Here is a 65,913-nt window from a genome sequence, read left to right as displayed (position 1 = left end):
ATATGATAGAATTACTGAGGTTCGCGGAATGTTCATGGTTAACCACCTGTTATATTTTAAATAGTAGGTCTTTTACTGGACGCGCTAGGTCTAAATTTAGTAAATTAATAATTATAATAAAATATAAAGTATAAAGGCTTAGATTATCTATATCCACTATTGCCTCTGTTAACTATGTATTATGTATTTATCTACTTCTTGAATTGTTCCGAACATAATAATGAATGTGTTATTCAAATAAAAGAACAGTAACATATTTAATTATTTATCGTATTGCATTAAGTAGATGGGGCAGTTAATTAACAGTATCTGAAACTAGTATATACAAATACTGCAGTATTAGTAATTAGGCATTATACAGCACTTGTAAGAAAAAAATTTTGTTAACTCTGCAAATAACGTGACCCACCGATTAAATTCGGTAGTTTCCGCCTCCTTGAGACGTAAACATCGGTTCACTTCCGGTCGCAGTTGACGTCTTGAAAAGACGATACACACAAAATGGCACGCAAAAATAACTCACGATCAGGTAGTTATGTAATGCATTATAATATTTTATGATCAGCATTCCTTATACTCAAATTTTACTTAGCTTACTGTTTATTAATTTTCCATCTTTTTATCTAGATCCTAGATACTATCATCGTTATGCATTCATTTTTAGTTAGGCTAGATATCAAGAGTTTGGTCGGCTTTTTTTAACTTTCCGACTAAAAAAAATTCACTAAAACTGGAAAATCAAAATTTTCAATGTAATTTAAACTAGATCTAGTAGATTCTAGATTTCTAGATCTAGATTTTAGATCTAACTAACATCTAGATTCTAGATCTAATTCTAACATTGATTGAACTTTTAAAAATCTCTAGATCTAGATATATCTAAATCAGCTTGTAGAATTACATACGAAGTGACTACGCGTCTCGCAAAGCGTGGCCCCTAAAGAATATACTACGCGTCTCGCAGGTTTGATTTGCCATCTTATAATTGAAAATGCTTACTTTTGACATCTCTATCACATTCGCTGTGGTTGAGTCAACAGTGTGCCAGCTGTAGTCTGAAGTTCATAGACCCGGAGTTCAGAGTTCGAACCCGGGGTTAAATCGGCCAGTTTTTTTTTTTACATTTTTAATTTATATTGAAAATATTTTTTTTTTAAATAAAATTTCCAAACATCGTCATTGTCGTGATTGCTTGCCTTACGTTTACTATCTCGTGGGTGGAAAATCCCACCACGGCCCACGGTCGGCGAGGTCACTGAGTTCAGCAGGCCTAAAGCATACGTCATAGATGTTCACACGAGATCGTCTGTCTTCACTTCTCTCTTCCTCCCACCCCCCTCAAGCAAATTGAATTTTTTTTTAAGTTCACGTAGGATAAATAATATAGACTTAGATTTACTATCACGCATGCTAGATAGCTATGTCTAAAGGTTAAAGGACAGTTTGATTTAGCTAGGTTGCTGCTAGATCTAGGACTATCATCTGACCCATCTGACCTCACAAACTTTCCTTGACACTACACTGTACTGTTTTTTTTACAAGTACTAGACTCTTATGTGTTGAAATAATATAGAGATCTAAATACACTTAAACTCGATCTAGATCTATGTCAACATTAAATTGTTACCACAAAAAAAATCGGGCAGTCCTGATATCTGTTTTTTTTAGATCGCGTGCCACCTAGGGTAAAGTTTATGCGTAACGCGGAGCGAACTGCGCAAAGGCGGCCTTACACGTAACGCGGAGCGAACTGCGCAAATGCGGCCAGAATTACATAACCTAGCCTACAAGTTACTAGGATCTAGATCTAGTAGTACCCTCCCTCAATTTAATTGTGTACATTTACACAGTACACTACTTATACACTAGTCACTAGTCTACACTCACTAATCATAGATCTAGAACTCTAAGTACTGTAAGTAGTGTACTGTGTAAATGTACGCAATTAAATTACTTATAATCCAGCGATTTAGATTCTAGAATCATCTCAATGATATCAATTCTAATTAGTATTAGGCCTACTAACATAGTCATTAACTGGCTTAAATATCTGCTTGATCGCTGAGTATCAGATGGATCTGACGTTTGGTAGTTTTCACCAGGCTTTTCTTCCACCCACTGAATGCAAAGTAAAATACTAAAATTCACTGTGGGACGTCGAGCCTGTCCGTGCTTTGTACGCTCAAGAGAGTGGTTTATCGTGACTAGTTTAATTTAAGAATAAGGGAGAATGTTTACACCGGTGTCTGAAAATGGAATCTTCTTTAAAAAAGGGGTGTTAGGTTACTGGTAGTTAACTAAATACACTCATGGCTGGCTAATGTCAATGCTAACCCTGTCCCTAACCCTAACCCCAACCCTGGTCCAAACATACGCCTAACCCTAATTTCTAATCATAAAATTAGTCGAGATTACAATACTACTAACAACCCAACACCCTTTTTTTAAAGAAGATTCCATTATCGGAAACTGCTATCTATAATCATCCGAATATTAGTAGGCCAAATAGTAGACGTTAGATTAAGTATCATGATATTCTAAGTCTAGATTCTGTAGGCATATTATTTATATCTATTCTCTCGCGAGGTTTTGCTATTTTTGTTGATAATTCATGCCGATAACCTAATACTTAAAATATGCAACTGCTAGGTTAAAAGCCTATTTTATGTTTAGGTCTACTATTTAATTAGTTGGCCTTATTATTTTAATGAACAGTTTTAAACAAAGAACTAGCCTATAATATTATGGTTACAATTTATTAGGTAGCACAAGCTTGTTCTCCAAGAGCTTCCCTGTTCGCTGTTGTTCCTCCCAAACTTTATATAGATCGCATTCCGTCACAAAAAAAATTCTTTATAATTTTTTAAAAATTGTACAGTAAAAATCACAGAAGAGAGCCATGATTTTATCAGCAGCCCATATATATCTTATTGTAGCAATTTTATAATGTATTTTTTTGCTACCGATTAATACATTATGTATTAACAAATCAATAGGTTTTAAAAAAAAAATGTCTAACATAATATTTTAGTTCACTGTAGTAAATATAATTAAACTCAAGACTAAAGTTTTTATTTCTTTTCTTCAACAGAAGCATCTGGATCCATACATTTTGATACCAGAACAAAAGCAGTCATGGCAGAAGCCACTCAGGATAACATCAAAGAAAAGGTAGGATTATGATTTAAATGTAGTTACATTCTTAGCCAATCTTAGCTACACCCTTTTATTGTTATTGCTGGTATTGTCTGCTGCAGCATTGGGCTTTGTTGACAGTTAAAGTATTAAAACCTTTTTTTACTGAACATTAAGGGGTTATCAAAGTCCTGCTGCACATTTTTTGTTCATTATTCATTTAAATTTGGGATGCGTTTCTGGGTTGCATGCTTAGCCCATTCCCCATGCTTTTCTTCACATATTTTAAAATATTTTACTTCTAGTACCCTGGTACTTAGATTATTGATTTATGAAGCAAGAGGTTCAAAAACTATAAGCAATCACTAAACAACACAAATGTTTTTTTGAAATTACTACAACAGAAATTAATTATTTACAAATAGAGTGAATTTTCAATTTGTCAATATTTCTCTACCTGCCCTATGTAACTAAAGCAGTTGTTATTAGCCATATACAGCCAACCACCTACCATTTGAACTATAAAATCATAGGTTTTGCACTAGTTAAATTTTGTGTGCAAAAGTTATATAAATAATTTTGCTGAATTTTTAAATATCTATCTAACCTTTTATGTTGTTTGCTAGGACTTGTTTCAGTATTATGTTGTATGGTGTGATAAAGCTACATCTTTCATGCTTATATATAACTTGACTGACTACATATTATTTATGATACTTCTTATACAATATTTAAAAGTTAACATCAAATGCCTTAAAGTAGTTAGTAGTATCTACTTAATATGTAGTAAACTCTTAAAGTAAGGGACTGCTTGGTTTAGCGGTAAAGCGTTAGACTGCTAACCCGAAATTCTTGAGTTCAAATCCAAGTTTAAGTCAATGGAACATTCCAGAGTCCACCCAGCTCTGTTGGGTACCCAACTCTGGTTAGGGAAAGTAAAGGTGTCTGGGCATAGTGCTGACCGCATTATCTCTTCATATGTTGAAGTCATGACTCATATGAACTCTACTTCATCTCCCAAATGGATCGCTAGGTCAAAAGAGGAATCTTTACTTTTTTATATTAAAACTCATGAAGCAAATGTTTGCTATATGTGGAGGTATTTTATTTTGTTCAAATAGTTTAAATCTCAGGCATATTTCAGTTGTCATTGTTCTGACATTATTTATGTCCTGACTCCGCTAGTTGTTTGACACATGCCTAGTATAAACCATGACAAACCTCACAGCTTTTTGCTCTGAGCAGTAAACTTTGTTTAGGCTATGCATTATTAAAAAGATCATCTGGTGATATTTGAGGTGTTTATTTTTTTTTATAGCCTAAGCTGTAAACACTTTTGACACATAATAAAGTAATAAACTTTCATTCAGGGAGAATACTCATAAACAGTAATTAAAGGGATATGTTTTTTTTTCCTGCAATGGATTTGCGAAATATGTAATTGTGATTAGTTATTTAGTTTTAAAATTTTCACATGTTTGATTTTTAAAATCAACAAGGAGACTGGTCATGACAAGGGTTGATATAAACATGACAGTTGGCTGTCATTATCTACATGTATGTTTGGCACCAGTTAACCTTTACTTTATGGGATCATGGGTAAATTCATATCCACATAGGTCATCTTTGGGAGAGGGGGGGGGGGGGGGTAAACAAAATATGAATTGTACAGAAGGCATGTATGTAGTTTATAAGTTATACTATACAGTATTGAGAAATTGCTTTAGGAAACCTCAGGGTTTTTAAACTATACAGAACTTAATGGTAATGTTAGCATAGAGAGATTTTATTTATGATAGCTAGGTTTTAAGGGTAAACATACATCATTAGGAACTAGGCAAGATTTTGGTATAAAGAACTATTTGAAAACTGTGTACTGACTTTATATTTGATCCAAACTTTTAAAATAATCACCTGAGACTGTCTGGCCTAAGACAAGGGCTGATGGATGCTTTATTGAGAGAACTATTATGTTTATAATTGGAAAACCTCATAAAGCTGTTATACCACAGCAGCTTACTGGGCTATAAACCTATTCTGCCTCAAATCAATATGTTCAATTATTTTATTCAGTTTATTGCATTATTACTAGAACATTCTTTTTTTTTTCTTTGCAAATTAGAAAATAAAGTGTGGGGATTATAGCTGGTAGGCTTTAGCTATATGTAGTCATTGTCTTAATTTTAACATGGTATTAAGCATGAAATGATTGCATTTAACAAAAAGTTTATTTAACTTTTTAAATTTTGACTTTTTCTGAAACCATTCCCAAATCAGATGGCATTTGTTTTGGGGTTCGTTTTATTTATTTATTTTTCACCTAAAAATGCTTTTTGTAAAAGGTAAATATTCAGTGTTGATTTAGTTCTTTCATTTAAATAATAGATTATGATGGGCAAGTTAATGTTTCTGTATGTATGAGGCCTAAATATAATCCAATTTATGTCCTTAAAATGCTGTTGAAGACTTGTGTAGTTTTTAATCCAACTAGATTACTAAACAAAAACGTGTATTTAAAATTATTTTTTTAGTTTTATATTTTCTGCACGTGACGAACTTGAGCACTGTAGTTGAAAGCTCCGAGTTCCACTGTCCCGTTCTATTGTCTAGGTTATAATTAGGTTTCCTATTGATTACCACCCCAGTACATTTTTACTCAGGTACAATCGTTTGTATTGTGGTCATGTATCGATAATCTATAAGACATCGAGCTGGATCAGTCGCTGTACGCCACGTCGGTTGATAGTGGCTTGTTGGGCTGGCACGTCACACCGGGTCGTCTGCTGGGATATGGGTGGTGGCTGTCTTGTTTGGGGCGGCATCTGTTGATGCTGTTTTTAAACTGAATTGCTGTTCAGATAAAGGGGGGGGGGGCGTGTTTACTTTTACTTCAGTGCTCTTCCGGGAAGGGGGTGTAGTTGCTTTAAGCGTGAATGTTTTTTTTTTTCACTCGGTAATAGTTGAAATGCCTCCGTGTATATATTTATAAGCCGTTGTTGTCGGCCCTACCTCGGCTATGGTGCTTCTAGTTGCTGAAGTTGATTAGCAAGTGATGATTTCTGCAAAATCAGTAGCTTTATGGGGGGGGGGGGGGAAGAACCTGAAATTTTTATTTGTAGGTAAATTAAATTTTTTTGAAAAGAAATCGTGTAGCCACGCATCTGATCTGCAAGACGTATAGCGTCTCGTCCATCACCACAAGCACTTCCTCCTTTGCTACAACCACTTCGCCCATCACCACAAGCACTTCCTCCTTTGCTACCACCACTTCGCCCATCACCACAACCACTTCCTCCTTTGCTACAGCCACTTCGCCCATCACCACAACCACTTCCTCCTTTGCTACAGCCACTTCGCCCATCACCACAACCACTTCCTCCTTTGCTACCACCACTTCGCCCATCACCACAACCACTTCCTCCTTTGCTACAGCCACTTCGCCCATCACCACAACCACTTCCTCCTTTGCTACAGCCACTTCGCCCATCACCACAACCACTTCCTCCTTTGCTACCACCTTTTCGACCATCACCACAAGACTTCCTCCTTTGCTACAACCACTTCGCCCATCACCACAACCACTTCCTCCTTTGCTACAGCCACTTCGCCCATCACCACAACCACTTCCTCCTTTGCTACCACCTTTTCGACCATCACCACAAGACTTCCTCCTTTGCTACAACCACTTCGCCCATCACCACAACCACTTCCTCCTTTGCTACAACCACTTCGTTCATCACCACAACCACTTCCTCCTTTGCTACAACCACTTCGTTCATCACCACAACCACTTCCTCCTTTGCTACAACCACTTCGTTCATCACCACAACCACTTCCTCCTTTGCTACAACCACTTCGTCCATCACCACAACCACTTCCTCCTTTGCTACAACCACTTCGTTCATCACCACAACCACTTCCTCCTTTGCTACAACCACTTCGCCCATCACCACAACCACTTCCTCCTTTGCTATCACCACTTCGCCCATTGCCACAATGTCATGACGATGACAATATATGCCATTTAGTCAGAAGTCATCCAGTAATATAACAGCATGTATTATTTTGAAGCATTGTGTTTTGTACTAGTTTTCTACCAACGATCTCGTGTGTTAGGTTATAGTAATAAAAACCTATGTCGTCTTTAAAGGGTCTGGTAATAGCTATCACTCTAAACGCCTTCTCCACTCACATCGATCTCAGTATTTTAGTTCGAATGTAGCCTATGTGATAGTGAATACATGTCGGGTCACGTCAAGTAGATTTTATCTTAACCGCTGCAGTTCTTAAGTTTTTCGGATGCTTCTTCTGAAGGTTGAAATGGGGGAAGTTACCAAGACGACTTGATACTTGGATTCTCTGATAACGATTATATCACAAGGCGAGCGGTTAAGTCGTTTTTTTTTTAAATCTTGTAACCAAAAAGGCGTGTAGTTATGTTTTTATCTTCCGTATCTTGAATGAAATAGGGACAAGTACTTTAACTTGTTCCTCTTTTATCGTGCGTTGCGCTTATCCCATCAGCGTCGATTTCCCCCACGTAATTTAATGCATCCGATTGTCATCATTTATGTTCTGATGTTAATTGTTGTTTAATTTGTCCAAGTTTTCATAGCATTAATTGATAGCTCCATTCTCACCGATTACACTGATTGGGTTATAAAGTTGACCAGCAGATCGTATAATGCCCATTGTTTTATTATCGTCTTATTTTCCTAAATCCACAGCAGGTCTATCCATACAATTGACGTTTTTATTCTTTTTTTCCCCTTTATTAAAAATTAATTGCCAACTGTAGACTAAACAAAACAAAAAAAATTAATTGTATAAACAGGGGTAAAAAAAAGAAAAGTTCCCTTTTCAAACCTAACGGTCTATAGGGCAAGTGAAGTAGAGTTCACTTGTTTCTCTGACCTCGGCATATGAAGAGATAGTGTGGTCAGCACTATGTCCAGCCGCCTTTACCTTCCCTAACGTGAGTTAGGTACTCATCAGAGTTGGGTGGGCTCAGGGACGGTCTACTGACTTGAACTCGAGACTTACGGGTTAGCAGTCCAGCTCTCTACCGCTAGGCCGCTCCGTCCCACGTGAACAGAGGTGGCCATGCGAAAAAGTTTTCGGAACCTGTGTTCCAGCCGATCAGTGAGTCAAGTTCCTCTTTCAGACTTAACGATCTGTAGGGGAGATGAAATAGAGTTCATGAAGGGATGGTCTGGTCAGCGCGATGCCTAGCCGCATTTGCTGTCACCGACGTGAGTCAGGTACCCATCATACTCATGAATGTTCTTGATGTCTTGAGTCGGGACCGAGGATCGGAGCTCGAGGCCTTCGGGCTAGCAGTCGAGCGTTCTACCACCCGACCACGTCGTCCCAGCCCTTCTGTATTATAAAGTGGATGTAAGAATCCTTGCATCCTTTGTTCCATTATTGTCCAATCTTCCGACTTGTTTGTTTTCCATTGATTGCTTGCTTCTCACCCGAGTGCCTCTATTATAAAGTTGATGCTTGGGGTCCTCTGGCTGACAGCCGCCGTTAACAAGACACATACGTCATAACGTGTCAGGGCATTGAGCGATTGCTTGTGTGATCCGGGACTATGTGCGAACACGGCGTTTATTTACACGGCGGGGTGTTGACGCTCTGTGGTCTCTTAGTCTTTCACTGTACACATTTTTTTACCGTTGTATTTTACGATCGTATTATTTAAAAAAAAAAAAAAACAGCATCACTTCATAGGCCTTGTAGTCGTATGCTAGAGGGCAGTAGAGGCCTAACCTCTAACTAAACAAGAGCGTTCCCGTTGTTGTTTGTATGCCTACCAAATCATTGATTGCTGTGTTTTGTTGCGTTAACATTTACAAGTACTACCCCCCCCCCTCCCCATGCCTTTTGTTATTGTTTCTTAGCGTGAAGCCTAATAAAGTCTAGTGATTGTTATATCAAAAAGTCTTGTCAGACGATTAAGATAATGGATGGAAAATCAATGAGAACAGTGGCACGTCTCTTTTGTTTCGTGTCTTCAGGCCACTACGGGGGTCTCTGTCTTCAAGCTTATTTGATTGACGTAGATTTTTGTTTATATTTTTGTTAAATGGCGTGGGCTTTTGTTTACATTTTGTTAAATGACGTAGGCTTTTGTTTACATTTTGTTATATGACGTAGGCTTTTGTTCACATTTTGTTAAATGACGTAGGCTTTTTGTTAACAATGTTAAATGACGTAGGCTTTTGGTTAAATGACGTAGGCTTTTGTTAACAATGTTAAATGACGTAGGCTTTTGGTTAAATGACGTAGGCTTTTGTTAACAATGTTAATGACGTGGGCTTTTGTTTACAGTTTGTTAAATGGACGTAGACCTCCGTTTTCAGTTTGTTAAATGACGTAGGCTTTTGTTAACACTCTGTTAAATAAATAGATGACGTTTTTTTTCAGTTTGTTAAATTAGGTAGACTTTTGTTTACAGTTTGTCAAATGAACGTATGTCCTTGCTTATGGATCGTTAAATTGACTTAATTGACGTAGGCCTCTTTGTTGGCCTAACCCACATTGCCATTAAACTTGAACTATTTCTGGATGTGTATATAATTACTTTGCCTCTGTCTTTTTACCTCCACCCAACTTATGGTCCCAAAAAACAGACCCCCCCCCCCCTTAGTTGATGTACATACCCTGACCTACCAAAAGAGTTGTGTGAAAACCATGGTGTTTATTCTTTCATCAATATAAAATCTTTGCTGATCACAGCTAACAACTTAGTATCTTAACACACAAGTAAGGGGTCATCCATAAATGACGTCATGCTTTTTTTTGACGATTTTTACCTCCCCCCTCCCCTCCGTCACACATCGTCACAAAAAGCCAGACCCCCCCCCCCCCTAAAATGACGTCACACCTCAGCCTACAACCCCCCCCCCCTCAAAATTGCAGTTGAATTTTTCTTCAAACGTCGAATATTTTTTCCAATATCTTGTCTGAACTCTCTCAACATAGAGTATTTTAATCAATTCCTATTACAATTTATTAAAACAGTTTTCTAAAACGGGAAAATTTGTTTTCTAACATTACTTTTTGTTAATGCAAAATGTGACGTCCCACCATCTGACCCCCCCCCCCCTCCCCCTCATCACACAACGTCACAAAATTTCGAACCCCCCCCCCCCTCCTACGTGTGTGACATCATTTATGGACTACCCCTAACAAACCTTTTCCCCTTGACAGCATTTATGGATGACCCTTTCTCCCCCCCCCCCCTCCCCCACCACCCCCACCACCCCTAACATAATTACTGTAGGCCTAGCTGTTTTTAAAAATCATACTTTCATTTCATAGCCAACACGACAGTTTGATATCCCAAACCAATTTAGCATTGAAACAATGGCATGTTTAATGTGAAGGTTTAATGTGACCCACCATAAGCTAGGTGTGTCTGGTAATGTTTGGACTGACCTTTATCTTCAACATCTGTATATTTCACAAGTAAAGGGGCAGCATAACCTTTATAGGGAGATTCTTAAAGGATAGCATAATGTAAGAAAATAAAGGGTGGTTTTTATTGGTGTTTTGGGCTAATGACTGTTTTATATGTATGGAGATAGTTTTATGTGTGTTTATAGAGACTGGTTTATATGTGTGGGGTGGTTTTATTTGTATGATGATTGTTCTGTGTATTGTGATTAATGATGAAAAGGTATCAGGTTTCTCAGCAAGTATAAAAGAGTGCAATATTGTTTTCCATAATCATTTTTTTTTTTAAACTAATTAAAATTTAGATGTAAGATGTTGACTGAGCATATGCTGACTCAGCAGTTCTAATTAGTCTACTGTGCTATATGGAAGGGGATTGACTTTTTTTTATAATGAAAGTTTTGTTTATCTCATATCATCATATACAGCTGTGTAGGTTATCATAGTTAGGGGTGTGCATATCTTTTTTCTGATTATTTGTTTAGTTCACTTTCATTTTTCAAAATGTATAATTAGATAACAGAAATATCTATTTATAGCCTGCACATGACCTGTACAAAAAAAAGACAAATAGAATGGCTGTTTGGGTCTGGATATAAAATCTCCCAATTTAGATCCTCATTATTACTGTTATTGAATAATTACCATACATTAATTAAGCATTAATTTTTTTTTTAGAATATGTTTCTTGCATTGTGATTTGACAGTGCACATGATATCTAGTCATTGCTTTAATAACGCAGTGTCATAATTTACTCTGAATGCTCACACTACCAGCTGATTCCCCATGGACCTCTGTCCACCTCTGGCTTGTTATTTGATCCGTTGCTGTGGGTATCACTTAATTCACTGATTGACATTCTGTCAATCAAGTCATGACCACCACATCCATTTTGTATTTAGACTTAGTGACAAAACACATTAATTAGCCACGTCACTTGCATATCACCTATTATGTTGCTATTGTCTATGTCAAAGATGAGGTTTAAGTTGTATTTATTATAAGCTTTACCAACTTTGCCATTAATTTATTAGTTGTTTATTTTTCTTCCATACTAATTTTAAATGTATCAAATGTGTATTTATATTTTAAATAAACGTATACTGGTTCAATAAGGATAATGTTTCTGATTTAAATACCATATTTAATCTATTATCAAGGGGATTACTTTGCAATGAACTGTAGCGTTTATTTACCATTGATTAACTTATTAGACAAGCTATTCTTTTGAAGTGAACTGCCAGCAAGGTTATTTATACATCATGTTTCCCAGTCAAAAACTGTGCATTAAAAACAGACTATAGTTTGCTTGTTGTGAATTGCTTCAGTAAACCCTGTAAATGCTTTATCCTTGTGTGTAGGGTAGGGCCTACCTCTTAAGAAAAGATATTATCAGGCATGTTACATCAAAGTGCTTTTGAACTAGTTTTTTTTTTCTGTTGGATAACAACTGTCACTGGTAGAACTTTTTTAACATTTTATAGAAGCTGATACTCTATTTTATCAAAAAAGTTTTTTTTACCAAATTACAAATACAGAAGCAACAGATCTCAAACAATGTATAAAAAATGTGATGTCAAAGTTGAAGCGTGAAAGATATCTTATTCACCAGGACTGTGGAGCCCCATTTACCCAGTTCACTGAAGGCCTAGTGTTATCTTATCCTTCAAACATCCACTGGCGCTATCTTTCCCTCCTGTGTGTCAGCCTGCTTGTCGTGGTCTACTTTGTCATGTCCACTACTTATCAGGCTCTGACCCCTGGATCTCAATGATACTGTTACATAAACACTTACCAAATGAGCTGTTTGTAGGTCATGATTTCTGTCCACTAAGGCTATCATACAAAAACTGCTAGCTTGGTGTCATTGACACCTTGTGATAAAACTAGTACAGTTTTAGAGACAGATTATTTCTGTTCATGGGTTCATTAAATGATTTATGTTATAGTCATGCTAAAAAATATCATGGTCACTGCACATAACACAGAAAAATGTGTGTTTCAATTATTATTTTTAAAAACCCCTAATATGGGAAAACTATTTATATTACAATAAATGAGTGAGAAATCATTGTTTGATTGCTAAACTTAGCCTAAATATGTGTCTTTTTTAGAGAGCTGTATCCTCTCTAAAACAACATTTTCTTGCTTGATAGTGTTTATACAAATACATTTACATCAGTTGTTAACTATTTTAAGAGTGTTTATTTATTCAAATGTTATTTTGTTAAATGTATTAAAAATCTAAAATCATGTGTATCTTAATTTAGTAGATGTAGAAGTATCTCCAACCCAGTACGTAATTGTTGTATGTGTATACTCAAATATTGACGTATTTGTTTACAGGTACAGGCAGTGAGAGAAGTAGTGCCAGGCAAGAGCAATAATGATATGGTTATGGTGCTGCAGTATTATGATTACAATGTAGAGAAAGCAATCCAGGCATTTCTAGAAGGTAGGTGCTTGACCTGCTGTTGTTCTCTGTGTATTCTCTCTACTGGTGGGGTATTGATCTCCTGCATGTTTTATAGCCTGTACACTCAGCCGTGTTGATTGTTGCTTTAATTGTCTTGTACGCATCAGGTTTATTGTCACTTGGTGGCTTTGTTCACATCTGTTTGTACACATCTGGTTGGTTTGTACACATCTAGCTAGTGGGTTTGTACACACCTGGCTAGTGGGTTTATACACACCTTGTTGGTGGGTTAGTACATATCTGGTTGGTGGGTTTGTACACACCTGGTTGGTAGGTTTGTACACACCTGGTTGGTGGGTTTTTACACATCTTGTTGGTGGGTTTGTACACATCTGGTTGGTGGGTTTGTACACATCTGGTTGGTGGGTTTGTACACACCTGGCTAGTGGGTTTATACACACCTTGTTGGTGGGTTAGTACATATCTGGTTGGTGGGTTTGTACACACCTGGTTGGTGGGTTTGTACACACCTGGTTGGTGGGTTTTTACACATCTTGTTGGTGGGTTTGTACCCATCTAGTTGGTTGGCTGGTTGTTAATTAGTGGTTTTTTACACATCTGGTTGGTGGGTTTGTACACATCTGGTTGGTGGGTTTGTACACATCTGGTTGGTGGGTTTGTACACATCTGGTTGGTGGGTTTGTACACATCTGGTTGGTGGGTTTGTACACATCTGGTTGGTGGGTTTGTACACATCTGGTTGGTGGGTTTGTACACATCTGGTTGGTGGGTTTGTACACATCTGGTTGGTGGGTTTGTACACACCTGGTTGGTGGGTTTGTACACATCTAGTTGGTTGGCTGGTTGTTAATTAGTGGGTTTTGACACATCTGGTTGATGGGTTTGTTAACATGGAGCTGGTTGATTGCTTGTCACTTGGTGGATTTGTACATGTTTTGTTTGGGAAAATTCAGGGTTGTCATCTGTTGTGTTTTTGTAGGTTTTTGCACTTAATGGGTACAATGACACATTCTGAGCTAAAATTAAATGCTCCGTCTTCTGTCAATGTCTAGAGTAGTCACAAAACTTAAATACACTCCATTTGAATGAAATATTTGCCTTAAACTTTTTACTCTATTCTGCATGAATTAAATTGTTATATTTCCATTCAATTTTTTCTATCTGCATTGTAAGTTCATAGGTTTAAATAACCAACATATTAAATATCATGCTTTTATGTTGTGTCCTTTTGAACCATACTTTATCCATCTAATTTCTACTCATGTAAGTTCAAATAATGTAAACAGTTGCTTTCATGGAATGTCAGTGGGGAATGTAGAATGTGCTTGCTAGAGAAAAGAAAAGCGTTCTGTCAAGATTTGTCAATAGAGAAGATGAAGAGGTCTTTTACTAAGTCCATGGCATATGAGGTGCTCATAGTTATATGCCATTACAATAATGAATCTTTCTTCCCCCCTTCACATCTATTTAAGAAATCTACCATGGCTGGGAAGATTGTAATGTCCTGCTTGATTATAGACATATACATTTACTTTTCAAGTTCTTTTTTTTATAAACATTTTATAATCATTATAAATTCCTATAGATTATCACAAATGTGTATGATTTTATAACATGTTTAAACCTGATATTTTTATAAAAATAAATCAATTACTGAATTTTTAATTTTTTTTTAGATGGTGCTAAAGAGGCACTCAAGGAATGGAACTTCACAGGGACAAAGGTTAGTTGATTGTTTTTAATTGCGTTTTTTTTTATTTCATGTATATTTCATCACAAATTTGCTGTCCTGCTCTTATTGACTCCTGAGTTCAATCATAATTAAATTTATGAAGATATAAAAGTATAAAATATCTCAATCCCGTGGAGCTATTAAAGTATGCTAGATTATCTGTGTTGTCAATTGGATAATCGTCAGCATATTTATCAAATACAACTTTTTTGGTCTCTAATCAGTTTCTCATGTTACTATGTATATTTATAGTTTAAAATTCCAACTTCCCAGTAAGTTTTGCTCTAGTTCAAGTGTGTAACTAGTATAATGTTACATTTTCCCTAGTTGAGTTTTCCTTTTTTTTAAATTCAAACTTGGTATACAGATTTTCATAATAAAATTATTTGTTCTTTTGTTACTAGCAAAAATAAATGGTGAAACAATTTTCCTTTGCAGCCCAATAAGAAACGTAAAAACAAAAAGAAAGCAAATGGGGAGAAAGCAGGTGACAAGCCAGGGTCAGCCCCACCTGCTGGGCCAACAAATGCCAAGGGAGAGCCATTGGTCAATGGAAAATCTGGTCTTCCCAATGGTGACCTCTCTCACAGTAAGTTCACGAACATTAGACTTTTAGTTAATAAGCCATACATAAATAATTGTATTTGTAGTATGTGTGTGAGGAGGTAGTGTTATGGTCAGGGTTCATTTTGGGATTTTGTAGTGTCACTATAGGTTAATGTAGCCTAATGTTATTGCAAGTTTTACTCTGGCTAGTTGATATGGCTGTGTAATTTACCAAAACAGTGATTGTTTTCTTTACCCTTGATTCATAACATGTGTACATGATTGTTCAGACCCAGCAGGACCTATGGAGGTTATGTATTTTCTAGTATCACTGCCATATACCACAACCTAGCCATGCTGGCAAGAAAAAAACTTGAGACAATAGTTTTTATTAGAGCTATTTAAGGAAGAATACTAGAGATTTGATTTAAGGCATTAATGTTACAGGAAACACTTATTGACTTTTTTAATGAAATGCGAGAGAAATGATTTTTTCTTTACTTTTCTCTTTGTTGTTGTGAAATTCACGAAAAGTGATATTTCTTTACATTTGTCTTTATCATTTCATGAATAACATGGCGTGATCGAGTCGGTAAAGCTCATGGTTGCTAAACCGAAAAGTCTCGAGTTCGAACCCTCAAGCAGATGAGGCTCGTTAGCTGGGGACAGCCACTCTTCTAGGAAAGACAACTCCAAAATCAAACCACTGCTGCCTTTAGTTTGTTCTTGGTTGGATAAAGGCTATGGAAGCAAATCCAAAAAGAAAAGCAGGCTGAAATCGGAGTCAATGGCCTCAATGGCGCAAAACCAGTTGACACGTAATCCTTAATTGTGATGGAAGCATGGTCGAGTCGGCAAAGCTCATGGTTGATAAATTTGAAAAAAAAAAGTCTCGAGTTCAAACCCTCTGGCAGATAAAGCTCGATCCCTCCCAAACACTAAAAAATTAAGAACGAAGAAGAAGAAGAAGAAAGAAGATTCTTTAAATCTTTACAATTTTTGTCTTTGTGCAGATAAATCTGACACAGATTCCCCACTAGACTCCCCCTTAGCCCAGCCCAAGCCTTCATTACAAGAAGTGGCAGCAGCTGTCACAACCACAGCATCACCAGCCACCTCAACACCACCACCTGCCACCTCAACACCACCACCCTCAGCATCTGATAAAGCAGCACCTGAACCCTTACCGCAAAGACAAAAAGGGAAAGGACATGGAGGTAAGGAACTGGTCAATTTGAAAGTCTTGTTTTGTTTTTAAAACAAAATTGATAACTCTACAAAATGAGAAAGTCAGATAGCAGTAACTGTTTATTTAATTAACAAGTGATATGTAGCTTAGCTGCATTATACTGTTGTTTACTTCCATTGAAAATCACTGCAACAAATTTCTAAGACTATTCTAAGATTACTGTAGTATAAATAAATGATTTATATTGCAAGAATACATAGCAGCAACAGATGTTAAAGATACATTGTTAACTGGTACATTGGAAAGGCTTGTTTTGTTTTTAAAACAAAATGGATGACTCTACAAAATGAGAAAGGCAGATAGCATAGCAGCAACAGATGTTAAAGATGCATTGTTAACTCCAGTGGCTAGAGTTTTTGATCACATGATCACAATTTTTCCACAATTATCTTGACCTTTTTATTTCTTTTGATAGAATTAAAACCTGTTGGTTGGTTTAATACAACATCACAAAGTTGTCTTGTTAAATTGTTTACTGATATATGAAACAGTTGTAAAAACTAAAAAAAAAATTTGGATAATCTCGACACTTACTCGTAAATGCTTACTAATTATTTTCCTTCTGCATTAATTGAAAACAGAAATGTCTTTTAAAAATGTAATTTTCTTACAGACTCGCACACAGCACATGCAGAAAAACCAAATTATCAGATGCAACATCATCACAGTAATAGAGAACGAACGGCTAGCGAGGTCAGCACCGGTTCAGGAATGGGAGATGGACATCACAAGAAACCTTTCCAAGGTTTGTTTTGTTGTTGAATTGATTTCTCTCTGAATGGTCAGTTTCAACAACACAGATTCAAATCAGATGTTTGATGGATTTGAAGTAAATATTTTTTTACAACTGTCTTAAAATCCAGGTCTTGAGAAGGCAATTAAAGATCTACATAGACAGACAACGTCTTTAGAGAGGCTGAAGCTTGTGTTAGATCATGAGATAGACAGGTCATACAAAAGTGTCAAGACTGTGTTTGAAGAGTTGCGACAGGGGTAAGGAATTTTAATTGCTGCGGGTGTCAATTTTGAACTGTGCTCCCTTTCTTTATGTAATGATATGTGTTTTTGGAGGGGTTCTTCATTTAAAGAAGCACTTTTTTCTATAAAAAAAAAATAACATATTATTCAAAATTGTTTCATCCCCTCTTTCTCTCTCCCCTTCCCCCACACCCCTTTTCCATCCTAGAAATATCTTGGTTTATGGTAGGCAAAAATTGAGGTTAGCTAGCTAGATAGCCTGGTTTTAACACCAACCAATCACGTTTTAACTAAGGTTGATGTTTAATAGGATTTGAGAAGTGATACATTTATTATAAATGTTTGGGAGCTTATCTCTCTTTATTCTAAGAATTGGTTGTTTTTTTTTTAAACTGAATCCCAGAAGATAAAAAATAATTTTAAATTGTCTGTTTATTTATAAAGTGTTTTATCCATTTTCTTCTTGAACAAACACAGATTAAACAGTAGAGAAGCACAACTCAATGCTGAGATGGACTTGCTAAAGAAGGAAGCTTGTAAGTATCAGTTTGTTAACCCACACCATACGCTTTGAAACTGGAGATTGATTTGTTAAATTTGTCATGTGTTTATCTTTTTAATACCTGCAGCTGAAATGCTAGAGATGAGACGGAGTAAAGCAGTGGATCTAAAGAGGCAGGTGGATAGGGCAGACAGGCTTAAGGACAACGAAGTCTCAGAGCTGCGAGCAGAAATCAAGGTATGGCTGCTTTCATTCATTCATACACCAGCCTGTCTACATATCGAGGGTATAGAGGACAAATGCTGCATGTCCACTTTTTAGGTCAAATCGATGTACATTTATACTGATATGTAAATAACACAAGTTGCAAGTATGTACGATGTCAGAAAAGTAGACTGCAAATATTTTACGAATGTTTAAACATAATATTCTGCCCTATTTTAATATTGGAATGAGATTTATTCTCATTATTCTCAAGATTATGTTTTTTTTTTGGACATACTGCTTTTGTCTTCTATACCCTCAATATTGTTACTAAATTATAGTGCAGTTCTTCAATTCTATTGCTCTAATTGAAGTGGCATTATTACAAATAAACTAGACTTATATTTTACCAATAGTTTTATTTATATATAGAGTACAGTTGGTATATTAATGAAGCTATACTGTTAGGGTTAACTTTTTTCATAAATCCAATTTTTCAAGTACAAAAACAATAATTTCTATTTAGAACAGAAAATAGATTATAATACAGACTGCTTGCATTTTCTATACTAGTTTTAGCGCTGATTAACAGATTATGCTCTTACCCTATACTGTTCAGTGTGTGATTGTTATGTAACATTCTATGACACTGTTTACTTTCACTGCAGCACTTTGTGAGCGAGCGCAGGCATGATGAAGAGTTGGGCCGTGCTACAAGATTTCTCTTTGACTCAGATCATATGCTGGCTGAAGTGAAGAAATTTGGAGAGGGTAAACAAATTCATGTTTAATGTATTGTTTACATTATGAATTTTGATACTTTCTACTGTCTCTCATATACAGAGTATAATTAGTGTAAAGGAAGTATAGTATTTTTGCAATGGGAGATGGACATTGCAATGTTATCTGTCTGTTAGCGTGTTTATAAACATGCTAACTTGATTTTACCATTTTAATTAGGTTAATGATATATTATCAAATTTGTAGTTTTCTATCAGTTTTTGAGTGGTTTCCGGTAGCCCAAGTGGTACTTATTTTACTTTCTATGGAGTATTGTTGCACTTAGGTGGACAAATTTCATTCTTAAGTATAATTTTATTCAATGGTTTCTTTCAAATTTTGTGTGATTTCAAGTGATTGGAAGAAGTAATTTCTGATTTATAAAAAAAAACAAGAATTTATTTAACTTGATTCCTCTGATTGTCTGCCATGGATCAAAACTTGTGAGAAAGATTTTGCCCACTTCTTTCAAATATGTTTCCTTCAAACTTTTCATGTAGGCCAAGACTGAGGACAATGCTTTGTGACATAAAATATGGCTTAATTAGATGTTTAATTAACTTTTTAAAAATCAAGTTTTCCTTCATAAAGTACAAAATTTCTGTTCTATTATACACACATTATTTGTGTTTATTTCATGCGCAATTATTTTTTCCATGGGATTCAGCTCCATTTTTAAAATTTAAGCTTTAAAAAATAATATAGCCTTATTGCATTGGAAGTGTCATCCTCCCTGGTATATGAGAAAGTTTAGGGGAGATCACTCCTGCTTTATTAAAAATTTAGGTCGATTTGAATCACTCAGTTCCAATATTTATCTGATTCAACCAGCAAAGTAAAAACAGCTAAACATAGTGCTACCACACAATCTTATCATATGTCACTGTCATAGAAATAGATAAACTCTACTTCACATCTCTTGTCATGGTATCAGGACAAATGATCTCTCATTTTTCCTGAGATCATTAGTCATGGAACCCTTGTCATCCTTTAAAACCTTAAGAAAAATGGTAAAAATTAACATCTAAACTCAGTCTTTTCGTTATTGTTGTACAATACTTTTTAAGATAAAATTTATGTATAGTATTGTAATGTTTCTGTGACCTCATCATATGAGAAGAGATTGTGATTTACGTAGGTTACAACTTTCAGGTTGGACATCCTACTGATTGAAACTGAAACTTGAAACTGAAAATTTAGTTATAATGTGCTATACCATTTTGCATGTTGCGTGTATATATTATAACTTGTTCTTAAATTTTAACATGAAATATTTCATACAACACTATTGAATTCTGCTTGCAGTTGTCCCAGTGAAATCCATGTACACAGCAAGGAGGGCCTCCATATCATCAGTTGCCAGCAGCAGTATTAGCCATGATGATGAAAATTCTCACTCTCAAGAAGCTAACCAGTTGCATGATAGGCTTAAAAACTCACTGAAACTTTCAGTAAGCTATTGAAATTTTCAATGTTTACTTAGAACTCAATGTAAAGTTTTCAGAGAATGCCTCTGAAATTAACTCTTTAAGCCCGTAATTATTTTCACGTTTTACCGGAATTATTTTTTTCCACTCATTTTTTTTAAGTACCCCTGCGGCTAAATGACCCATATCTTTTTACTTGTTAATTTAAACCCCACACATTATTGATGAAAATTAATCGTAATTGAATACCCTACACACTAATATAAACTTTAAGGAATTATTTATTTATTGAAGAAAGATAATTACTTCGTTTTAAAGAAGAAAAAATAAAGAGTTGATTTTTTCGTGCAAAAATTACGCTTCTGTCGGGAAAATTAATAATAAGAATAACTTTTCATGAGTTATTATTCATAGAAAACGAAAGTACGTCCATTTATCAATAAAAATCATGGATCGGATTAGTCTTAGTATATAAACTTTAATTTTCGTTAATTTTATAATGCGGCGACGTAAACGTTTAGAAGCGGTCACTGAACGGCATTCCGCAGTGTTAAAAAATGCCATTTTTCGAGTTGTTTTACAAAAAAAATTCTATAAAATACAAAATCGATCTAACGAGAAAACTACAAGAAGTAAATACAACGAAAAATGGCAGCTCGAGCGTTATCATGACCTAGATTTACGATTAAAAACTTGGATTTTGAAAAACAACAAATTAAATAGAGAAAATGTTATCGGACGCTGGGAGCGTCGTTACGGTATGGCAGGCCGGCAGACCGACCGCTGAGAGCGTCGTTACGGTCTTAAAGAGTTAATGTTTTAATTATATACTTTCTTTTGATTTCCAGCTTGATCCTATCTTTTGTGGTCTGATTACTAATTTTTTCAAAAAATATTATAGCCATCATAAAATTTAAAATACTTTACAGTCTGGGACTTTAGAACTATTTTACTTTCCCTATGGCCAGGCAAAATTGATGATGCATTTTTTACTTTCTCGTATATACGAAGTATAGAGAAAGTCTTGTAATCGTGCAAAAAAAAAAAATCGAGATTTTTGCAAATCTCGACGTTTTACATCTCACTGATACGGAAAAACATAATTTTGCAATCTTGTCCGTATGTCTGTGTGTCTGTGTGTGTGTCTGTGTGTGTGTGTGTCCGTGTGTAAACACGATAACTTGAGTACCGTTACAGCTAGATTGATGAAATTTCATATACAAGTATTTTATCAAAATCGTAGATCCGTATCAACTTTTGAGCGATTTCGGATAACCGGAAGTGGTACTTTTTCTACTTTGAATTTTTCAAAAGCCTATAACTTGAGTACTATTTCAGATAGATAAATGAAATTTCACATGTAAGTAAAAGATCTAATTCTCTACCTTCTGTTAAATTTTGAGTAATTTCCGTTGACTGGAAGTAGTAATTTACGCTACTTCCGATTTCTCAAAAAACTAATGTAAATTTTTAAAGTACTAATAATATTGCGCACTATTATACGCGTTTTTATTCGGCGTTTGCTTGGTGCGCAATGTTTTTTTTTATGAGATTCTATTCTATTTTTAAAAGTTTAAGTATTTAAAATGGATTAAAAATCATAACTATATCCCCAGTTACCATCCCCTGTTGTTTTATATAAGAATATTCGAGAAAGTTTAGGGGAGATCACTACCGGTTTATTTAACCACAGCACTTTTAAAAAAATTCATTTAAAAATAACCAGAAAACCTATTATACACAAATTGATCCAAGTTTATTATGTACGAGGTTAACTAGCATAATAGTTTACTATTAATAAATAGAAATTAAACATTGATCTCAGAAAAACGTATGCAAAATATTATTTCTCAGAAAAAAATATTTAAATGCTAAAATAAATTCAAAGTAATAGTCACCAAAATGACTTCCTTTTTCAATATCACTTTATTAGTTACATTATAAATAAAGCTTGATTCGGCGGTAGAGGCATTTTGATTATTTTTTTATTTCACTAATTAAATTGCCTTTAATTTTTAAAAAAAGTTATTAACTTTTAAAAAATCATAGAAAATGAACCACTTCATAGAAAATGAACCGCCAGTGAAAGAATCACAAGAAAACAATGTAAATAAAACTATTATTTCCAGCAGTCAGTATCTTAAAAATTTTGTTGCTATCTAGACTTCCATTACTAAGTGTAAATAAACATATTGTACATCGTTTGGGCGTGCAAGACTGTGCTACACAAAAAAATTCGCAGGTGGCATAGGACTGCTAAGGGTTAAGCACTATAATATTATTTATAAAATTCCTTTTTTTTTTTAAATTTAATTTCATAGAAATAAACTTTTAAAATTAATTATTCATGTCCTATACTCACCCGCTATTTTTGAAAACTGAATAATTGCTCTTGAGCCATTAAAACTTAATAACTTCTCATTGTAAAAACTGAATTTTTTACAGAACCCATCTAGTCCTGGTCCAGCAGCATCAGCTGTTAATGATACAGGTAAGTTGAAATGGTTCAAACTTCTCTGTTTAGTACTTTTTAGCATTTATAAAAAATCAGCAGAACATAAGTAAGTATATATATATATATAAATATAAATAAATAAATATATATATATATATATATATATATATATATATATATATATATATATATATATATATAAATCCTGAACCAACAGCAATGCCAGAAGAAAATTAAAAATAATTCTTATAATACCGATTTTTTACTATCAGCATTTCATATGATATTTAAAAATATTAAAAAATGAAAATTATATTGTTTCAGAGTTTTCTCAAGGTAGAAGCAATAATCGTAGGCGACCACCAAATGATCAACAGCAGTCATATCAAACCAATGACAAGGAAAGCAACCATATCTCATCATCTTTAGGTAAATTTCCATTGCCATTGGTATCTTTTTAAGTTTATTTGACATGATTCTTGTATTAACCCATTTTCTACTTCTGTGTCTGTCATTACTGCTATTTTTATCACACTATTATCATGGGGGGAAAAGTGCATCTACACTATTCTCATGAAATAAATATAGTACAAGAATGCGCAAGATTTTTTCCTCTAAAAATTGATGTTTTTAGCTATTATTATTTCATTCTAAATTGACTTTTGGACAAATTTTTAGCTTTTTTTCGCTTAAACAGTCACTTTGGTAATATCGTAGATTTCAGTTCATTTTGAAGAATCAGATAATTAAATAGATTCTAAGTTAATTAAGTTGTAGAATAAAAATTTTAGTAATATTAATAATGTTACTGAGGCATATCGAGACAGACTTATTAACCTTGCCCAAAATAATAAACAATTCTATGAATACATATCAAACTACACTTTTTCTTTGGGTTTAAATGTTTCTTAATTTAAATAATTACATTTTGTAATTTTTTTAAAACTAACCGTATCCATAAAAAATTTTTCGAACAAAAGTTATTTGTCTAAGGGTCTGGGGAAGGTTTATGAAATAAGCTTTCGTAGAAAATTTCTAAAGTATACACATAACTTTAAGATAAAACTAGTTTAAAAGAGGACATCCATCTTTACAAGAACAGCTCTTAGATTACGTAAAAATGGTTGCTGTCTTTAAATTAGATTTCATTCAGAAGGTTTATGTAATATGTATCATTTTTGTTTAGTTATTTGTGGAAATTATCATTTTTTTTAACCTTATTTTCAGATGTCAATTCGAACAAGCCAGCGTCGGCAACCACCGCCAGCAGTTACAACAGCAACTCTCCTAGAGGACCCTCAACATACAGGAATAGTAATACTGGAAGTCCTGGGAGGGGTGGGCGAGGCGGCAGCAATTATGTGCCTAGAGGTGGTGGACCTGGTAGGGGGAGAGGCTTTGGCCGGGGTGGCACCCCAAGGGGAGATTTAAGAGGAAGAGGCGACTACACGCGACGAACATACGGTCATGGCAATTACAGAGCACAAACTGTTGGCGAAAGGCCAGCAACAAGTACTTAACATTCAGTACATGTAACTACATCGATGGAGGATTAGAAGAATATATAGAATATATATTTTTAATACAAAATTATTCTATTTTTTAAAAATAACTATTTTTAAAGGGAATTTATTATACTGAAAAAAAGTGACAAAATTATCATATTGGGTATTGGTATTGTAGAAAAAAGTAAATTTTGTAATTTCATTTAGTACATCACATTGTAGTCTTCACAACTAAGATTAGATGACGAAAGCTCTACGTCAACTCGTAGTCAAAACAGCTTGATTAGTATTGTTTATGAAAAGCTTCTATCACAGAGAGGGAGTGAAGTGATAGTCGTCTAGAACTAACTGGAAGTTTCACTGCCACGGTATTGGCATTATGTCACTTAACATCTTGTCCTGACTGGGTATTTTTGTGTGCACACAATTTAAAATAAACAACATAAAACATTTGATTTTTCTGTGTACCTTTTTATCTCCCTTTAAGCTGTCAAGCTTTTAGATATTAGCACTTTTACATTAATTTCAGGAACTTTTGCAATGTTGTACTAATATTTCTTACAAATTGTTTATTTTCTCAACTTAATTAATTTGAAAAAAAAAAAAACTACAAAAATCAATTCTTGTTCTAAACATTTTGATATTTTTGTCAAAATTGCTATGTGTGCCACGTTTGAAAAAAAAATTGTTCCGGGGATTAAAACTTTGAAATGATTTGGTTGTTGGTTATAGAGTTTGTTTTTGTTATCTCAGTTTGTAGATTTTTAATCTTTTTTTTTTTCTTCATACTATTTTAAAACATTTGCCTTTGTTTTTTTTTAATTACTTTTTTTCTAAATTTAATTCCAGCGTACTATAAAAAAAACAAAAAAATAATTAAGGGTGATGAAAGTTTTAAATAAATTTTTTAAAAACAATTTTTATTAAGATGGTCATGTGGTAATGTTAAATTATTGTATGTTCAACTAGCATTAAGATCTGGTTGAGGAAGCTATAGTTATAGACACAGGTCAGTTCTGTTCATTTTTTCTAATGAAATCAATGCAACTGTGTTTAATTTTTTTTATCTTTTTGTAAATTCTTGTCTACCAAAAACAGTCTTATTTAAAAATGAAAAAAATCAAGTTGAGCTGAAAAATCATCAGCAAATTTTTTAAATTAAAAAAAAAATGTTCTAGAATGTAAACCTTGAAGAAAACTGGCTTAACAAAATACACTAGCCCGCTGTTTCCAATGAATATTTCTGCTCCCTTTTGTAAAAAAAATAACTATGAAACTTATTAAGACAAATGTGTTAATATGATCTGTATACTTGATACTGCTTAATACAGGGTACATTTGTAATGCCAAACTTTACGAATGTAAAGTTTGCAACATCCAGTGAGATTGTGTTAATGCTTCATGGTAAAAACAGACCTGTCACTCTTGATGCTATTCCTTCTACTATTTTGATTCTAATAATATTAAAATTTTGAAGAGCAGCTATTTTGTCTCAATATTAGTTGTTTTGTTTTTAAATTTCATTTTTCAGCATTGTTACCTTATTTCTTAAAAAAATTTTTGGAATTAATTTTGCAATAACAAAATAAATGAATAGGCAAGTTAAATTTGTCTAAATAGTGACATGTTTTGCCATATTTAAATAAATAAATGTAAAGCAACATTGGATGAACTAAAATTTTATGAATTGTATGAGAAACTTCACGTGCCCTACATCCTTGAGCATTCTTGTTCAAAAGGAAAGCTAAATTATGCAATATTTTTTATAACACACCTGTAATGATTTGTTGTTCTTTTTACGTTCAGTGTGTATGCAAGTGTATACTACTAACCAAATGTTATAATTAACAACTCATCATATTTTTTTTCTATGTTCACCTTTGTCTTGTATAAACCCTTCACAGATTTTTTTTTTTTTAAATAGCAAATTACATTTTTCGGAATTGTGCATTTTTAAATTTAAAAAACTAGCGCCCAACTTTTATCTTACTTAACTTTTTTATTAGGAAATCAACCACATTTATGTTTCTGTGGAAACAAATTAGAACAAAATGATAAAAGTGATAAAATGGGGATCCCTTGTCTCAGCATGAAAATGTACTGTTACTCAAACATTTTAGTAAGATTGCGTTTTTTCATATTTTATATACCTCCTGGCAGTGAGATATAATATTTATTATGAAAATTTTTACTAAATTTAAGACCAACTTTTTAATGAACAATATTATCTAATGTTCTCTGCAAATAAACCTGTAAATAAAAAAAAATTCTTTATTACTAGTATTATTCTTGTTATTATATTAACTCATTTATATCAATTGGTTATGTGCATTAATTTTCATACATTTACTCTTTGCTTCATTATATTTTTATTCATTTTACATATAAGCAAGTAAACAATGCACTTGAGGCATATACTGTTGTTTGCATGCTAATTATGGATGTATTTGTGTTCAATTTCCATAGTGATAGAAATCAATATTTTCTGTGTTGAGAAAAAAATTTGTATTGAGCCAGCTGTGTGAAGTCTTGGTACTTAAACCCACTTTAAAATGGGCCTTGTGAAATACTAGAAAATGGCAACCTTTTGCATAAAAGGATGTAATTTTTAAACAAATTTAACTAGGTGTACCAATCTTATGCCACGTTTACACTTGCGACATGTATACTAAACATGTCAAGTAAAAAACTTGCAACAAGTAAGTATACATGTTCCGTGAGAAAATTATTCATCTAACATTAACTTGCAAGTTTTTATTCCAGTTGTAGACATGTATTGTATACATGTCACAAATGTATGCACTGTGTTAGTCAATGATTGTATTGTAGTAGTAAAAGGGGGGTCTACTACAGTCAAATAATTGTCTTTTTGTCAGCTGGTTTAAAATTATTTTTTTTTTGTTTAAATCATTTTGATAACTTAACTTAAATAATATTTCTTTGCATTATTATTTTGTTGATTCTGTTATCGTTTTTCCCTAATTACTTTTGTTCATCATGTGTTGACTTTGTACCAGGCTAAATTTTAACTTTTGCTTGTCTTAATCTAATAAATGGGGAATATTAAATCAAAATAATATATTTTTAAAAAAACTAGCATTAAATACAGCTTTAGACCTAGAACAAATTTTATGTGATGTGTTATTTTGCTTTAATTAAAGGGGGAAAGCATTTAAAACTAATTAATGTAAACTGAATAAATATTTTACTATTCACCTGATTCTTCTGCAGTTAGCAGATTGTGATATTCTGTTATGTAGGTAGGAGGAAGTGGTCTTTTAGAACACAGCAGTTGGTTTTTTTTAAACTTTGGTGTAGGGTTTCTTTCATTCTCTGTAATTTTAGTTTTGTTTTGCTTTACAAAACTTGAAGCTTTTAGTTTCTAGTTTTTAGTCTCGTGGCAATTGGAAAATAGACAAATAACATTTTTTTGTGTCTTTCTTCTTTTTTTAAAAATATACAACACATTTGTTCCTAGTATTAAAGCCTTGCTCTAGGTTGTCAGTTGAAATAAGTAAATAACAGTGTTGTTTTTTGTATGCAGTGTTTCTTTAGAAACTATTACCTGAGCAAAGTGGAGATTGTGTGGATTATAACATACAATTATTCATCCACTTAATTTGTGACTAAATGCAGTTTTTTTTAATAACTCTATAAGTGATTGTAAATTATATACAACCTAACATTTTTACCTTACATTAATTGATTTTCTGTAACATTTCTTAATTATTATTTTTTATTACTGCTCTTTTCTGCCCTAAATTGTCAAGTTACTTTGTCAAAACCTTAATATTTAAAGGAACAAATTTTAATACTTTTTCAAAGTAAAAACAACACACTTGTAATTTACCAAAAATATCTTGTTTTCAAAATGATCAACAGTCACCAAAGCTACTGGGTACATTCATTAAATGCTGGGAAAGCATTTTAAATTTAAATTATATTTGTGTTTCTTCTTATTTGTGAAACCCTGTGACGATTTTGAGTTGTTTTACACCCCAGGTCATTTTGAGTTTAATTTATCTTAAAGCACTGTATATGTTCCTTTTACTAATGTCAACAAATTAAATTAGTTAATTGTCTGATATATGATTTCCATTTTTAAACTGAATTTTCTAGTTTCAGCAGATATTTTAATTATTTTTGAAGTTAAAAAAAAGTATTCCTTCACAAAGAAATGCATACATCAATAAATAGAAACTAATTAAAAATCCGCAAATCAATTTCCACACATTATGGACCTCATAGCCAGCGGTTTAAAACAACTCAAACTATGTTGCAAGGTAGAGCTTGTGACATGTACCTATGTTTAAGACCTTCCTAGTGCAAAAGAAATTCAGTTTCTACAACAATAACGTAAATTTTACTAAACATTTCAACCATTGTTCCTAGACCTGTTTTACAACATCTATCATTCTATGGTGGTGGTTTTATTCAACTACTTGCTAACCGTAGTTAATTGTTAGCATTTAATCATATTGTCATGAAATTTACTGTGATGATGAGGTAGTATTTATGTTCAAAATCAGCTTATGAAATGGTTGAGACAGTAAGCTTTGGAAAGTTATCCATTTAAGGTCTAGCCATCTTTAATCACTATTATCTGCTACTAGTTTAAATGCACATAGGCCTACATGAAAATTACCTAATTAGGTGTGGTAATTTTGATATTTTAAAAAACTTAACTGGCATAGTTTTTTTTTCCTCTCCTGGATAACTTGAATTAGCCACTACTAAAATGGTCTGTAGGTTTAGCAAGTTGTCTTTGTCTAAGGTTATGTTGCCAGATAGGCTGTTGTGTTAGTTTCAGGCCAGTTCTCATGTTGTACTTAAATTATGTTTACATTTACACTTTTCTGTTGTTGTCTTTGTCAATACATGTTTTTAAAATTACATTTTTTATTTGGTTCTGTTGTTTTCTCATGCACTGTCAAGAAAAAAAAATAAAGATTGCAATTTATGTTGAATTCATACAACTTTTTGCCTTTAACTATAACACATTTTTGTCATATGTTAGGTTTGACAGAAATAAAGGTAAATTATCAGAATTAAAACAATGAAAGGAGATCGGCGTGGTCGGTCAGTTAAGCTCTTATTTGCTAAACCGAAAAGTCCTGAGTTTAAACCCCCGGGCAGATGAGGCTAGATAGCTGGGGACAGCCACTCTTCTAGGAGAGACGACTCCAAAATCAAACAACTGCTGCCTTGTAGTTTGTTCTTGGTTGGACAAAGGCTATGGAAGCAAATCCAGATAGAAAAGTTGGCTGAAATCGGAATCAATGGCCTCCGGAGTCAACAAGTTGACACTTTATACATTATTGTGTTGGATGGAATCTCTTCCAAAACTAAAATTAAGAATGAAGAAGAAACAAAGAAAAACAGCGGGAACAGATATAGTAACTTTGTTCATATGAAATGTTATAGTTATTTGGAAGCAGAATAGTATATGACTTGACAAATGGAATAGGGTGGCTCTTCATAACTGTTGTCATTCATGAGGGGTAGGGTGTGTTTTTTTCAACAATTTCAAGATAGTGGCACTGGTTAGGTGTAGGCAGTTTCTTTGACCATCTCTTCAGAGAGGCACTACTACAAATTTCTCGGTTGTGGGGCAGATGCTGATTCAAGTATATATTTTCTAAATAAATTATTTTTCAGTTTGCCCAGGGGTCAGGTAAATGTGCTTCAGCTGTACAGCAAAATGAAAAAATGTATTCATAAACCAGTGTCAACTCTCCTCCCTGGAAATTTCAAGAGTAACAGCCCCCCCCCCCCCCCCCTTTCTCCTCCCCACAGGGGAAAATGTCTTAAGAAACCATGGTGGCAGGGGAGGATTGAGAGATGTATCGTAGTATATAATAATATGCTACATTTTTAATTTTAACCTTCTGTTTCAGTGGCGTAGCTAGGGGAGGGTGGGTGGGGTGGCCGCCCCAGGCGCCGACCCTAAGGGGGCCCCAAAAGGGGTTGAAAATTAATTTAAAAGCTATTTTTAAGCTGGTATTGAATTATACACAGTCAAAGTTACAAAAATAAACAACTACAAGGCTTTACCACTGATTTAACTACTTTCTATATCGATTTTGTGGCACTGAAATATAAAATGTTACAGGATAATAACTGGTAAGAATCACCTCAAATTTTCCAATGAGGGGGGGGGGGGCGGCGCTTTTTCACAGAAAGGAGTAACGATATATATATATATATATATATATATATATATATATATATATATATATATATATATATATATATATATATATATATACATATATATAGGCCCTATATATATATATACATATATATATACATATATATACATATACATACATATATATACATATATAGACATATATATACATACATATATATATAAATATATATATACATATACATATATATATATACATATATATATATATATATATATGCCTCTGTTCTGTTTAACAAGAAAGGAACTTATTGTGCTGTTTGATGTTCTTTCTTCACAACCAGAGGCGTAGCGACCCTTCCCGGCGCCCGGGGACAAACTTTTCGATTTGCACCCCCCCCCTCAAGATTTCGATTTGCACCCCCCCTCGAGATTTCCACTTGCACCCCCCCCCCCCCTCGAGATTTCCATTTGCACCCCCCCCCACGAGGTTTCCATTTGCATCCCCCCCCTTCAAAATTTCGATTTTCACCCTCCTCAACCTTTCAATTTATTTTTCCAACCCATTTTGGCGCCCAGGAACATATGTCCCCCGCCCCCCCCCCCCCCCTCGCTACGCTACTGTTCACAAAACACGCATTTTACAATGCCATATAGATCTACTTCATAAGTCACAGCTTATAGATTTAGTTTTGATGTGAAATAACTCTAGCAACATAAGATGAGGGTGTCGCACTTCTTACACCAGCTCTGTCGTCATGACTGTCGTCATTAAAACTGCCGAGCAATATTTCGAGCACTTCTAACTGACCGATTTGTTTCATATTTCAAAATTGGTACGGGGGGGGGGGGGGAGAGACCCAATGACAATGCTATCGTACATCAAATTTAACTCAATTTGATGTCTAATTAATTGTTTATGAATTAATTAAACTTTCCTGAACTTAGTAGGGTGTCCTACTACTATTCCGCACTATTATACGCGCAGTGTTTCTTCCGGACTTTTTTTCTCCGGGGGTAGGGGGCACTTGAAATTTTCTATATAAATTCCATTTCGTTAGGGGGCTCTATCGTCCCCCCCCCCCCCCCCCCCGCGAAGAGAAGCCTGGAAGAAACGCTATTTATTTGGTTTGCAATAGTTTTTAGTAATGCAACTGAATTGTAATAAAACAAGTTAATAAAAAGTCTAGTGACAATTTAATTTAAGCGCAATTTCCTTATGTTATCCATAACAATTTTTAATTTTTTGTGACCAAACGAAAGGATATTTTTTTGCGCTAAAAACCTACACGATGCTCAGTTTAAATTAAAAATATCCTAGGCCTACACGATGCTCAGTTTAAAAATTCTTAATTAATTTTGTGTGACCGAACGAAAGGATATTTTTGAAAACTTTCTGCGGCAATATTGTTCTAAATTATGGCAGGAATCGATTGGTAAATGTTTCAAGTCGCTAAGTGGTCTGGTTGCCGAGATATGGACCAAAAACTGCATTTGTTAGAGGTTTTTTGGCGTTTCCGGGAAATCCAGGAAGGAATTCCGGGAATTTTTTGGCCCACAATCATCCTTGGAACTTGCTTAGCATATTTGCTTTTGGAACTAGTCCTCGATATTGCTTCGTTGAGGAGGAGATACGACTTAAAGCTGCGGACACACATCCATCCAGAAATGACGAGTTAATAATCGCAATTGTCCGTATGGAAATTGCGCTAAAAATTTAAGTAGGCCACTGAAAAAATGAACAAAAACATTTTAATAACAAGCTTTTATGTAATGATGCACTAAAAGGAGAAAATAAATGATTTTCTTTAAATATATAATAATACATTAGAATCTACTATTTAAATAATATAAAGAAAAGAGAGGGTCACTATTGGATACCTTATAGTTGGGAAGAGACCCACTCTCTTCTTTATATATAGTGATTTAAATATTAAATGTATTAGGCCTATTATAAATTTAAAGAAAATCATTTTTCTCATTTTTAGTGCTTTATTACATAAAAGCGTGTTATTAAAATGTTTTCTATGCATTCTTAAAATATAAGAGCGCAAAGTAGATGCTAAATTAAGTTTAGCCCCCCCCCCCCCCCCCCAAAAAAAAAAAAAAAAAAAAAACCAAGCACTAAATTCACTCATAACACTAACAACTTGTATTCTACTAGATGTAGATAGGCCAACTTTTACTAGAGCCTGTATTAATGCATCTAACTTTAAAGAAAACCTGCTATAAGTATAAGGGGGTCGTCCATAAATGGCGTCACACTCACAAGGGGAGGGGGGTCCATAATTTTGTGAAGAGGGGGAGGGGGGGTTCAGATGGTGCGACGTCACACTTTTGCATTATAAAAAAGCAATGTTAGAAACCGAATTTTAGGCGTTATTTCGCGTTTTAGAAAACTGTTTTAATAAATTGCAATAGAAATTGATTATAATACTGTATTTTGACAGAGTTCAGACAAGATTTTGGAAAAATATCGATGTTTTAAGAAAAATTCAACTGCAATCTTGAGGGGGTTGTAGGCTGAGGTGTGACGTCATTTTAGGGGGGGGGTCTGGCTTTTTGTGACGACTTGTGACGAAGGGGAGGGGGGGGGGTAAAATCGTCAAAAAAGCGTGACGTCATTAATGGATGACCCCTATTACTCGTGTAGATGACCCCTAAGTAAGGGTCTAGGTGGAGCTTACAATAGCCTAGCCTAACCGGTACTTGATTTCTCTTTGCTACCTAACTGGTTTTAAAAAATGTGGATACGAGGCAGTGAAAATGTTTGCTATGTATATGTAGCCTAGAAAGAAAGTTAGCCTTTATAGTCGTCATACTCTGTGACGTATGTTGCAAAATTAGCTATTTACGGAATGGTAAACAACCTTTAAAATTATCTCAAGACTATAAAATTATTGCTCTTAAACTTGTTTTTCGCGCCATAATATTTAGCGTAGCCTCGTGGTGACAAATATGTGTTGCCCTGAATGGACACGGATCAAGAAAAAGTAGTTCTGTCAGATTACTTTGTATTTAACAATATGGTAGAGGGCACAACAGAAAACAAATTATAAATTGTTTTTAACCATCTTTATTGAATATATGCATATGACAAAGTGTACATAATATACATAAAACAAGAGTTACAAAAGATCTTAGTCCAAGTATCAATTTATTCCTACACGCAGTAGTAACACTAATACTCGTTCCATGGCCAAACCGCAATGCGCCGTTCGGCTACACATTACACACATTTTTTTTAAAAATTATTTTGTATATCCCTTCCTTTAAAAAAATTTCAGGCCTCTAGATCTAAATATTTTATTTTATTTGTAAAACAAAGCAATGTTGTCCAAAGACCTAGAATTCAAGATCTAGAACCAAAACTATATAAGTGAACTAGGCTAAAACTCATACATAACAAGATCTATAATAAACTCCTAAATAAATTGATTAAATTTTTTTTTAAATTATATTATCACTATAATAATGATTTAGCTAACCATGGCAACAACTCCTAGCCATTGTTTGTGTTTTGATTTCCCCATAGCCACTATGCACTATTTTACACGCTCCAGCATCGACTATTTCCGGTACGGTTTCCATGTGACCTCTTCATCGAAAGACCATTTGTCTGGATAACATGGCCAACTGAAGGGGGATATCCACAATCTAAATAGAGGTCTTTAAATAAAGATCTGTCCTGAAATTTGCCTGTAATACGGGGCAATTTTACACAAGCCACTCTGGCTTATTTACGGTAAGGTATATATGTCAATTACATATGTAATAAACATACTTTGAAGGTAAAAAAACAGCGCAGTGAAGGGCGAATGTTTATTACCCTCGCTTCTACTAGAGAAGTAGTCTAGTCTAGTTTCAAGATTTGACCCCTCTCGTCTACTAATTTAACCATGTCCTTTACTTCTCATAAACTAAAATGGGATGAGTTTAAAAATTCCATGTTAAACTTTGTTCAATTTTATGACGTTGTTTTTGGTAATGCAAGATCTGAGTTTCGTTTAACACATTCACACCAACGTATTTTTCTGCGACACAGCCGAATCGAAAGGCGTTGTCTGGCATGCGAGTCGTGGCGCGACACGTCTCTTGTTATGTTTTGAGGTGTATGTATGATTAATGAATATTATTGTTTTCGAAAGTTACGTTTTATTTAATTTTACTTTGTTAGTGTTTTGTACATGCGTTTGTTTATGTTTGGACTGTGAAGTGCTTATGTTGCGTCAGTACTTTAGATTTTCCACGCACAGCACAGTGGCCGCCATGTTGTCTATGAACCAAGATGGCGGCTTCCGTATTATTTAAAAGACAATCAAGATCTTGCTTTGCCTCTAAGAAAACAGACAACTCTGTACTTGCTAATTGTTCCTTCTGTAAAGTTTTAACATTGGTTTGAATAGGAAAAGCTCCAGCTTTAAACAATATTATTGAGTTGGTGATATTTAACATAAAATAGATTCTACAGCCTAGATTCTGGAGAGGTATTTTGATTTTCAGAATCTGGCTAGCGGCTAGATCTAGATCTCTTATTCTCCTACTCTCTTAAACTTAGTACTTAGACTAGTAACTTAGTTGGGAGAATCTACTCTATATCTAGAACCTCACTAATCCAGATCTAAAAATACAGTAGATCTACTTATTCTAGATTTAGATGGTAATTAGGCAGCTAGCAACATATAAGTAACTTTAAGTAAGAGTAGAATTTCATAGATACAGCTAGAATCTAGATACTGATACTTGTCATGTTTGTCATCATTGACAGTTGGCCTAGGCTTAATGGGTCAACCTCAACAAAATGCACTCAAACCCTAGGGCCTAGATATTAAGACAAATGTTATTGCTTAATTGGTTTAGCTTTTTGCTTTCAATGAAAATAATCATAAATTCTAATGAACACTCGCACTGATCTGTGCCTTGAGAGTGGAAGTTTTAAATTAGATGCTTCTAACACAAGTAGTGTTACCTATGTAGGCCTATTGTTGTACATTTTTATTATTGTATTACTGTTTAAATCTTCGAACCTCTCTGGTTAATCACACAAAATAGAGATATTCAAAGGTCATCCATTTATGATGTCCAAACAAAAATTATACCACCTGTGCACACACTTTAGATGACCACCTATTCCCTACAAGTATGATATTTACAATTACTTGTTGACAGAAGCTAGTCTCAGTGGGCTATTATTTCTTGCAATATATGACTGGGAATAGTCTTTTTCATGACAGAGGAAGGAGGTAGATTCAGAAAACATTGCTATTTTTTTTTAAATTTAATATAATAGCAGATGAAGTAGTGTCTGTTTTCATCAGTTATCCAGCAAATCCAGGAAGCATGAATGACTTTTCTTCTCTCTTCTAATATGCTTACAATCACGTCCCAAGCGAGGAGTGATTTCAATAAGCTTTTCATGTTTTTTTTTTTTATGTACTCACTTTCATGAATAACTGCAGGTGACCTGAATGAAAGCAATTATTGGATGAATATAGAAGTGCGCTTAGGAAAATACTTTTGAAAATTTTGAATTTGGTCTTGGAAAAGATTTTCTTCGATAACTTTTTTTTTTGCTTGGCAAATAAGTGCATTCATTTTTCATACTTGTGCATTTACTTCTTCTACTTGTGCGTTATTTATATTCAATGGGAATATTTACTAGTTGCACTGTTTCATAATTTGGTTTTGTTTTTGTTTGAGCCTGACCCCTTAATTGCGAGAAAAAAGTTTTTCTTGCATGTCTTTTTTTGTCTATAGTTTGCATCAGATTGTCATTGACTAGCTTACAGATCAGTAGGGATAGAGATTAGGTCCTCGTATGACTCTTCTGAATCATACTTTGCCAATTGAAACTTTCAAAAATTATTTTGTTTGCTTTAAAATTTTTGAGAGGTTACTCCAGTTTATGCTATTTAAAAAAAACGCCTTTCTATACTCCAAGGTTAAAGCATACAGTAAGTGCTCCATTCTTAATTTTGCTCTAGTATTTGTCTCAAGTTAAATATGTGGTCAGTGTGCGATTTGCCTTTCCTAAACTCATTTGGTTCTTTTTACATTTTTACTTTCTCCTATATACGAAGTATAGAGAAAGTCTTGTAATCGTGCAAGAAAAATTCGAGATTTTTGCAAATCTCAACGTTTTACACCTCCCTGATTCGGAAAAACTTAGTTTTGCAATCTTGTGTGTAAACACAATAACTTGAGTACCGTTAAAGCTAAGTTGGTGAAATTTCATGTATAAGTATTTTATCAAATTTGTAGATCCGTATCAACTTTCCAGCAATTTCCGATAACCGGAAGTGCAACTTTTTCTACTTTGAATTTTTCAAAAGCCTATAACTTGAGTACTGTTTCAGATAGATAAATGAAATTTCATATGTAAGTAACAGATTTGATTCTCTGCCGTCTATCAACTTTTGAGTAATTTCCGTTGACATGAAGTAGAAATTTACGCTATTTCCAATTTCTCAAAACATGCATGTGAATTTATAAAATACTAACAATATTCCACACTTTTATACACATTTTGTTTTGCGTTTACTTAGTGCGCAATTCTTTCTTCTATGAGATTCTATTCTATTTTTAAAAATCATGTCTGCATCCCTAGTTGCCGTAGTGTTATATATAAGAATATTCGAGAAAGTTATGGGGAGATCACTCCCGGTTTATTTCTTCTGCAACTGTGGAGATTCTGTCTAGAATGATCCTGCAAAATGTAGTGAGCAGAGAAGCATGATGCTGCACCAGTGTTTCATTTCTCTCAGGGTTATTTTCCAATGTTCCAGACATCTTACACAATTTTACAAATGACTTCTTGGTTTTCCTGAGCTTATACTGTCTTCACCTGGAATTTTTCTGTTTATCTGTGCAATTTAAGAAATTGTACGATCTAAACAGTAATGCAATAGGTATTATTTGTTAATATTGAGCTTGACATCATCATTGCCTTTTCCATCCAAGCTCAAGTAACATGGGGGCAGATGCAGTAAGGTCTATCTGTTTTAGTGACCTTATAGTACAAGTACAAGGGAATTGTGTGGTCAGCACTATGTCCGTCCAGCCCCCTAAATAAACTTCCCCTAATGTGAATCAGGTACCCATCAGATCATAGCAGTGTGGGTTCAGGGATGTCCTTTATACTTGTGTCCGGGATTTGAATTAGTGACTTTCAGGTTAGCAGTCATGAGCTCTACTATCAGACCAGTCCATCACTATTTAATTTTCATGTCCTACAGCTCTTGTGAATCAAAATATGGCTTTGTAGTGCTTGTAGTTTCAATAACAACAACTAAGTAATCTAACATTTCTTTATTACAAAATATTAGGAGCTATCTGCTCATACATATCTGAATATTAAACCATATTTGTTTTCCACTTAGCTAACTTCTTACTTAACTGTTTGTAGCTTTATTTAACAATTAATCTTTGTACATTTCTGTACCACATTTGTAACTACTCTAGCTGTTTATAAATTAAAACCTTCAAATTTAGCTTGTTTTTATAATTTTTAGAAAAGTGAATATTATGTTGAGACACAATTTTATAGTAAACCTCATCTTTGCTTTCTATAAAAAAAAGTGTTTAAAAATTAAGCTCATGGAATGTGTGAGCCATAAGAGAGTGTGTTGATCACTTCTCCATCTGTAGACACTGCTCTCTCTCTGTCATGTACGAGGGTAAACACAGCAAGATGTATTTCAATTAATTTTATAACTCATAAATAAATAAGACATGACTGCCATGGGTGATTGTTGTTTCTTAAATGACAGAAAATAGCTTTTAACTATATTCTTTGCATATCTTGATCAGTTTTACTTTTCAAAGATAGTTTGTATTTGTGAACATGTTTTTAATTAGAACCAATGATATAGCTGCTGGGTGATTTATTTATTTATTTTTTTTTTAAACTAGGTATAGTAATAATTTATATGTGCTTTATTAAGAAATAAAGGATTGTTTCCAATGCACGAACATAATCTTATAGACAGGGGAAGAAATGAAGCTATATATTTTGAGAGTGAACACATTTAATTACACTTGTGGTTAATAATTTTCTTCACCTCCTCAAATTGTAAATTAATCAGGTAACCTGGAAGACTATGCATCAGGTCACCTCCAATTTCACACCTGTGCAGGCTCTGTCAAAGTACAGGATAGAGTGCAGGGGGTGTTAAGGAGGTAGGAACCCCCATCCCTACGTACCCTCAAAATGACAACTGTCAAAACTAAAATGACAGCATTTGGCAAGGGCACATTTGTGTCGATTTTGATGCATTTTAATTTCAAAGTTGTGTGAAAATCAGAAAACTGCTAATGTTCACTATTCATATATGTTTATTCATCACACATTTATATCAAAATGTAATGTAGAGTAAATGTTGAGCCTTTATCTAGATGACAGAATTCTGTGTACACAACTGGCTCAATGTATCAATAATAGGGCTCGTAAATAGGTCACCAACCAGTTCTATGGCTCATGCAGGATCTATTGAGCCGTAGAACTGGTTGGTGACCTACTTACCAGCCCTATTGCTGTAAATGTGTCCAAGCACTTTTGTATTTTAACAGTTTGTGGGTTTCTGATTGAGGCAAAAAGTTTATCTTCTCAACTGTAGTAGTTAAGCATTGTCCCATGGGGACAGGCCTTTGACAACAGATATCCTGGCTACTCACTCTTTCCCTATTGATCATCATTCTCCAGTTCAGATTTCAGTTTATTCTTGGCCTGGGTCTTCTGTCATGACAATCTAGTAGAATTCCACAATTTTCTGTCGTAAATTCAAGTTAAGTGTTATTTTGAAGGGTGTTAAAACATGCCTGTATTTTACCCTGTATGTGCTCCAGTTTTTCTCCATGTCTCTGTTCCTTTGCCCGAATGGTTTTACTTTAGGGGGAACACACTTTTTTAACTTTTCGGAAAACTGATTTTGCATTTTCTTGCCTTTTAAACCTGTCTCTATTTCTACTAGAATATCTACAATACTCTTCTGTTAATAAAGTAGATTCTTTTTCACCCCCCCCCCCCCCCCCCCCCCATTCAAGTAATGTATGGATATATGTTATTGCATGTTGCATTTACTTAAAGACCTTAACTATCCTTTATAATCTTTATGAATGTTTATACCCCATTAACCTGCACCTTTTTCCTGCATTCAAATCGTGAAAAACACAACCAAATCATCAGTGAAATGCAGATTGTATCTCTTTTAACTTGGGAGACTGTTCATGATTCAGGCTATTTACATAGCAAATAAGTCAAAAATAGATGAAAGTCAAATTTATTCATGCTTGTGTATGAAAATGTAAGTCAGAACTACTCTTACTTTCGGCACTGCTAACCCAAGTACCTTATTAGACAGACAGGTGTTGGGGGATGGGGGGACGGGCTGATTGTGATCCATCATTTGAGTGTTAAATTTTTAATTGCAAGGCGTAAAGACTGCTTTAAATAACAGTAACTAATACTTGAACTAGTTCTATCTTATTTCTTTTCAATAGGTAATCCTCACATGCTGCAGTGGGGTTACTGGTAAAATCCTCCTTTTCACCATCCTACCAAACTGATCATGATGACTCAGGACAGAGCAACAGTTCAAACTATGGCAGTAAGTATTTAACAAATAAGTTGATGAATAATTTGCCTTCCTTTATGTGTGCATGCCATTTTCTTTCTTACTTTCTTTCAACCGATTACTTTTATAAAAATGACTTTGACATTATGTTTTCTATTGTTTATTGTTTGTTTTTAAATCTATAAGTGTAATGTATTTTATAGATTTTTATCCCTGATTATCATCTGATGGGGTAACACTTATGACATTTTTTAGTATGCCTCCTGTTAAATACCATTGACATCTCCCACACAACTTTTTATTTTAGTAACTGCCATCTCTCATGGTGCAGTATTGATGATGAAGTAGTGCTGTTTTAGTTCTCATTAGCATTGCATCATCACCTTTACTTGTTTGTGACCATTACACATGGGGCAGAGGCAGTAGAGTTAATCTATTTTCAGCTATTTTCTAGGCTCTAACTGAAAACTTTTTAAAAAGTGTAGTTTTACACCTGATGTATTTGAAGCCTTACGACAGACAAGATTTCCAATGATCTGCGTGTCTCATCTATAAGATGTCTTGTTACTGTCTTTGATGGTCAAAGGAGAGGAGATAATTTTTTTAGATATACAGCTATAAATATATACAAAAAAAAAGGGCTCTCTTAACTAATTATGTCAACACTGGTAGGCTTAAGAACTTTAAACACATTAAATAATTAATACATAAATAAAATAGTTTTTACATTATAGGACAGCTGTATTGGCATGATAAATTACCAACATTTACATCACCTAACTGCCATAATTCTTTCACATTTTCTCTCTACATTAGCAATCATTAAGGAAAAAAAAATATGTATTGATCGTTGCCATGCACGCAACTCCTCCCACTATTTAAAAACCAACCGCTATGGAGCCCCCTACATTCTTTATGATCTATATTTGCCCAGTCTAATTTTCAAAATCTTAATTTCATTATTTGTGCATAGCTTCTTTTTGGAATGAATTAAAACAAATACAAGCTACATGTGGTGAATTTTTGTCAGTTATCATATTTATGCTGTTTTCTAACTGAAAAATATGTAAACAGATTAGCTTGTATATGATTGCTATTAATGTAACAGTATGTATTGTTTTTTTTAGAGGCTTTGCAATTGTATGTTTTGTGATCTGTTAATTTATTTATCTCTTGTCTGGTGCATTGTCTGGAATTTACTATATTAATTTTAATCTCTTATAAATAGTTCTATCAAAAGCTTTGTGAAATACTCAACAGGTGCACAGTCCACATTTTACATGTGTTGCATTAATTTAATAGTTTTTTTTCACCTGGATTAAAAGAGCACCCACCAGATTCTTTTTAAATTCACTGATTGACAACAACTGTATGTGGTGTTATATCCCATCTTGTTTACAGCACGACAATATGTCTAACTTTGCCTGTGTTCAATTTTAAATCAGATGTACACAATGCACTGTGCTAAACATCCAGCTTTGCATTGTTTTTCTATAAACTTAACTGAAAGAAATAGCTTTTATAAAGGATAAGTTCTAACTATTAGAGGTTTGGGGGTTTCATTTATCTACACTTATGCTGGGTTTCAATAGGTGATGCAAATTTTAAACCCAACTCAGTATTTTTTGTTATCTCAATTGTCTTTTTTAACAACTGCAACATTCAAGCTAGAATTGTATGTAATACAAGCTTGATGTGTAGTTTGTGTTTCCATTTTCTACAAAATCGGGTATCACAAATTAAATTTCTGAAATGTCTTTTGCTCTCACTGAGAAAAAGCAATGTCAAAGCTGCATGATCATTATGTATGCTGGTAATTTAACTGGTTTTAGAAAGATAACCTGATTTACAGTTTTCTTACACAACACCATTCCACTTTTAAGATTGAAAGGTTATTTAAGTGATAGTGAGATCTGCCTAGGGTCAGCTTGCTATTGTTAATGTGATAGATGAATCAATGTTGTTTTATTTATAAGTTGTTTTCATAGTGATCTCAGTAAGATTGAATTGTTAGTTTTATTGAGTTTCAAATTTTTTTTGTTTATTTATATCAAATTGATTTCCAACATGATGTATGGGACATCATTCCGTTTTAGCATTTATGTCAAATTAATTCAAAGTGTTATCTCCCTTCATTTAAAAAAAAAATTTATTGTAGTTCAGTGGAATATTAAAAAGCTGTAAGGCATGACCGTATTTGTGAGCATTCATAACTCAATAGTTTGTTGTTTTTTTTTTCTTGTTTTTTTTTAAAATGGAACTTACTAATTAAGGAGTCCCCATCCTACTGTTTCAGTGAAATGTGTTTGGATGTTACAAATGGGAATCCATTTCCATATACTGTGCCTGAATATTAATGCGTTTCTATTACAAGTTGGGATAACTTAAAATTTGTTTTTCTCTACGTGCATTGCTTTTTACTTGTGTATGTAATTATTACACATCAACTAATGCAATTCGGCCTGGCTTGGGAACTATAAAATTCCGATTCTATTTAAAGCACGGCCTCGTTGTTGTGTTGTTGCTATTGATAGCAACGTGTGTGTGCAGGTAGCTGAGATTCGGAATAGTGCAGCTCACGTCTCCATATGCTTTTTGTTATCACGCCCTTAGACATTCCTCTGATATGTAGATTAAGAATGTCATATATTTTATTTATTTTTCCTATTCGTTTGTATGTAATTACGCGAGTAGGTTCACATTTATTGGCGCGAAACTGTTTAGGCGTTGTCGTGCGCTTCAGTAATCCGGCATTGCTTTAGACTATTAGAGAGAGAAACAAAACTGCCTTAGCGTGTAGTGTGTAGTTTGTATGATTTTCGGAAGTTAGGTTTACGCCGCGATTAGCTTAAACCAGCTACCTACACACCAACGCAACAGTGACGCAAGTAAAAACCAATCGATTTTGTTATCAAGAAGGAAAGAGGAAGTAAAACCAGACGGTCGTTCCGGCTTTTATTGATCGATAGACAAAAGGTTTGGGGGGTGTTTCTTCCCTTTGTTGGCGGAGCTGGGGAAAACAATATTGTTTATGGTCACTTTTAGATCCTACCTGTCGACTGGGGCAAGTTAAAGGTGGCGATGACTTGTTTGATTTGAGCCGTGTTGTCCGAAGCTTGTCCCCGTGCAGGTCAACATTCCTTGTCGTTTCCTTCAAATTCGTTGTTTATACAACCGGTGCATCAAAAAAAAAAAATACTTGGCAAAGTCGTGTTTATGATAATTTAGTTCTCATTTGCAGAAATGCAACTAAGCATAACTAGCATCTTGCACTTTATTGCGACTCCCCCTCCCTCCCACTTAACCTGCTCTCCAGCTAACCTTAAGTTAAAGACTAGGTGTATAGTTAGGGGACGCTAAAAGTTCAACTGTGGTGTGTTAAGGGGAAGAAGAAAACTTGTTTAATTAAGCGTAGGCAGTCTTTTTTTTAAGTTTGTTGTCCGGGCGTGTTTTGGTTCTTGTATATTGTTGACATTTCCCTTCCTGTAGAGTTTCCTCTGTACACGACACGTGTTTTTGTCACCCTTCTTGCTCTTGTATAATAGTGATTTAAAACAGACCTGAATATTAATGAATAATTTATCCGATATCATCAAGACTAATGTAGTATTTAAAATATTTTTGAAAAAATATACGAGGGTAATGAACTTAACATTTCTGCAACTTTGTGGGTTTTTATGATGACCCCGTATATGAATGGATTTGTAATTATATTTAAAGAATCTGTTCATTTGGCTGAATGTGATCGATGTAGGGCGGCCTACCTTTGGCATCAATACTGCGCTTGTCAGCTCTTGGCTGGCCAGACGCTACATGGCCGCGTGGCGTTTTCGCACATTCCCCTTTACCCCCCTCCTCTTTAAAAATACGACCGTCTTGTTTCCCCTGTACTCTCCATCCTTCGCTCTCTCGCTTCGTGTGGGGGAGAAGCTCATGGAGGAGACAGTTTTCTGGTGACGTAGCGATTAACCTACCATATGTTCCGTCTTATCGAGTGGATTGTGACCTGTAATTTCTGTGACAGGACTAAATATTTGGTCATTGTGGTGACCGCTTGGTGTCCGGTGGTTCTCTGTTCGTGACAGTAGCGGATTTAAAGTATAAAATTAAATTAACTAGTTGCCGATTACTGTAAACACTAGACGTGGGTGTCTTTATAATTTATCAGTTTTATCCGTTGACAACCTGTGCAGCCCTAATATATTTCATTTCTTCAGGGGTTGTTTTTTGTTTGCTAATTCGTTTCCGATTGTATATCTATATATACATATTTGTGTTCACGTGTTTGTAAATTTAAGATTTTGTATGTTTGTAAATATAAGATTTTGTAATTAGCAGTCTTTGTTATAATGTAAACGAATTCTGTGTACTAAAATAATACAATTAAAGATAAAAAAATATTTGACAATGGAATGTATTTAATCTCGAACACTGCGGAGGCCGCAAGTAGATCTAGATCTAGTATACATCTAAAAGTGGAAGGGTATGGCTCATGTCCTTGTCATCCGGGATTCATTAGTGGGCGTTGTTACTGTTATGGTACACCAGCAGGTCAATAATCTTGCCCCTGGTTAGGGCGATTGACGTCGTGTTACAGCTACACGTATATACGATATCTGTGCTACACAGATGATAAAATCAATCGCATGTCAGTAAAGATGGATTGGTATTAACCCCGGTCTTCTTCATATACAGCGGTGCGTTTGTGCTCTCGCAATTATCCTCGGTAAATCATTGTCGATATCGATTTCATCAAATTAGCTTTTGTCGTCCTGGTAAAATATGAGGCATTGCGCAATGCGGTACACCGTTGTTGAATAAAATGGTTCCTCTTTTGTTCCATCACCGCCGCTAGTTGTTTCATGGTGAATTCCTCTGAGGGTTGTCCTAATCCTCTCTTGTCTTTTGCCGGGGATTATGGGGGTTGACATGTCCTGGTTGTCGCCGAGGCTGCGTCTTACACCATGTTAGCCTTACTAGATCTAGTAATGTATTCGCGTGGACCTGAATGTTACGTTTGGAACACGGGTCAAGATAAGAAGGTATTTAGTAAACGACGGCATACTTTGTTCAAAGCAATGGATCCATCTTTCTTCCTCTCCCTCTCTTCCCCCCCCCCCCCCCCCCAACCGTCTCCCCGTCTATTTTATTCTTCGTCTAGAACTGAAAATACAGCCACGAGTAGGCCTACTGTGTAGTGTGTTTATCAAAATTCGACTGTATTAAAGACGTCATTCGATAAAAATAGAAGGCGGCTAGTAGTGTTGTGGGTTGTTTGGTTTGTTAAAAAAAATTAAGTAGCCTTGGTTTTAGATATAAACTACCTTTCAATGGTCGGAAATGTCAGCGTTTGATTGTGCTGAGCTTTTAATTTTTATCTAGGGCTTAATTACTGTTGCTTTGTAGTCTTTTTTGTTTTGTTTGGGAATTCTTCTCCCAAGCGTAGTTGTTAGGCTCTGTGTCTAGCGTTCACACAGTTACAGACGCTGTGAGCGTTTACTTTCCTGCATACCAAGATACCAAATACTCTAGTCTGGGGATTAACTTTCTGCCCGAATAGGGTTAAAGAAAAAGGAAATCAATACCCCTGTCATACGTGGACCCAGTTTTAGCCATCGACACCAGGTACCTGTCGCTTTTGAACCTGGATGTTTCCGTGTTGCTACTTGGTCGGCTTGGTGTTCGCTCCGTTGAGGTGACACGCGTCCTATTGATCGCTGTATCGTAAACAACAGGGCGGTCCGTTATCGTTTAACATACGTCAATAAACATCCGCTCTTGTCACCAACTTGAACTTCGCCGAGCTAGCACTGCTTTGTGTAGCAGGGGTAACGGAGCTTGGCCCAGTAGAATACCCTTTCTAGAATTACGTGGTGTCGGAGTATTACATGCGTAGCTTACATTTAGGATAGGGCTAGAATTGTGTAGTTTTTCTTTTAGCGTACCCACAGTTAGCGGAAATCGCCGTTCATTGAGGTTAGCGCTAGGCTAAATGGGAGAGTTTGGGTCCGAGTACCTAATTCATGTGTCCCTTTTTGTTGACCTATGTAGTGTCGGTAAGTTCAGGGTACAATTATTATTATAAACTTAAGGGGTTTCGTATATTTATCTTGTACTGAATAAAGTGAATGGCTGTAATGATTCTTTTTGTAACAACAGCAGATCGGTGGAGAGGGCATTGATGATTTGGGGGGGGGGGGCTTGATTGTGAAAATGTGCTGGTGGAGGGGGCATTGGTGACTATGTTGGTGTGGGGCTTTGATGATTGTGACAGTGTGTTGGTGGAGGGAGCATTGATGGTTGGGGGGGGGGGGCTTGCTGATTGTGAAAATGTGCTGGTGGAGGGGCATTGGTGACTGTGTTGGTGGGGGGCATTGATGATTGTGACAGTGTGCTGCATGGACTAGAGGGGAGCTTGTGTATTTTATACTTCTTAGGGGAAAATAATTTTCTCAGGGGAAAATTTTCGTTAATAAATATAGAAGGGGGGGGGGGGGTGATCTAAAATTTTATATAGCTGGAGCTTTTATCATTTATGTAGGGGTAACTCCAAATAAAAACTGCAACAACATAAACAAGCTCAGTTTTTGTCATGCATCTACTCATACCACAAGTGCTCATTTGTTCTCTAGCAAACAGCTGTAAACATTCTCTTTGATCCTTGTGCAGGTTGCTCAGTCACTGAGTATATATGTAATTTCTGGTCTAACACTGTTGTATTTCAACACTATTTTAGTATGTCTGGGATTACCGCAGCTCGTTTAAGTGTTGTTGTTTTTTTTAATTGGGCTCGTTATTTTAATGGCGTTGATTTAAAACTGTTTTGTCTGCTCAAATTGTATTCGATTTTCATTAGTATTGGGTGCATTACTCCACTTAATTGAAATGGGATGTCATGAATGTATTTTCATGTGTTGAATTTATTCCTGGACTGTTTCATAGGGATTAAATAGGCTATTGATTGACAGTGTAAACTCCTCATGAGATTTGCTTACTGTGAATCACTGAATCAAAGTGTTTGAATTGGGACAGACAAATACCCAGTCATTAGCAACCACCTTTCTGTTATTGACCCTGGAACAACGTGGTCAACAAAGCTGGACCAGCTGCCCTCCTATGAGGAGGAGTTGTGTCTGTCCGATGGCGACCTCCTGGGGCCATTAGTTGGCAGTCTGCACATGCTCCCTGGGGATGTGTATTATTATGCTTCTAACTCTAGTGTATTGTGTGTGCAAAGAGATGAATTCCACAAATTTGTAAGCAAGGTAGTATTATTTATATGATAATTCATAAAGTAAATTATATTTATTCACGTAATTATCGTATAATCGAATGTAATGTGTTCCACTTAGACTAAGAATAGCCATTTGTTCTCTTACTTAAAAATGTAAATTTAGGAAAATAATCTTAAATGACTCTTTTTTTCTCCATGGATTAATAGTATAATTAGAATTCACTGAATACCCCCTTTTTTTTAAATATCAAAAGTACTTTTACATAGTATAACTTGTGTGTGAACATTAGTTAAATTTTTTATGAAGTTATTGTGGTTAGTTAAAGTCAATCTGTTCTTGTTGTTTTCTTTTTTATAATAACTTTCCTTTCATTTTTGCCTTTTGGCTTATCAATCTACATGTAAACATTGTAAGAAGTCAACATGAATTGTGACACAAGATTGATATCAAGAACTACTTTTTATCAGAGGGTTGTCCATTAATGTTTTTAAACATTTTTTACTCCATATCTCACATACAACCAGATATTAAAAATAACTGCAAAAAAGCAAATAATAGGTTAAATGAATTTTTAAAATTAAAGTGTGACATCAAGGTTACTAGTTCTTAATGTTGATTTTCATTATGTCATGAGAGCTTGTAAAAACCTGGTTGGATCTTTCTAATTTAAAATCCGAATGAGTTATAGAATATGACAAAGTAATGTACTTATCTTCAGGATCCATTTCTTGTCCAGTTGGAACCAGAGGTCATTACACCTGCCTCCGTTGTAAGTTGCAGTCTTTGAGTGGTATTATATATTTAGATCTTCAAATTCAGTTTTGTATTCCATCTTTGTGTTCAAGAAATGTATTTGTTTTTATTTACAAGTTATCTGTTTATTGTTTTTGTGTTTCCGATTTTTTGCCAATGTTTTCCAATGGTCTCTGTTGAACCAATTTTAATTTATTTTCTTTACTTATTTGAAAATGTCACAAAATTTAAAATATTTTTAAAAATAAATGCTAACAAAGAAATAAGAGATTTAGTATAGGGCTCAACTTTCAGGTCACAATTGTGTATCAAAGTATGTCTCTGATAAGGTTATAAACATATGCTGCAAAATAAATACATTATATATTGTAAATGTATAATTTTATTTCAGATTAAAGGCAGACCATAAGTGAATCCACATAGAATGTTATGATTCATTTTTATTAATTTTTAAATTAATTTTTTTTTTCCAGACACCTGCCTCTCCTAGGAATTTAAATCCTGCAGCTCAGCCTTTCCGTCAATCACACGTAAGTAAAAGGTTTAATATTTTTACACACACATTATTTATTTCTAGCGAACATTTTTTGTCTTCATGTCATATTTTGTATTTTCATTTTAGGATCCAACATCTCCCAAAAATTTAAACCCTTCAGCACCTGTTTTTCATCAGTCACAACTAGGGGATAGATCTCCAGCTGAGGCCAACTTTGTTGGACAGGAGCTTAGCGCACAAGGTTAGCAGAAAACTCTTTGGTGCCCTTTTTAAAGCTACTGATTGGATCATGTTACTATAAGGTCTTAGAAATATATTTATTCCAAATTGGATTTTTTTTTCTGATGGAAAAGTGGTATGTTTGCAGCTTGAAAATAGTATATTTTATTTTTTTACTTTTTTTTAATCAATTCAATATAGTTGCATTGTGTGAGTTTAGCTAATAGTAAAGTGTTTGTGATATCAGTAATAAAACATTTTCTCATTGATGCTTCAGGTCTGTTGACCAATGGAGACATCCAGCAAAACGGCACTACATTCGGCGTGTCAGCTGGTGGGAGCAGTGCTAGTATGCACAGAGGAGCAGGCCCTCAGCCACAGGGCTCCCATCAGATGCAGGGCCTTGTGGTCCAAGGTGCCTCCCAGCTGGGAGGACTTAACATGGCTCCACAGTCCTTGTTAGCTGCAGGCAGTCTCCCCAGTCATCCACTGGTTGCCCAACAACTTCCACCCCAGCAGGCATCTTATCCTATGGCTGTGACTGATGGTGGCCAATCACTAAGGCAACAGCAAACTAGGATTCCAAGTCAAGGATCTTCTCCAGTTGGTATGTATGCTATGAACTCTGTGAATTTGCTGATTGAGCTTAGAATTAGAGCTACTCATATAATGTATACTAGACTTGTAGCTGAGAATAAATGCAATATAGTTTATAGTGTAGCTGAGAATAAAAGCAATATAGTTGATAGTGTAGCTGAGAATAAAAGCAATATAGTTTATAGTGTAGCTGAGAATAAAAGCAATATAGTTTATAGTGTAGCTGAGAATAAAAGCAATATAGTTGATAGTGTAGCTGAGAATAAAAGCAATATAGTTTATAGTGTGAAAGTATTGCAGTTGATCTTTTTAGATGTTTGTGTTAACTTAAGATATTGTAATTTTTAAAAATTGTAACCATTATTTAAGTGTATCATTTATTGAATTTTGTCTGAAATAGATTCTATCTTGTAGCATTAGTTATACTTATAAAGTGAAAACTATAATTTGATGTGAAATTATCACACATTCAAGTGTTGTCTAGTTGTTAAAAAAAATTACATTTTTGTTCAGGATGGTAGTTCAGTCAAATCACTTGTAAAAAATTGAAATGAAAACCCTTCAAAGCTTTATTTTGAAAGTTATCAAGATCTACAAAAACAATTAAAAGTGTTTCATTTGTTTTCCTATGTTTAATACATCAGGTATTAGTCGTCTAAAGACAAAAAAATATTTTAAAAATCACCTTTTTGTTGCTTATAGTATCACCTGCAGGTAATGGAGGTGGTGAACCAGACAGCCAGCCAAATGGAGCTGGAGTTGGGGCATCTATTAATGCTGTTGGTGGAGATGAAGATGTTGAAGAGGATTTGGAGCAAAATGTTATAGGAGAAGGTTGGATTTTAACTTAAATCTTCTATTTGAGTAATTAATATCACAGCCACAACAGCCGCAGCCTTTGGTACACCAGTATTGTCCAGTCTATCATTCAAGAATATATATTTTTTTCTGCAGGTGTCAGATATCCTGATTCTGTACTTGAACCTATCAGAAAGCAAATGCAGTTTTATTTCTCTGCGTAAGTTTACTTTTTCTATTATCAGATATTGATTTAATATTTTTTTCTATTAAATTAAATTATCTTTTATCTCACAGCTCTAAGTATTCAAATGTTTTAGAATAAAACATCAAATAGTAATTTTAAAATGTTTTCATTACAGTGAGAACTTGCCAAATGATAAATTTCTTAATTCGAAAATGGATCCTGACAAGTATATTCCCTTAGACATTTTCTTGGATTTTAATCGTATCAAACCAATTTGTAGTAACTATGAGCAACTAGCACAAGCTGTGGAATGTAAGTTTGAATAATTTTTTTTTTTTTTTTAAATTGTTTAAATTATTAAATTAATAGCTAACACAAACAGTAACAGATATAAGTGTATTTACAAATAGTAACTTTGTATTTTTAGCAAGCTCTATTCTTGAACTAAATGAATCAAGGAACAAAGTGAGGGTTTCACAGTGTAGAAAAACATTAACTTTAAGAGGCTTTCCTGCAACTGCTACTGAAGAGGTATGTATTATTTTTTTAATTTAGAAAATGTATAAGTTACTTGTATTTACAATTTGTTAATCATGAAAATAACTTGAAACAATCATTTTTTGTCTTTATAGGATGTCAGGCAATTTATTCTAGACATGGGGGCACCAACCCCAACTCATATAGAGTTTGTTATGGTCAAGGATAAATGCTCAACTTGGTATGTGAGCTTCAAGGATGAATCTATTGCTTTGAACAGTTTCTTTTTACTCCATAATCAAAAAGCAGATTATAAAGGCTATCCAATAGGGGTGAGTTTTTTTTAGGCGTTCTTGTATATAAATTTATTATATTTCTAAAACCTCATTTTCTCTGTATCACAGAGAATTTCTTTCAGGATTGTTTTATAATATTGCAATGTTTAGCAAACTAGAATCCAGATATTGCACTTCATCAAGAAAAAGTCAAACAAGCTCATCTTTTCTGAAACCCAGTGTTCACTTTCTCCTAATTTGATAGTGTAGCCAGGTTAAGAGTTTAAAAATGACAGATAAATTTGATCATAGTTTAAAGTGTTTAATTTTTTTTTTGCAGTGTTGTATAAAGTCATCTGGCACAATGGCCGCCGCTGGCTACTTTCCCTCATCAGAGGAATCTAACCAAAGAAGAATAGCACATCAAAACCAAGTGACTGCGCAGGCGGCTTCTGTGAGTGTGGCAGCTGTACCAGCTGTACCAAATGCACTGGCTCAGCCACAACAGCCGCAACCTTTGGTACACCAGTATAGTCCAGCAGTCTATCATTCACTACTGCCTGGATCACCAGGGATGTATTATCAACAGGTATGTAGTAACTTCCATTTTGAATGTGGAACAAAGTAATTTCAGTTTGTTTGCAAGAGAGTCTTAGATGTGGTTGTGAAATTACTTTTAATATAAGTATCATATGAATACAACAGCTTTATGATAGGACAAACAATTCCGTCAAGAAAGCTTAATTATTTATTTTTATGTGTTTTCATACACCTAGTAAAGATAAAAAAAAATTTTAAACCCTTATTTTAATGGAACTTCAAATTTAGCTTGGAAGTTTTCTTAGTGTTACAAACTTAATGTCATCACGCCCCTTTGCACATTAAGATGCTTAGTGTAAATTGTATCTGACACTTAAAAAATGACGCTTTAAGAATTCTTCCTAATTTATTTTCAGGCCGCAGCTAATACATACATGCAATACATGATTGCTCCACAAGGTTGGTCTCCACAAGCACCAGCAATGGATCCAGGAATAGTGAGTATTGAGGCCATCTGTATGGCGTACAGGCAGAGACGAGCGGCTAGCCAGCAGGTAGAGCTATCCAGGCATGACACACACCACAAAGCAGCATGGTGTGCTCTGCTGCAGTGATGATTAAAACTTCTTTATAAATAAAAGAACTAAGTAGCCAATGAGAGTTGTATACGTCCTCATTCCCAAGTCATAATATTAAATGAGCATCTTTGAATCCTTATTACCTTTTAATTCTCTTTTATTGGCCTGTATACCTTTACCGAAGTTTTTTTTGTTGTTGCTAAAACCAATCTTATTTTAAAACCAAGTATTTCTTTTTTATGTAATTTTATATATTTTTATTAAATGAACTTACAAAGAAATAAATTTAAATTGTTTTACTGGACCTCATCTAATTAACATAAGCCCCCCTTCAAATTCATATTTCTTGTTAATAACAGGGCATAATGTCTAATTTGATCCAGCCTGCTTTGTGTGTGTGCTTGTGACAGCTACTGCCCAACTAGCACCTGATATTTCTGTGACCTTTTATTGAAATAATATAATACATATTTTAAAATAGTGTTTTAAAATCTATATAACAAGCATGTAATGAAATTCACAAGTTAAATTACATTTTTTTAAAACTAACTATTTGTATTATAAGGATATCTTCAAAAAATTTAAAAAAGATAATTGACTGGAGTTTTCAGTTAAAGATTTCTTGATACAATGGGCATGTTTTGTCCTAGCCACAAATTTAATAAAAGGCCTTTTTCTATTTGAAATCATCGAACACATTGCATGCTGATTCTTGGTTATGTAGTCAGATTTTTCATTTGCATCTTATATAAGTTCTTACTATTTACAAAAAGAATGCAATGGAAAATAAGTTTGATAATGGTAATTTCAAAATTTTGTTTTGTTTTGAAGTCAAATAGTTCCCAGATATAAATAGTAAAGAAATATTAAGCTGACTATATTCCCAGTGACACTACTTGGCTTTCATTAGCTAAAACAATCTGTTATAACTATTGTCAAATTGAATGTTGATTTAATATTTCAGATAATGCAAAGCAATGGATTGCAGCCACAACATATTCGCACTCCCAACATGGGTAGGCAACATATGATGCCTTCAGCTGGTGGCACACAAAATCGCTATAATAACAGGTATGTAGTGAGTCGAGGTTCACTGATTTGTAGTTTTTTTTAAAAACTGTCTTCTTTATTTAAATTATGTTAATACATTTTTATAACAGTGGAAGAGCTCAGCGTAACAATCGTCAAACTTTGGAAAGAAGTGCGTCAGAGAGACCCAGTGATAGGCCATCAGTTTCTGTTGGAGCAGGAAATTCTAGATCAAGTCCACGCAATGCAGATGGCAGCAACAGTGCAAGTGTTGTTCAACAGGGCGGAGGCTATGGACAGAGGCGCTCTAGAGATGATGGGCCCCAGATGATGAATCCTCAACAAATAGTTGCAACGCAACACCAATATGTTGCACACCAGCAGCAACAACATGTTGTGACGACTGGATCTGCTCCAATCGTAAATCCTGCTGCAATTGAAGCCAGTATACAACACTTTCAGCAGGCTCAGTCCCAGCAGCAACACCCCCAACAGTTAATAGTCCCAGCTCCCATGACTGTACCTTCACCAGTCCCCTCAATCCCTGCACCACAAACTAGCAACCCTCCCTCTATAGCCCAACAGCAGATGCATCATAGTCAGCCACCGCCACCTATACCAGTCCAACACCACCATCAGCCACAGCAGCCTCATCACCACCACCCACAGCAACATCAACAAGCTCACCACCAGCAACAGCATGCCCCCAGTCAGCACCATCCACCTCTAGCTTTATCACAAGCACATCATCAACACCCCCAAAATGTTCATCAACAGCAACACCACCACCACCAGCCGCATCATAACATGATGCCACCCCCACATAATTCTCAGCAGCATCAACAGATGCCCCCAACACAAAGTACACATCAGCAGCATCACCCACAGCAGCACCAACAAGTTCCTTCTGGCAACAGACTTGACAGGTAATTAACACCTTATTAGATGCTTTATATGCATTTCATCTCATTGTTTATTATATTGTAGAAAGTACGGCACCCTAATAGCATATGACCATGCATTCTCTGGTTACTTTTTATACAAGTTTTATTTTATTTTACTTGAAGCTATTTAACCCTTTACAGTCATATGCGGCCTCTACCAACAGCTAATTCTCTTTTGTAGTACAGTCCAATGTGTCTGTATTTGCTCAGACTGTGTATAGTACATTTTTTACTCCTAGTATCAAAAGTCTCGCTGGTAACAAGATTTTTAAAGTACCGATGGAAGCGGAAAGTAATAAGTAATAAGCTTTCTCATTGTTTTAACAGTTAATTATCTACAAAAACTTTAAAATTAAGATCTTGTTGTCTAAAATCGGTTCAGTACAATTATCTAAATTAAAAGTAATTAAAATGCCTCTTTCATAGGATCAGGCTTTATTTATAATGTAACAATACAATTATTAAAATAATAAAGTAGTTCCAATGACTACTTTGAATTTGTTTTTTATTGAAATATTAGAAGTGACGTTTTGTTTTTCTGTGAGCAATGTTATCTTTATTATTATTAAATTATTAGACTTATTCACCACATACATAATAACCAAACTATTTTGCTGTAAAAATGAGTTGTGTTTTTGGCTGGTCATGCAGAAAGTAAAACAGTTTTTATGCCCGGACTGTAGAGGGTTAAACAATAATTTTAATTTGTTTACTGTTCTGAATGGTTATATATATACACTATAATAAAGATGTAAATTTATTTTGTTTAGGAGGAATAAAAGAAACAAAAGGGAAGACAATGTTAGAAATCAGGTAAGATATTTATTTATAACTTGATCACCATACAAAAAGGTAATATGTGATACAATTTAACATTTTAATAATTTCCTCTAAATTTTCTGCAGCGTGGAGGTGAACGCAATCCATCTAACAGAGCAAATTTTAGTTCACAAGCTCCTGCTGCTGCTGATAATTTTACTATGGAAGCTAATTCCTTTCCACCTCTTCCTGGTGCAGCCGTAGGTTTATTTTTCTAAACTTAATTTGTTTAAATGCCTTTGTTTATTACAATTATCAAATCTTTTATTTAATTTCATTAAATATAATTGAATAGTTGAATGTGTCTTAACTTGGTAAAAAGTTTTACATTATGTTGTGAACTTCTAAAGCACATTTATTATTTCAATACATACCAATCTGCTGCCATTTTACCAATTTTTTTGTACTATGTCATATATAGTTTGGAACTTCAATAAAATACACATACTGAAATTAAAATACTTCTTATTTTTACAGAATAGCATAACTAATTCTGAGATATCACTAGAAAGCAGAATGTCAGATATTGTTAGAGGAGGGAAACCCCGTACCCCAGCCTCCAGCAACTCAGGATCACAGAGAGCACCATCAACTACGCCTAGCCCAGTGGCAACACCTGCCCCCGCTCCTGTTATATCTTCTGCTGTTGCTGGTAGCACCCATTCTACCTCAGCTACAGACTCTCAAGGTGGCGATGATGGAGATTCGGTTGCTGATGAAGATGCCACATCTTCTTCTCAGGAGGAGATTGATACAGATAGTATTTCAACAGATACTAGATCTGTACGGTCTGAACAGCTACCTTTATCTTCAGAACCCTTAGGAATTCCTACTCAATCAAGGTACTGCTTTTGTTTTTATAAAATAATTGTTCACTCGCATTGGAAGTTCTTAACCTAAACCTCCTGTTAAATTCTACCAAACCAGGTCTCAAAAAGCTAGTACTCCAGTGGCAACCCCTGCTATAGTATCAGGTCAAAGACAGCCTGAAGTTAGACAAGGTCATGGTCAGAATATGGTTCAAACCAGGGTAACTCAACAGCCTCCAGCACAACTTCAACAGCAGACTCAAGCATTAATATTACCCTCGCCTGCTGCTTCCACTTCGGCTATTGTATGTATTCTTTTTTGCAATTAATCAGTATAGATGCTTGCTGATGTATTGACTTTACAATAAGACCACATTTCTGTGCATTATTAATTTGTAATATCAGGAAAGATACTGTAGTTAATTATAATCATGAACATTTTTTCTACTTCAACAGGAAGCCCCCAAGCCATCCTATGCACAGGTAGCTCAAAAAAATCGTGAAGCTGCTAATGCTGGTAACACTAGTGAAAATATGCCAATTGGGGCTTCGCTCCCAGCTGCCAACTCAGGGACTCCTAATGGGCCTACTTCGTCTCAAAATAACACAACCACAAGCGGAGGGGCCCGTTCATCTAATCAATCCTCCAATGCCTTTCGTGAACAGGGAAATTATCAGGGTGGACAACAACAGGGCCCTCGTTCTGTCCAACGTGGATCATCCAAAGACAACATGGCAAGAAATGAAGGGCCACCCCAATCATCTCGGCCACCCAATGCCAATCGTAGAAACTCTAAGGAAAACCGAACATCTAACAGATTTGAAAAAAGGAAACCAGATACTCGTCAAAAGTGATTCTAGTCTATTCTTTCCCAACCAAAACTAAACATACATTCAGCCTACATCCTACAGAGGGTTGTATTTCTTGATGTGATACCCTCAGATGAACGTGGCTTTTTGTGTTATTTAATAACTGGTTTATCCCCATCATTGTTGAGTGTCCCATTGTAATAATGGTTCACCCAGAGATTGTTTCTACAGCCATCAATTTGTTAAGTGCTGGGAAAAATTGTGAAGATGAGGATATTAGTTTTGATGGTGACATATTCAATGCTTATGCTTTAGGTGTGTTTCGAATTATTTCGACTATGATTGTGCGCAGTTTACAGCCATGGGATTACATAATTGGTGAATTTCTTTCTAGTTCATGTCATCCTGGATTTCTGTTTGAGGAAATAGTCAGGAATTTGCCCAGCTTGTGTGTGCAAATAGTCAAGACTTTGCCCAAATTATGTGTGCTTTTTGTGGATTTTATTGATGTGGATGTGTTGTCTGCGACACAAATGGGCATTTATTTTCATTTATGCATCATTCTGGACTTGGCTTATTTTTGCTTAGAACTTTCCTTTGATGTCAGAATCTTTTTGGCAATATGTAAATATATTTGCGAATATGGCTATATTTTTTTATGGTTGTCGCAGCATCAATATTCTTCTTTGAGACTTTGTGATTATAATTGTAACATTTGTACTTGTAATCAGAACTCTGAAATAACAGGTGATGGTGTTGTGATGGTAGTTGTTCTGAGCTGTCACAGGGTTAGTTGCCATGTAGGTTTCACACATTTTTTACTTACCTTTAAAAGTGGTAACTAAACAGATGGAAATACCTGTTGATTACTAGCTTAGAGGTGTCATTCAGAATAAACCTGTGAGCAAATCTCTGAAGACAATGCATCATATTTCAAAAGCTATCTTGCAGCTATAATAAACAGAGATGATCCATGTATTTAGTGATCATTTCTAAGGTTACTTGTTAAAAGTGTGTGGAACTGTGATTCTTCCTTATTTCTTTCATTGAGATTAAACCCTGCTGCAGATCTTCACAACTCTTATTTGACTGTATCTTTGTTTCCGGCTCATCCTGTAGATGTCATAGTGTTAAGAATATTTGCTTTACATTATTTTTCAATATAAAAATATATGTAGACAGTATAAATATAAACTATATCCATATATGGAAACACATTGCTTGATGGCCAAATATTTTTATAGACTTTTCAATTGTCTCCAGTATATTTGAAATGATTGGGGGACTAGTAAAAACTTAGGCATCAATGTTTGCACATTTACTTATACTGAAGCTATAATCAGAATATGCATTTGGATGTATGCTGTTAAGTGTAGCGTGCTGTACATCACCAAAACAACAGATAAAATTGCAATGTTTCACATTGTAGGTACAATGCATGTAGTCACTGCATATTTCATATGACCTTAAAAGTAATATAAAAACCTGTCGTACTATCACATAGCTTTTGATTGTAATGATAGCGGCATGGTTATTTTTTTTTTTTTTTTTGGCTTTTTGTTTATCATTTCTTTGCTTAGAATGAGTTTATCTTTTGCTTTGCTTAAATATTTGAAGGTTTATGCTGCACTTTGTAATATTATATGCACATTAATTTAATATCCCTGGAGAATTTTCCCAAGAATCTAAAGCAGATCATCTTTTTGTTTGTTTATGTTAACTACTTCATATGTTACTATTAGATTTTTTTTTTTTAATTATGCTAATTTTGTGTGAAATTGTGGGTACTTCCTCCAATATTTTGTAATTTTAAAACTTACATTTTTAGAATGAAATGTTGTTCTACAATAGTTGTTAAAAATTTAAGTTTATATCTTTTACTTTATCTTCAATTATTTTAAAATATAATGTAGGAATTAGACATTTTAAAAGAAGAGTGTTAATTTGTTGACAGTAAACAAAATGTGCTTTTATTATGGTGATATGAACAAATCAGGAACAAACAGAGTGATTATTGCCACTATCAAAGTTATTTTCTTGCTAAATTCTGTAATTATTCTGTGCTTCTAAATAATAGAGAAATAGCCTGAGGTGGTTATGTAGACATTTTATTTCTCCTATGATAATTTAGTATTTCTCCTATGATAATTTAGAAAACTAATTCTCTAAAAAAAAATTACACCAATGTTGAAAATAGTAGCATTTGATGTTTTTCTATAAAAGCATTATCAGTCTTTTGTTTTATTTTTTAAAAATGTAGTTTTAAAGAGCTTTAAAATTAATTGTGAAAATCAATGTACATAAATATTTTCAAATAATCACTGATGTAGTTTTCATTGTTAAATATTATTTCTGGTGTTGCTGTAAGATATCAAAATAAGATAATATAATCTAAAATATAAAATTCCCTAAATCACAGCTAAAAAAAATAAATTGTACATGATTTTCTTTCTAACCAGATTTTTTTCATACTACATAATCTTTTCTTATACTTTCTAAAGTCTTATTTATTCACAGTTAAAATAATCATTAACTAAAGCCTTAATTTATGATAAATTTAGGGTTTTAATACATAGCTTTTAATAGTATTTATCCTATTTGCTTTCCTCTACTTAACTGTTTATTTAAAAAATAATAATTTCAAAATGGCCTGATCATAATTAAACAAACCTTTTTTAAAATGTTGTAAGGGGGAGGGGAAATGTTTCAATTCACTACTACAACTCAGCTTTTGATCATAATAAAAACATAAACGTATCACTATATAGAAATGTAATTTATAGTCAGGTTTCAATACAATAGTCACTAGTCCTGATATAACACTCCCCCTATCCCCTATGCTTCCATATTGGTATGTATAGCTAATGTTGATTTTAATTCTTATTAAAATGCCAACTGTACATAATGGATTTTTAATATTTCTTATAAACAGGAAAATGCTTTCAAAATAAAAAAAACAATGTTTGTAAATATAGTAAGTTTGGTTATATGTATTATTATGAGTGGACACATTTTCAATACGTTCATGCAAAAATTATATCCCCGCCCACACAGAATTGAACATGTTGATATTAGAAGTGTTATTTCATTGAGTAAATGAGCTTTAGGGGTGACACTAGCTCTGGCTGCATGATGTGATTTAATATGTTCAATTTAAACATTTGCTGTTGTTAAACCCTGATTTCATTATTTTATTTAGTATTGCAAGATGCAATACTTTTATTTTATTGTTCTACTTTCCCTTATTCTGTCAATGTTATGTATTATAAAGTTACCTTTTTTTCTTACTGTAATAGTAGGGATATTATTTTGAGGTGTTCTCAGCAAATCATACTAGTAGTAAAATACATCTGACTTGAATTAATAGTGTGTACCATAACCTTATGGCAATGATTCAACATAAACACAGCAATGTTCTATGAGTCTAACACGCTAATAATTTGCACTCCATTATAATCCAGGTTTATTTTGAAATCATTTATTATGATGCTCTCTGATCTGTGATCATTTTTTGTCTCCCATATTCAGTCAAAAATTGTAGTCAAAATCTTTTTATCGGTAGAGGCTCGAAGGGGGGTGGGGTAACAGAAAAGAAAAGTAGAAAATAGAACCTAGATGTAATATTGGATTTTTTTTTTTTTTAAATTTCAAAACTTCTTAATGTGATGGAGACCATACAAAGCAGTGAAACCATTCCAACACCGAACATCATAACACATCTAGATCCGTAGCTTGTTGCCCACATCTCGATCAACCTTAAAGTGACATGTTGGCACATGTATCAACAATCCCCGGTGCAGAGGCTTTTTGCCAACAATAAAAACTATTTGTTTTTTAAGTATCACTTGTGTGACTGTTAAATCATTCTACGGAAAAGGGTTCTTACTTTACTAATTTGGACAGGTTGGTTTCTGTTGGTTTTTTTTTTTTTAATTCCTTCAAAACCTGAATGCATATTCAATATTCTAGATTATTTTTACTTTCATCATTTTAAACTAACTTGTAAAGAGGTTGGATAGACAGTGCTTACTTAGCCTTTAAAATTTCCATGCTCTGTAAGTTAGCTTGATTTTCATAATCTGAGAATAAAGGTACATGACCTGCAGACCAATTCTCATTGGCAGTCATTTCATTACATAGATGCTTAATTTTTTTTTTACGTATGATGAGGGTAATCTTGTTCATTGCTAATTAGCCTTAAGGTTAATAGGTGGGCTTTATTTTAATTTGCAAATGTATATTTTGATAACAGAGGTAAATGAAAATTTATCTTTTAGTTTGCTATGTATTTTCTTTTAGTTCCTCCATTCAACATGCAATAAAATGTATTAATGTTCCATTCGCTCAAAGAAAGCGAAATATTTTGAGCTGAATTTAATGAATGCACTTTTTTCCTGCCACGTTTGCTCAGTCAATTACATTGTAGATGTATAAAATTATTACATAATTATTTTAAATTCATTCTTTTTAATTTATGGCGTTTGTGAGATATCAACAGGTTCAGCTACAAATATCTAATAGCCATACATTGTTTCTTGCTGCCATTAGAGATATTTGTTGACAGAATCAGGTTGTGACATCCTTCAAGTTAAAATTACAAACTTTCTACTTCTATAGTTGGAAATGGAGTTGATAGTACCTAATAAAAATTTCAATTTTGTTATCGTGATCTGGTCAGTGGTCATTCAGCATTATTTATGCATTGAATTTCATCTAATTGTTGATTAATCAGTCCATTATTTTAAAATTGTTTTTTTTTTTCTTCTGACTCTAAAGAAATAGATAAGCACATACTTTATTTTTTGGTTTAGATAGTATAATGTTGGTAACGGTAAAAACTTCATTTCTTGTCACTTATGCAAGGCTGTAACTACAAGTAAACTATTTCACAGTTAAATATATTTAAATTCATATCAATTTATGTTCATTTTGTGGGTTGTAAGTCACTATCATTTAACTGCCATTTTTTTTCTTTTGGTATGTGTATTTTAATAGAATAATTAGTCATATCTTTGCAAGTGAAATTTGAACTGCACGCAGTATTTTACTAACTCCTTGAGTTCATTAGTTTATGAATGTTTAGATAGAGAGAATTTATTACTTTGAATGGTAAGTAAATTATATCTACATCTCAGGTTATTATAAGATACTGACACATTCATCAATGTTTTCATCATTTAGGAGTGTGTACGACCTATAACCTCTTTGTAGAAGCAAGGAAAGAATGTAGCAAACAAGTAGTGTGATGCAGGGTGGCAATAATGGCACCAGGCTATCTTAGCAATTGTATGGCTCCACAAGAATATTTGGGCATTAGTACTTGAAGTCACATACTGAAATTTTTCATGTAAATGATAATTTTAAAAAACTGCCTATTTTAACAACATGAAAGAAAATAAAGTTCAACTTTGTCAAAATAAAATAAAAATAGTGTATAAAAAATTCTACCGGACATTTCATTCAAAACTATTAACCAGTATTAAGCATTATTACTTATTAAATGTTTTTTTTTTTTTTAAATGATTGAAGTACAGTTAAAAATTAACCAATGCTAACTTAAAATTGTTGTTAGCTTGATTTTTAATAATCATTCAAAAGAATTTTTTTTTTAATCAAAACAAAACTAACATAATTTTAACATTCTTTGTTTTTGTGTGGTTTCAGATACTTTCGCCCAACTTGTTGTATTGTAAATATAAAAAAAATTAAACAAAAAAAAACTATTTCATCATCCAACTTTTCATCCACAAACATGCCCCTCTTCTTTGCTTGCTTTATTAACAACAAATTGTTTTACAAACTTCAAATTGATTGTGATAATGTTGTCTAGAAATGAAAGATGGATTATGTAGAAGTGTGAATGCCTGAAGGAAATTAAGAAGCGGAGTGTGTTGACAGTTTTGATTATTAATCTATAAATCCGTTGAAGTAATATCATAGTGCTGTCCTACATGTGGTTAACATTTATTTCACTCACATTTTGTGAAATTGGAAATTCTGGAAAGAGGGGTGAAATACTGTTCAATATAATGATTCATGTACTGAGTAACTGGGTGATCTCATGCTTCCCTTGACTTTCAGCACTCTTCCATTCATGTACAAGATTTTTTTTTTTATTATTTCTTTATTTAGATTAAGCATAATGCTGCCATTTTTTTTTCTTTCCTTAGTAATACTTTGTTTTCTGAGAAGGAAAAAATAATTCTGACTTTTGAATTTGTTCTTTTAAGGTGGAGGATTGTTCACACAAAGTGGGGAGGGCTGGGTTTTTTTGAGTCTTAGAGAGTATTAACTGGTGTTTTATTGTCTCATGGTTGGTACCATTTTAGCATATTTATGACTTGTATGTGCGGCCATCTTAACATAAAGAATGTACATTTGAAATTACCCTTAATTTCCTACGAGGTTTTTATTTACCTTTTTTTTTTATTTGTGAATGAAAATAATTTTTGCAGGAGCGCTTTTGGTATGTTTGATTGCATATTATTTGTCTAAATGTTTTCAGGGAATAAGAGTGAAATATTTTTTTTTCTTTCCTTTTTTTCCTTACCAGTTACATTGTTACTTTAATTTAAACCTTTACAATAACTATTGAGTTAATGTTAACAACATGCAATGTAAGAATGAGAACATAAAAAAAAGTTATTTAAGGTGAGAAAATTGAATCTATATTAAACTCTAGCACAGTATTGATGAAGATTTTTCTGCAAGGTTTATTTTTGTTAATGCAAGAACACTGATATTTTTTAATTTATTCAGGTAAGATTAATTTTGAGCGTAAGTTCACTTTCAACAGCAGATACTGTGTTAGATTTTTGTCTCAAGACTAATTTCACAATAATACCCCATGTGCATATTTGGAAACATAACTTTGCTAAAGCATGCTTTGTTGTTTCACATTTTGCCCTTGTATGTTAAAATTTGAAACATGTTTCCCCAGTACTTGTAAATAAGTTGGTTTATTTATTTCTAGGTTAAAATATTTCAGTTTTTCTTCTCATAAAATAAAAAAAATTGTTCAGTATTTGTTAGCTTGTAAATAATGCTACACAGATTTTTATTTTTGTCTTGGTATGAAAAAAAAAAAATTATGTACCACTTATCTGCCACCACCACATAACATTTGTTCATCACTTTGGTTTGTGATAACCAGAAATGTCACATGACCAGAAGAAATGTCACACGAGATTGACGCTTCGGCCCGGTCGCGCAAGCATTAAGTTGAAAACTCAATCTTGTGTTTCCATTTTCTTTACATTTGACATAAAAAAAATTTCTGCCCTAACTTTGTACATCCAGTTATCATATCAGGGCAAAAAAAAAGATTGTTTTTATGTATTTGTAATACTTTTTTTTTTATCAATTTTTATTTTTCTATAATTAAAATTAATCTAAATGATGTAAAATTGTTTGCTAGTGAAAATAGAATTGCACCATGGCCTTGTAATTGTTTCTGTATATTTTGTTAAATTTAATGAATGGTGCACAATAATTACTGTTTCAGAAACCAAAAATATGTTTAAAAACAAAAAACCAAACTGGTAAAGAAAAAGTTTTATATCAAGTTTTAAAGTTATTTCTGTATTTCTATTAACTGTATACAGTTTTTAAAGTAGTAAAAGCCAGAATTCTCTTAATAGTCTGTTATTCTTTTACTTGCAATTTAAAAAAAACATTTTCCAACCTGTGTTTAGTATATTCTTTAAAAAATATTTTTTTTGTGCTTGTTTATCATTAGGCAAGAATCATTGTCTAACCCAATAGCTGTACAAAATGTTTTCAATTTGTGGTTGGTCATTGATGTACATGTAATGTTTTGTTCTTTTGCAAAATTTGACTATTTGTAGAAGATTTATTTTTTTAGGTTAGATTTTAAACACATTTTAAATTAAAAGTTATGCTATGGGGTATATTGTGAAATATTTGAAAAAATAATACTGAAAACTAAAACTGGAAATGAAATTTTTACCTTTTTTAAAAAAAAAATAGGGAAGTGAACCAAATTAAAATTAATGTAATACAATTTTCTATTATCTTGTGCTTATTTGTATTGTGAAACAGTAGTACAGGTTGAACTAATAAAAAATATATATTTCTGAAACAAGGATAGTCTAAATCAAAGATGGCCCTTAGTTGGAAATAGACATAGTAGTATTTATGTAAAATCGCACAACTTTATTTCAGTGGTACTTGCTATTTTTAACTTCAAGCACTTGTTTCTACAGTAAATAGATTAACATTCAGGAAATACATTCTATAAGCATAAATCAGCTAGTATTTTAAACTGCTACCATACATCTAAAGCTACCTTATACTTGTATACATACATGTAAATCCTATTGAATTGGATTTCGCACAACACACATAACCAGCTCAGTATGCATATACAGCAGACCACTACATACAAGAAGAATGTGGATTCCATATTAAAATCTTTTATTTGGACAGCTGAACTTATCTAGAATGTATTTAGTTTTTTTTTTATTATTCTACTGCCTTGTAATGATCACAACAGTAGGCTAGAATTGTTTTTCATCAGATATCTTAGTCCTGACGAATTAATCTCTACCCCCCCCCCCCCCTTATGTTGGTAATTACTAAACAATCTAAAGATTACTTAAGGTAAGGAAGAAACCAAATCTGTCGTGGGGTATCACTATCAGTAGTATCAGTTACATTGTAGAGACTACGGATATGGGGGTCGTCCATAAATGATGTTACACTCCTAGGGGAGGGGGTCATAATTTTATCCAGTATTTTTGACGTAACACTTTTGCATTTTAAAATTAAAATGTTAGAAAATAAAATTTAGTTATTTCTGGTTCTAAAAACCTGTTTTAATAAATTAAAATAGAAATGGACTAATAGGCCCTTCCCTACGTTGACTTAGCTCAGTCAATATCAGTCAATATTTTAAAAAGAAATCGATGTTTTTTTTTAAAGGGGGGGGGGATTGGGGTTATGCTGAGGTATGACGTCATTTTATGATGGTGGTAGCCTTTTTGTGACGTCATGTGACCGGGGGGGGGGCTTTTAAAAAAGCCTGATGTCATTGTCATTTATAGATGACCCCTATTAAGCAAACGTATTTTGTCACGAAGGGTATCGACTCTCGAACGATCGGGTTGGAAAGAGTAAATATTGTACTGTAATTAGTGGACCGATCGATCTGCCTTTAGACTCTATATCTTTACAAATCCTGAATAACA

The 65,913-nt window shown here is 34.0% G+C and overlaps 2 protein-coding genes across 7 annotated transcripts; both read left to right on the top strand.

The window, feature by feature from the left end:
* Positions 1–432: 432 nt before the first annotated feature.
* On the top strand, positions 433–29,385 carry LOC131950967 (spermatogenesis-associated serine-rich protein 2). Its single transcript, XM_059313200.1, has 15 exons — positions 433–529; positions 3,092–3,171; positions 12,947–13,055; positions 14,714–14,760; positions 15,208–15,358; positions 16,329–16,532; positions 17,178–17,309; positions 17,428–17,557; positions 18,020–18,078; positions 18,172–18,281; positions 18,917–19,019; positions 20,334–20,479; positions 22,901–22,946; positions 23,235–23,339; positions 24,138–29,385. The coding sequence occupies exons 1-15, from the start codon at positions 502–504 to the stop codon at positions 24,428–24,430; spliced, it is 1,743 nt and encodes a 580-aa protein (XP_059169183.1). The 5' UTR covers positions 433–501; the 3' UTR covers positions 24,431–29,385.
* Positions 29,386–34,173: 4,788 nt separating this feature from the next.
* LOC131951004 (la-related protein Larp4B) lies at positions 34,174–64,729 on the top strand. Of its 6 annotated transcripts, none has more exons than XM_059313243.1 (21): positions 34,174–34,311; positions 40,065–40,171; positions 48,092–48,142; positions 48,600–48,656; positions 48,749–48,863; positions 49,119–49,448; positions 50,141–50,272; positions 50,393–50,456; positions 50,599–50,735; positions 50,851–50,954; positions 51,056–51,232; positions 51,516–51,764; positions 52,132–52,212; positions 53,258–53,364; positions 53,454–54,248; positions 54,506–54,565; positions 55,037–55,079; positions 55,172–55,285; positions 55,563–55,927; positions 56,013–56,199; positions 56,351–64,729. In XM_059313243.1, the coding sequence occupies exons 2-21, from the start codon at positions 40,133–40,135 to the stop codon at positions 56,747–56,749; spliced, it is 3,606 nt and encodes a 1,201-aa protein (XP_059169226.1). In that variant the 5' UTR covers positions 34,174–34,311; positions 40,065–40,132; the 3' UTR covers positions 56,750–64,729. The 6 variants fall into 6 exon arrangements, with proteins under 6 accessions (XP_059169226.1, XP_059169230.1, XP_059169227.1 ...); XM_059313244.1 differs by lacking the exon at positions 34,174–34,311 and adding an exon at positions 34,993–35,053; XM_059313241.1 differs by lacking the exons at positions 34,174–34,311; positions 40,065–40,171 and adding exons at positions 44,047–44,091; positions 47,081–47,403.
* Positions 64,730–65,913: the final 1,184 nt, after the last annotated feature.

The sequence above is a fragment of the Physella acuta genome, unplaced genomic scaffold, assembly GCF_028476545.2.
Source record: "Physella acuta isolate Inbredline_101_S28 unplaced genomic scaffold, ASM2847654v3 ptg000793l, whole genome shotgun sequence".
Lineage (NCBI taxonomy): Eukaryota > Metazoa > Mollusca > Gastropoda > Physidae > Physella > Physella acuta.
The sequence above is the reverse complement of the archived record's forward strand: the minus strand, read 5'-3'. Positions and strand labels throughout refer to the sequence as shown.

What these genes read in the sequence shown, in the direction of transcription:
- LOC131950967 (XM_059313200.1), top strand. Translation starts at nt 502, where the DNA reads ATGGCACGCAAAAATAACTCACGATCAG. An exon ending in GGAACTTCACAGGGACAAAG is followed by an intron (nt 14,761 to 15,207) that starts GTTAGTTGATTG and finishes TTTCCTTTGCAG; the next exon opens with CCCAATAAGAAACGTAAAAA. An exon ending in CTTGCTAAAGAAGGAAGCTT is followed by an intron (nt 18,079 to 18,171) that starts GTAAGTATCAGT and finishes TAATACCTGCAG; the next exon opens with CTGAAATGCTAGAGATGAGA.
- LOC131951004 (XM_059313241.1), top strand. Translation starts at nt 47,317, where the DNA reads ATGCTCCCTGGGGATGTGTATTATTATGCTTCTAACTCTAGTGTATTG. An exon ending in CTGCAACTGCTACTGAAGAG is followed by an intron (nt 50,955 to 51,055) that starts GTATGTATTATT and finishes TTGTCTTTATAG; the next exon opens with GATGTCAGGCAATTTATTCT. An exon ending in CACCTCTTCCTGGTGCAGCC is followed by an intron (nt 55,286 to 55,562) that starts GTAGGTTTATTT and finishes TTATTTTTACAG; the next exon opens with AATAGCATAACTAATTCTGA.